Source organism: Copadichromis virginalis, linkage group LG1, assembly GCF_057382275.1.
Source record: "Copadichromis virginalis isolate Kocher_CV1m ecotype Utaka linkage group LG1, C_Virginalis_male_GT1.1, whole genome shotgun sequence".
Classification (NCBI taxonomy): domain Eukaryota; kingdom Metazoa; phylum Chordata; class Actinopteri; order Cichliformes; family Cichlidae; genus Copadichromis; species Copadichromis virginalis.
In genome coordinates this window covers 12,571,824-12,643,912 of record NC_140618.1, presented here as the reverse complement: position 1 = coordinate 12,643,912, position 72,089 = coordinate 12,571,824, and the positions used below count along the sequence as shown (strand labels likewise).

Sequence of the window (72,089 nt, the reverse complement as noted above, 5' to 3'; positions counted from 1 at the left end):
AGAGGGCATACTGCATAGGCTGGATCTCGGGAGGATAGTGTATGTAAGTTTTCTATCAGCCAAACAGAATATTTTTAAAAAAGGAGGAAATGATGAAAAGTTTTTCAGTATGGACTAGTTTTATTCTAGAAAATAAACAAGGGCTTGTTGAACCCATAACCTTTGTATTTTCTCTTATTGAAGTCTTTTTTTCTTATCAAAAATATTAATCCAAGAAAAACAGAGTCCAGTGCCCCTGGTACAGACAAGAATCAAAGTTTTTCAGTAACATCCACCCAACACTGTCCTTTGATAATTAGCTGTATTCAATGAGCAGGATTTGAATGAGAATGTAATTTACGCATTTCTTTTTTTCTGTGTCACTTGCAAAACTATATCTCACTGCATACTCTGGTAACAAATAACAGAGCAACAATACGTTGGCTCTATAGTGAGTTCCTCATCCAGTGAACAGACTCAAACTGCCTCATCTCCTCTGCAGCCTTGGTGAGTTTGGCGTACCTGTACATAAACCAGTTGTTCACCTGATTAAATTTCTGGTTAAAGTGATCCTCCAGTGTAAAAGTGGATCTTCAGATGACCCAAACAAAGGCTACCGTTTCCAGCTGCAGTCCATGAGTGTGGAGTTGGAGCCTGTTCAACTGCAGTATGAGAAACTCTCTGCAGAGTCTATTTGGTTCGCAGCAACTGAAATTTCAAAGTAGGAGCGAAGGGATTTTCCACTGGCATGGCAATCACAGATAAATAAGACACAAAACACTCATAAGTGGTTGTTAATATATATGATTTCTATACACATAAAGCTACTTAAAAGGAATTAAGAGAGACAGATTGGATGGAATTATAAGCAGGTGAATATAGGCTTTTACCATCTTCCTCCTCATTCCAACATGTCATCACTCCCTGTGTTAGACCATCCCAGCAGCCAGCCTCATGGCAACAAAGAGGCAGAAAGAACGAGGAGGAGAAGAGGAGGAGGATGGAGACTAAAAATAGCAACAGCAAGTTCTGAGCATCATCACACCTCACAGAGGCAAAGCTGCACACTTTCTGATCCTGGTAATTGTCACAAAAAGCACACACACACACACAGAGCACTTGTTTCACACACCACTAGGTGTGAGGCACGATTATCCTGAATTAGTTAACACTGAAATATGCTCCCAATTTGCACATTAGCAGACATACATGGAGGGGGAAAGGAAAGACAGCACTGTAGTACAGCTGCAGAGGTAATGAATCATATTTATAGTCCAACAAATTCCCCTGGGTTCGGAAATAGAGGAGAGATGTAGGTTGAAACCACGCAGTCTCTCTCACACACTCGCAATCACACACAGAAACTGACAGACATCTACATGTTTCAAGGACATCATCGTCCACAGTGAAAAAGAAGCTGGAAAAGAATAGCATCTAAATGCTGGAGAGAAAAATGTGATGAGTCGGGGTGCAGCGACTGTCTGCCTCAAAGACAGACAGAGAGACACGGGTGGATGGTGGAAGGGATGGATGGAGGCTGGTTAGGCTAGGCTGGTGTCTTCTGGGGTGGCAGACAATGAGGGGAGGCATGACAATAAAGGAGCAAAGACGTCAGAGCATGTGTGACATCAGCAATCATGTGACTACAGTGTCTCTACTTTCCCCCCACATGCTGAATGCAAGACACGTCCATGCAGCACATGCTTGGTCGCAGCAAAGCAAGGATGAAATGTTTTCTGTGTGGCGATTTAAAATGTGTTCACTCCTAAAGAGAAAACAACATCTCTTATCAATATCACAGTATAACCAGCACATAAACATTGCAGCATTAACTTCCATTTGTCCCTCATTGTTGTTCTAATTTGAAACTAATCCTGGCGTATCCAGTTTATTTTCTTACAGTTCAGGAAAAGACAGAGTCACTGACTTGTTTATTAAAACAGTTTAAAGGGAACATATTGTGCTCGATTCCAGATCCATTGAGCATAATACGTCCATACACTGATCTGGCGGTCATTCTTTGACTGTCAGTGAATCAAAATAAAATCAAATAAGCAGCAAATTGCCGTGAAATAGATTCTCGTGAATTTGGAGGCAGCAAAATGACCTCCACTGGCGGTTTATTCCCCTGACCCTTGGCATGCAGGAAGATTTTCCATGTATACAAATGTAAGTATGAAATATGAAGGGAACACTTTTTTTAGACATAACACCTTTTTCTAAAATGAACCTTCCCCATTTTAAGCGCTCTCTGAAAATAATAAATCAAGCTAGTACAAGTGGAGCTATGGAGGGTCTACTCTGAGCTCCTCCTAAATGACTGAGGCCTTATCTAAGAGTGAGCAAAGCCCACCCAGGGTGGAGCGCCCACTCCAAGATGGGAATGAGTTGCTACCCCAAGTGGAAGAGGATACTTCTCTGGAAGTATCTCAGGGTCAACTTTATTTTAATTACTTTTGTTTTTAAATAGATTTGTAGTATAGGTTTCATTGAATACCACATGGACTACTAGAGCAGCTTTGCATGACTTCATGGATGAAAGTAACATATTTATCTCATACTATGTCTTGGTGCAGCTTCTTATATCGTCTGCCGTCTAAAAGATGTTGCTTTAGCTCTCTTCCCTGCTCCAAACATTGATGATTGGCTCATAAACCAACAATTTAGCTGACACTATATATACTTTATATATACGGGGGGGAGAGCATAGCAGATGCTCCAGCTGTTTCATATTGGCTACATTCAGAAGACAATGATTTAAAAGAAGAAATCCTGTATTTTAGTTCTTTTTAAGGGTCAAATAGCACAATCTTGGGATTGGGTTTGTGTAACGCATTTTTAATCTCAAAAATGATTTCTTCCTGTACTTAAGGTTTTCAGTACACAGTAGGGGTCAGCAGGTCAATTAACAGAAGGGAAAGGTCTTGAAGTTGCAAGTTGAGCTGATGCTAATCCTGTTTTAATTGAGACAAAGGATCAGGAACTGATTAGGCTACCTCTGGCTTAACACCAGCTAATCGTATTTCACTCAATTACACCGCAACTTCTTTACATGACGGCCAAAGTTTGTGCTCTTAGCATCTAAAAATCAACAAATGAAAGAAGTAAGAAACTACTGAGATGAAGATTAAACCTCTTCCACCAAACACTGTGGAGCCATTGTGGTACCTTTTGAATATGACAGAACTGATGTTATCACAGAAGACCTGCAGACGTCCTGAAAGTCATTTCAGCTTTAACTCTTCCGTATTCGACTGCAACGCCTCTCTGTATTAAATAATTTCTGCTAATGCAGAAACTGGAGGTGTACTGGAGGTTTTCAATGTCACAGAGATCAGGAAGCTGGGAGTGTGTAAAGCGCAACGTTTTGGGGTTGCAAGGATGTGGCGATGGGGCGGGGCATCCATCAGAAGTGTTTACTCTCTGCTCAGAGTCAACAACAGATTAAAGAGATGCAAATACGGAGCTCTGAGCTTTCGCTCTAGAAGTGGGCACCTTTTGGCCTACTGCAAGTCTCTTTTCCCCACTTATAACTCACCTTCTCATAAAGTGAGAGCCTGCATGGCTGGGTTTGTCCTCTTCAGTAAAGTGATACATTTACTGCATACTGCAGTTGCAGGCAGAAATATTAAGGAGCCATAGACTTGCTAAGGTAACACAAGCCTACTTCTTTATCTATCTATGGATCAATCATGCTTATCATGAGAGGTTCACCCCTAACTGCCTATTTGGAGCCAGGAAAAATCCCTTCATGATTTATACTTTTTTCCCATGCAAATGTAACTGAAAATCTATTGATTTTTGTCATATTTACAATTTTCCAAATGACTGTATTTCTCTGGGTATTTGGTTTTTGGGTGTAATCTACCTGCTACAAAAAGAGCAAAAAACTTCAAAACTATATTTCAGATTCTCATAATTTTCATTTCAGAAGGATTATGGCTGAACAACCTGAAACATCAAACATGCAGCTAAACTGTCTTCAAATAAAATATCTATTCCTCGGTCTAGTGACTGAGACAATGTTGTTCTTTTGACCGAACAGAGGAGCAAAAGGAATTTAGACAAGTACACTGCACCTCATAAAAGTAAGTCAAGCGGAAATGGATGAAAACCTTAATATATTTTGTAGCACAGACTGGCAAAGGCGACCTTCCAGACAGCCGCAGCGGTATGCGAAAAAGTGTTTTGCTCACATATTCTCAGTAAAGCGGTCAATGGAGACTGCAGAAACCTCATCACATGATACCACTCATGTGAGAATCTGCTGTTTTTCTGCTCAGCTGGGCAGACACAGCATGACGCCAAGATTTAGAGAGATTTCAGCGCTGTTGGAGAGCTTGGTAGGAAGGAACCTTGATTGTCTGCGCTCCCAACTAGACCATTGGCACAACTAGCGTGCCAATCGTCTACTGACTGCCCAAGATCTCTTACTAAGAGGCTGTGACGCTGATCAGCATCTAATCACATTAGTTTGGCCAGTGCTGACTCTTGGCATAGTGTAGGAGTAGTGTTGTTTGCCTCTTTGCACTATATAAGAGCAGAGAATGGGACCCACAATTGTCCTCTCTTATATTTACAACACCATAACACACCAACAGAGTAAGTGGAAGACAGTTCCAGCTGTTATTTAAAATAGTCAATAAAAAGCAAATAAATCTATGTGATAGCAATGACAGTGCTAGATAAGTTATCCAGAAGAACATATTGCTGGTCCATCCAACCAACAAAGTTGTACTGAAGCCTGCAAAGCCAGATGTGCATCCAAAACAGGCAGGAAAAACTACAAGCTACTTCCACTGATTCAATTTCGTCAAACCGTAACAAAGATGTTGCTGTTACTCTGATAACAAAACTCAGCACAGGCTAAAATCTGATTTGTTGCTAAGTGGAAGTTATTACTGTCCTTCTGATTTCAGTGACATAACCATTTCAAAGGGCATGTCAGGATTGGGGCTCCACAGCCACCATTACAGAGGCAATGTAATAAAACCAAATTCAAAATCACAGCATAGAAAGGTTCTTTATATGACATAAAGAGAAACACCAGTTTATCATTAAAAGCATCCATCTCCTTAAAAAATAATGACACAACTATTTAATCAAGAGGGGAGGAATTTCTTTAAAGCTTAAAAAGGAGCAAAAACTTACTTTCAGAAACATATACTCCAACTCCCGGTTCATTTTGACTGTTGAGCGAGCTTCTAGCTCATGCTGTGACTCTGATGGTTTTGTGGATGCCTCCAGCCACACGCGCCACAAGACCAGACACTAACTGATCGAGCAGTGAGCTCCAAAGCTCGCTGGCAGATGAAATCTTCCCATTGTGTCTGCAGACACAAGCGGCGTTCAACGACGTTCCCCAAACTTCCTTGCCTCGTGGCAGACGACTGGCCTTCCCAGCTGTCTGTCAACAAAAATCTCAGCTTCCTTCATTGATCACATGATCTACGAGGCAGACGGCGAGTAAACAGGACCGTCTCACAAGCCGCTCTGAAAAACAACTGCAGGCCGGGAGCTGCAAAGATGAAAACTGAACCTGGATGATACATGAAGGGAGCTAGCCTATTCAAGGAACGTAATATCTTCCCGTAAAGCAATATTGAAATTCTGTAATTATTTATTTCTTTTACCATTGAATTCTGGTCATTATTTATGCTTTCTGGTCAAAATCAGATGATACATCAACACAGTCACATTAAAAGGACTCGCTATTTTACTCACGAACATTCAGCCATAGAATACTTCCATGTATCTTGGTTTGGATTGCAATGACCTCATGCATGAACGAGTACAACATGATTGCGCAATTACTTTAACCAGGTCATGGCAGTAACTGAATGCACATGCTCTCAATTACAGATAAAGGGGAAAAAATAAACCCATGACGTTGAATAATATAAAACCTGCCACCTGACGAGTTGGAAAAACACCTACAGATCTGACTATTCGTGAAGTTTTTTTTAAATCAAACTGGGTTTCGTAACACGAGCATGCTAACGTATCATTAAAAATGTCACATTTAATAGGGGTGGCAATTACACTAACTCACGACAGACTGCGATACAATACTACCACTATAGTATCACAATGGTATTGCAGTACTGTGAATAACTGAAACAGAAAGTCATCTGCATCAATGTTAAACTGGAGTCCAACATATCACTTTAGGTTCTCAGTAAACTGTGGGCCACCTGTTTGCAGCTAAAGTGTGCATAATGACAAACACACTAAACTGCAAGCTAACATGGTGGCTAATACACAGCTGCACAAAAAAGCAGCCAAAACTAAAGGTTGTGGCGCTGTCTTGTTTTGTTGTTATTGTTGTTTTTATTTGCAGGCAACTCTATGCAAGAAATTAGTGTTTTAAACAGGTGAACTTTTTTTTTTTTTCTAATATCCTGTACAATCACTGACTTGCCATGTTCAGACCACTGAAACAGGCTAGAGCAAAATGAAGGTACCGATATTCTGTCGAACTAACATCTGCAGCGTGTTTGCTAGTTATAATTCTCCATAGATTGACAAAAATGTAATAAACATATGTAAGAAATAAAGACTTTGATACCAAGTTTAGGTCAGTTCAGGCTAATGCCATAAGGGTTAGGGATATCAGCATATCAAGCTACAATATGCAAACTAATGGTTTTCTTTCCACTAAATTAATTAATTCTTAGACTTGAGGTCATAAAATAATATTTTCAAAAAAGGTTTGTCCACATTTTAGGTCTCTTAGGTAGTCTGCGTCTTGATACCAGAATAAATGAGACAAAATGATCATTCAGTTATGGCAGAAGTGCAACAATGCACGGCTGTCAATGGGTTGAAAAGGTCAGACATGCTGGCAACACCCCAACCAGTGATGTAACAGCAGGTGTTTTCCCTTCCATCATCTGCTCCTGACTACTCTCACTGTGTGACTTCACTAACTAGCACGTGGCCATATGTGCAGCTTGCTCAACAGGTTATCTCGTATCATACAGCTCTCATTTTCGCTGAAACAACCTGCAGCTCTTTGAGCTTAGGACCCATGTCAATTGAGACAGTGAGAATTTTTAGAGGTGAGACAAGCTGGACAATCACAAAAACAATACAGAGAATAAAAATATGACATTTTTTAAGTACCTTTCCACTGCAGCAATGCTGGGTAGGTCTGACGTGCCCTATAATAAATATTATAATAGAAATAAGAAGAATATTTATGTTAAATATCCTTTTTAAAGCCAGCCTTCCAAAAACCCTTACAAAAACATTCAGTGTAAACAATATTTCAGACTCGAAGGATAAATTACAATTAAAATATCAATATAAAATTTAAAAACCAGCCACTACAAGTCTTGAGTTCAACAACAACAATATAATTAAGTGTGACTCAACAGTTAAGATTAAAAATCTATAATAAGTAATCTAAAAATGTAAAAATTGGGAAATTGATTTTCTTTTTAAATGACATAAATCCTTAACAGTGATTTAAATGTAACAATTCTGCAACTATTTTGACAAATGAAAAAAAATTATACCAACTGCTGGAACTGAGACATTATTGTTCATTCTTGTTGTTTACATTGTTGATCATTTTGCTTTTAGCATAGGTTTAACCAATCAGCGTCAAGCCCCACACAGCAGCTTTTCAGGGCCGATCAGATATACCTACTGCGAAACAAGTACTGTGTTCTGATATGTCCCTGAAGAACGGGCAGTTCCTGCAGTTTGACACACTACCTTAAAGCTCGCTGCAAGTTCCTACAGTAGAAAACATTTACATTTTAACTGACACTTGAATTATGAACCCGCAGCCCTTTGCTGTACGTCTTCCCCCACTTTCATATTGTCATTGCTTCACTATCCAAAAAAATTATCTTAGAAAAGAACAAAAGCATAAATAAATACTGTGCTGTAATTAATATACAATATGCAGACTAATTTGAGCGTTGTGAAAACCTCATGTGGGAATAATTTTCTAATCAGCTACAGAGAGATCTTTTTGTAACCGCCTCATAGTATAATCACATATTTTAGTGCCTGTGTGTGATACCATAATCAACCAAGAAATAATAGCAGTAATGACCTAACCTACTATTAGCATGCCTATCTTTTCCTCCGTTTTTGCAACTTAACCTTTACTATGTTTTACTATTAAAGGAAAAACTGGATCTTACGCTGGATCATTCAACGAGCCCATATAAACACAACTTAGAAAGACTTTGTGTTGTATTACACTAACCTTTTTACATGACTTTCTTTTGTATTTTATTTAGATTGTTCCTTACTGAGTGCTTTTTTTTTAATTTTGCTTATTGAGCTTCTTATTGCATTATATGCAACAATGCATGGTAAGAAAAGTCTAACCATGTTCAGCTCTCTAACACGGCGAATCATGAAGCTGTTTCAGTGCGGCTGGAACACGTTCGTTTTCTTTTCAATTCTGATCTTCACTGGTTTGTTGGTTTGTTTGTTTAAATATGAAAACTACCCAGCATCTCAGCTCAAAGTGCATGACACCCTTCTTGCTCTCAGCAGAGAACTTCAATCTTCAGTTCACTTCACTGTTGCAAACTTAGCAACTTTGCAAAAAAAAAATCTATGGCACTCTTGCTTTAGCTGGGAAAGAGCCACACCTCCTCCTGTAAAGTCCAGTGGCTGTATAGGTACACTGCTTGTAACTTTCTGAGTAATCGTAGCAGAGCTGATATTTTTAACTTTCTTTATGATATTCTCAGACGCCCCCTTCTTGCTCAACTGCTCACTCTTGGTCACCTCAGCTCAAAAAAAAAAAAAAAAAAAAAAAAAAGCTATGCGGGGTAGCCCTAGTTCTGAGTTTAGTTTTACAAATCAATGTTGAGTCTAGCTATTTTAAAAACACAGCACATGTGCCTGTTATAGTGCAGCAAACACTCAGCTGTATGACACTCAAGTGTATTTTTGAAGCTTCAGTTGTGCGGTAAAAGGCCTTTTCAGCTCTGAGTCATCTTTTTAAGGTGCAGCTTGCTTTCCTCTCCACGAGAGCGCCCTCTCTTTGCTTCTCTTTCCCTCTTACTAGTTTTGATCTTGACCCGTTTTATATTGTTGGTCCGAGTTACAAACAAAACCCAAACAAAACAAAACACAGACTAGAGTCTTAAAGCAAAGAACTTCACCCCTGAGTCACCTCTCTTTAAACAGGCAGTCAGGTCACGCAGGAGACAAACACAGATTGCTGGTGTGTGTGTGTGTGTGAGTGTGGATGTTTGTGATAACATATGCACAGTAAGCGCCTATAAGGCTGACTCGTGTGCACAGAGGGCAGACTGTTTCCCGCCCCTGTGCTGGAAAAGCAAATCACATAGAGAGTCCTCCTAAAATACACTGTGCCATTCAAAGCAGAAACGAACTCTTGTCAGCAGCCATGCAAGCACATACGACCAAACACTCACCTGCATTTAAAGCCATTTCACCGCTTTAACAGATTTTTATGGAAACAGGCAGCTCAGTCGATGCATGGCTATAAGCCATATCCTGCTGGCAGAGGAAGCAAACTCAGCAGCATCTATTGGTAGCTGGTTGTAATCGAACACCTAAGTGCTATTTAAGCAGAATCCATGCATCTTAATGTGTATTTTTTTTCTATCCCAGCAGAACCCTTAATTAATAATCTGCCAGTCAATTTCTCTGTTAATCACTTTATTGTTTAAAAAAACAAAATTAGAAAAGGAAAGGTGACATCTTTAATCCCTGTCCAGATATAAAGTGATTCGCTTTTTGCATATGACTTTTAGCCCACTGGTTGTCATTGGGAACATTCCAGGCTTTATAGGTAGCCCTCTAAAGCCGCAGACACACTCTAGAGATTGTTCAAGAAATCTCTAGCAACCTGAAATCCTCATGACCTCTAGGAAAGTGCTAAATGACAGAAATTCAAAGTGGTTTCCTGAGTTTCTCACTTAAAAGATGGAAAAAAATTAGAGTTTAAAGTTTAGATCCATCCCTTCTGAATCAACGATGGTTATTTCAAGCTGCTAAAATTCATTTACATTCCTGGTTTCTGGTCGCCATATCGCTGCTCATCTTTTCCTGTGTGGACATCCTTTAACACTCTTTCCCTTTTGCAAAAGCCTGATCATGTTAATTCACAATCTCAAGAAAATGCAGTAAATTGTGACAATTCTGAAGGATGTCTGCAAAGACCTATTTTGCTTTTCCTTATTTTCTTCTATGTATTGATACTTTTGAATGGTGGTGCTCTTCCTAAAAGTTGTTTCTATGAGCCCAAAGCTCAGGTTTCAGACAGTTTTTTTCTATTCTTTGCTCTGTCGGATGTCAGTAAGCGAATTCAGGCACATAGCTCTAAGCTAAAAGCACAGAAGCTCCACCCACCTGCCATTCAAACCTTCTGTTTGTGAGGGGCAGCCAATTAGAAGAAAGATGGCTTAAAGGAAAAAATGAAGGGAGCTAAAAAAGTTAATTCTGACACTGGATGAACTGAAGGGCTGAACAAAGGCTCACTACAAGATCAATGGGGATTATTTTAAATCATGCAAAGCTACTCTAATACAATCCAAGTCTACGATAAGGAACAATAGGTGCACAAAATTCAAACATGATCAAGTCTAACCAGCAAAAGTTGACATTAAATAGGATCTAATCAATGCAGAGAAGTGTCATTCTTTCCAGATGATTTCCCATCAGTGCTTTAGCTCTACATGCAGCAATTAACACATGCCTTTTTAACTGATTCTAGAAAAACAGCCCTGAGGATACTTCAGTGTCCTTTTGGTGACCAAAGGTTTAAAACTGTCTCCTCCTTGGAGCTTTGTTTAGGTAACAGAGACTGCAAAAAGGTCCAGAGATTCACTTAAAAGAAGAGTTTAGTCCAGGTTTGAAATCATTGCACCGTCTTTGTACCACAAACGTTATACACACTAAAGACACCAGCTGTCAAAGTAGGGGGATGGGTGACTCATCTCCCCTCCCTCTCCCTCACACAAGCACACACACCACTTTCTTGCATCTCTGCCTCACATTTACAACCACCAACACGTAAAAGCAAAACAACAGCATGACCTTGAGAGTTAAAAGTGCAACACAGGCCTCTTTCTAGCAGCAGTATCATGGTGTCTTCAGGGACTATTTGGGTCTGCACAGCCACACCGAGGCTTCAGGGCCTTTGAGCATCCTGGATGCTGAGGGGAAGGATGCTAAAGTGTCCGGATGCGGCGGTCTTTATGTGCATGAGCCAAGAGTACATAAAGAAAGGGCTCATACAACTGAGCCAAGAAGCTAAATCCAAAGTAATCTCTGACATTAAAATATGTCGATGCAAAGGTTTGAGCTAAAGCTTAAATAACAGGGTTTAAAGCCGAAAAAGCAGAGCCTCCATGTTGGCTGGCACCGCCTTTGCATCATCCTAGCCCCCTGGCTTCCAGAGAGTAAAATTAAAATATGAACGTAAAAAATAATATATGTGTTTTTCTCTTTGGAGATCCAATGGCAAAGTAAATCTTTTGGAAGATGTTTCTGCACGCAAAGGAGGACTATGAAGGGAGGAGGAAGAGACGAGGAAACGACTCTGTGCTGCATCTGTCAGCTGCACCCATTTCAGCTGTTCATCCAAGGTTACATGTAAACACCTAAACACGAGATTTAAGCGGTTTCAACCCCGTTTTCATTCATTTGCAGCCGCGGACACAGAGCCTGCACATTCCCCGAGGTGCAAAAATCAAACTTTCAGCGTTTTGTTCGTCGGGCGAACAAAACGCTATAAAGCTATTTTTCCTAGAGGGTGAAGCCACGATTCGGACATTTATTTAGCGGACCGGCTACAAAAAGCAGGCACCTACACAAAGCTACACACTCGCGTTACCTTTGTGTACAGCTCCTCCGACGCTGCCATGACGGTCACTCGCTATGTCCTTCCTCCAATCTGGGCTGAAAGTCCGGCAGGTCTCCGCGCTGCTCGGGGCTCAGCGTGTGTTTTCATGTAGCGGGAAAGCAAAGCGTTTGTTGCCACGGAGACTCAGGGGGAAGACGTGCCTCTTATCGCCATGATAACCCAACAGGCTCCAGTCTGCCGAGGTTTCGCTGTCTCTCACTTTGCATTCTGGGTATGATGATGGATAAAATGATTCAGCCAAACGGAGGAAAACTGCTGCCGCGTGGGAAACGGCGCCCCCTAATGGTCAAGGCTTTATACTACACATAAAGGAACGCAGGAAAGAAAAGGAAAGGAAACACTCGAATAATTTGCACAATGCAGAACTCCAGTTTCTTTTTTAAAATAATGTTTTTTATTGCATCTCGTGGTGTATGACGTTTTGAGCACACCAGCTCTTCATCAGACAATGAAACACAGGACAGAGCCACGTTAAATCACCTGTGATAGTTCACAAGACCAATGGCAATAATATCCAGTCAGAATCAGAATCAGAATCAGAATACTTTATTGATCCCTGGGGGAAATTATTTTTTGTTACAGTGCTCCATTATAAACCAACATTAAGACAAGACAGACAATATGCTAACTAAGAATAGTACAATAATCACGACTTATATAGGACAGATAACTGATAAATAATCTACATGTAGTGTGTACTACCCTAGCGTGAGTCAGAAAAATCAGTGCCTAAGAAGACAAGTAAGGAAACAGTAAGTGATCTCTCCACACACCCAGCAGCCAACATCAGGGATATATATAATATAATGGCATTGATGCAATTGGTTAGGCAGATATAAAACCTACTCATGTTCAGTGCATTTATTGCATCCAGCAATGCAGGCACCTCTTTGAGTTTTCATACACTTGGTGACAATGCCTCCTTAATGGTATATATTTGTGTTTCATTTTCATAATTGTATATACATATAGCAAAAACCTTAGGTGACATATTCTGGTTAACTAAGTGAGTCATATATTATTTGTGAATTGTCGATGTAAAAACCCACCTAGGGGACAAGGACTGGAAATTAAAAATAGTTGTATCTTTACAGCACGTCACTGTCAAGGTCTGTATTGTGTCATTGTTAAATTGCATTGTCCCTATTAAAATAATTTTGATCATAATGATGATTAAAAAACCATTCTCTGTCAGTAAAATACATTTTCTGCAGTGACTGTGATGTATAATGCTAACCACACAAGGTGGCTGTTGTGTCACTCACTCTGTTGATGTGATAAAACCCGCTGTGCACACCCTGTAAGGGTGAGGTGAATACTAAGTTTGATGTACAGTTGTGCTCATAAGTTTACATACCCTGGAAGAATTTGTGATTTTTGGCCATTTTTCAAAGAATAGGAATTATATTACAAAAACTTTTCTTTCACTCGTGGCCAGTGGTTGTGTTTGCCCTTTTTAAATCAAAATAACGACACAAACTACCCAAATGACACTGATCAAAAGTTTACATACCCTCGAAGTTTTGGCATGATAACACACACACACAAGTTGACACAAAGAGGTTTAAATGACTACTAAAGGTAACCCTCCTCACCTGTGATCTGTTTACTTGTAGTGTGTGTGTGTGTGTGTGTGTGTGTGTGTGTGTGTGTGTGTGTGTGTGTGTGTGTGTGTGTGTGTATAAAAAATCAGAGAACAAAATGGTTGCAAAGTGCTTAGAAGTAATGCAAAGAAAAGACTTGGTCTGAGTCTGCGTGTGAAGAAGCTATTTGTAAGTCTGGAGGTGTGGGACCTGATTGACCAGAGGCCAGTGGGCCAAACAGGTGGTGAGAGGGGTACAAGGGGTCACCTGTGATGGCCCTGGTTTTTCTGAGATAAGAATATGTGGTGATGGTCTCAGAGGGGTACCCGCTGCACAGCCTTCCTGTTCTTAGTAGTGGCCCCTGTACCAAACACCCAGCCAATCGGAGAGCCCGCTGTCCACTGAGGAGCGCTAGAAGGTCAGCAGCAGGTCCAGTTTATCTGGTCCAGTTTATTCTTCCTTAGGGCATCGAGGAAGTGCAGCCACTGCTAGGTTGGGTTGGTGTGCAGTTATAGGTGTACAGGGTGTACAGTAGGGGGCTGGGAATGCAGCTCTGCGGGGATCCGGTGCTGGAACTAGGGTATGTAAACTTTTGGTAGGGTATGTAAATTTCTGATCAGTGTCATTCTGATTTGAAAAGGGCAAACACAACGACTGACCACGAGTAAAAGAAACGTTTTTGTATTGTCATTCATATTCTCTGAAAAATGGCCAAAAATCACAAATTCTGCCAGGGCACAACTGGAATGACAACAAATATGAAAAGTGGGGCTGAAATTTAACAACAGATGAGTTTAGACATCTGTTAGATCAGAATCTAATATTTAAAATTCACATTGAAAACTGTGTTAATATTAATAATATACTAATATTAACACTTATGCATGCATGTGTGTGCTTCCTTCCTCCTTATCATCATCATAAATGCATGAAAACCACAAATGCTCTCTTGGCTGTTATAATATTTTACACATTTGTCCCCAGAGTTGGCACAAACTGAAGGCTCAAGAAACTGGCTTGAGATGATTTGATCTTTGCGACAATGTGTGTTATCCTGCTGTACACTGTGTGTATCCACTGACATGGTCAGCAACAATACTCAGGTAGGCTGTGTTGTTTAAAACCACCCATGAGTGGCACCTGGTGTACTTTTTTTGCTGCTGTAGCTAATCTGCTTCAAAGATTCGACATGTTGTGTCCAGAGATGCTCTTCTGCGTACCTTGGTTGTAATGAGTGATTATTTTAGCTTCTGTTACTTTCCTATTAGTTCCAAGCAGTCTGGCCATTCTCCTCTGATCACTGGCATCAACAAGCCACTTTCACCCAGAGAACTGCTGTTCACTGAATATTTTCTTTATTTTTTTCAGACAATTCTCAGTTAACTCTAGAGATGGTTGTATGGAAAAATCTCAGTACATCCGCATTTTCTGAAATAGTCAGATGAGACCATCTAACTGTCATAAGTCCATTAAATCACCTTTTCCCCCCTCATTCCGATGTTTGAAATCCAGCAGGCTGTCTTTACCATGTCTTAATACCCAAATGCAATGAGTTTCTGCCATGTGATTGATTAAATATTTGCCTTACCGAAGAGTTGAACCAGTGTATAATTCATATTCATCTTCACATGACATTGTATTGTAATTAGTTTTAAGTATTTAGCTCCTTTTTGTTCTACCAAGCTGTTCTTGTATTCTTCACCCCATTGATGTATTCATTCTGTTGTATTTTAATGACAGCCCAGGCTCCATTTTGTTTGGAGTTTTTGGCCCTGGTTAGGTCTCCCAAGGCAAATTAGTCCTGAGTGAGGAAATGGAAAAGAGAACAAGGGACCAGCTTACCCTGACTGGGATAGGGCTACCTAGGCCTCACCCTGGAGTCAGGAATGGGAGGGAGCTTAAGGGAGAGCACTTAGGCCTTAACCCATGTAGGCCACCTGGAATTGCCCTTAATGAGAGGCGGTGGGCAAGGGTGGGTATCCTTGTATCCCTATTGCTTGCTGTATGCACCCTGGGGGGTTTCGCCCATGGATGAGGGGGTTGCTTACCTGTGCCAGTGACTGGGTTTGTGCCTATGGACCGAATGATATTTTAGAGAACACAGCCTTCTGGGAGTGACGGGGTGTGGCTCTTGAGTGTCCTCCATTTAGTGACTTTGTCATCCTACTGGTGGACTTTAATGCTTACAGGGGAAACGACACTGAGACCTGGTGGGGCGTGACTGGGAGGAACGGTCTGCCTAATGTTCTGTTCGAACACCATGTTCGAACAGAAGGGTGCCCCCTAAGTGCACATGACACCAGGACACCCTGGTTGCATGTCGAGGGTGGATTTTGTAACAGTATCATCAGATCTGCAAGTATATCTTCTGGACACTTGGGTGAAGAGAGGAACTGAGCTGTCAACTTATCACCACCTAGTGGCGAGTTGGACAAATCTGGCGTGCCTAAACATTTAGGCTCCTCTGCTTGTGTGACCATATTCCAAGGTAAGCAGAAGAAAATGGATGCTTGAATATTTATTCTTATTTAAAGCTGTACTTAAATTCTGGCTCCTGGAACACAGAAATATTCTAACTTCTAGAAAATAAACTATTTTAAATCTTACTATGTAAACATTAGATTTACCATGTAAACATTAGCAATCTGAAAGCACCTTAAATACATCGTAGGTCTTTAAAGATTACACAAAAGTATTGTGCAAAACTACTTTATTTACAAAACAAAATGGCACAATGTGACAGCAGGGCAGCCATGTACATGCACAACTTGGACAGATGTCCTAGCTTTGATTTATCACACCACAAGTAAATTGCATCTGGCCAGTAAAAACTTCTGGAAAAGCACTATGCAGGGCTAAAGATAAAACTACTTTAAGTCATGATTACACAAGATTATTTCCCCAAAACTTACACTATTTGTTCCTTGTTTTTGTCCACCAATGTATACAGCATAAAGACTGGTCCCTCTGAAGGATTTTACCCTTCAGGTCCTGTATCCCCTCTAACCCTTTAAAACCTGATTCATTCATGATGACTCCATCCTTAGGAGAGGACTGTGTCGGCATATAAAATGGAGCAGCACACAGTGTAAACTTAAAAACACTGCATTTTGCTCTTTTAAGAAGAGGATCTATTTCTGACACTTCTTGAAGGAACTACCTGCTACCAGCATTTGAGCCGCACCCAAGCTTTTTAGCATCTCTTTTAAACATCTGCTCAGTGCACCTTGATGAATAAAAATGCAGTATGTGAAGCTTCACCTTCGGGAGCCCAGCATCACACATGCAGTTCAAAGTGACACCCCAGCCTTTACTGCAAGGTCCTTTAATGCAGACACAATCATAGTGTTAATAAAACGGAACTTGGCCTCTGAATTACTATATTCAATCATTCAAGCATATTGACAGCATAATTTAGAGTAAGGTCATACAGTGAATAATACAAATCTGATGTAAAACATTCTGCCCCTGTGCCAGACAAATATATATCAGATACATACACACACACACACACAATCATAATCTCCAGACTGAACACCACACTAAATCCCCCCCGCGCCCAAACCTCACAAGATGCAAGCTTCTGCTGCTCGCCCCTCACTTCAGCTCGTAAACAGTCATATCTGCTGTCCATCCATTGTTCAGAGGCATCACAGACCGTTTCTTCAGTGTACATGGACAAACATGGAGGTAAAGACAAGACATGAAGGAAATGTAGGAGGACAATAACAGAGGAAAGGATGTGGTGGCAGTAGAGAAAAAGCCAAAGGGTGGGTTGAAACAAAAAAGAGGATTTGACATGGTTGACCTGGAGGTGTGGAATCCAGTTGGGTGGGGCCCAGGCCAGTGTGGAGAGGGTGGAGTGATAAAGTGAGACATAGGAGAGGTAATATTAAATCTCTGAGACTTAAGTGGAGAGGATTAGGGGCTGGGAGGTGCTGAGGGGGCCATCTGAGGCTGCGTGTACATCAGCCTGCCAGTTTACTGGCCACAAGAGAGGGTTTCCTCTGGGGCAGGTCCTGGGGGGTGGGGATGTGGTCCCCTGTGATCTCGGTCTTCTCTGGTGCAGCTGTTGGCAGCTGTTTGTTCTTTATCTTCGCTTTTGCCATGTTGTAGTCACCAGAGTCAAAGTACTTTTGCTGCAGAAAAACAGAAGATTCAAATTAAACAAAAGTGGCACCAATGAAAATAGACACCAATTTAAAAATGTCTAATTTTTTAAATGTCAGAGTAAATCCCACAAACTGCGATCTACAGGGTGGGCCATTTACACCGTAATAAAATGGGAATGGTTGGTGATATTAAAGTCCTATTTGTGGCACATTAGTATATGTGAGGGGGCAAACTCCTCAAGATGGGTGGTGACCATGGTGGCCATTTAAAAGTCGGCCATCTTAGATACAACTTTTGTTTTTTCAATAGGAAGAGGGCCATGTGACACATCAAACTTACTGGTAATGTCACAAGAAAAACAATGGTGTGCTTGGTTTCAACGTAACTTTATTCTTTCATGAGTTATTTACAAGTTTCTCTTTGTTCACAGCCATTGACATGTCGAAGAGGTTAACACGTGAGGAGCGGATTGAAATTGTGTCGATATCTGGTGAACGCAGTAACCGGGTCATTGCAGCAGATTTCAATGCAAGACACCCTGCGAGACCACCAATCTCACATGCTACAGTTAGCAAACTGCTTGCTAAGTTTCGTGAAACTGGTTCAGTGTTGGATTTGCCAAAATGTGGTCGCAAGAAAACTGTCACTAATGAAGAAACATCAGTGGCTGTCCTAGCTTCATTCAGCAAGAGCCCACAGCGTAGCACTCGCCGCATGTCGCTGGAGAGTGGCATTAGTCGAACATCTCTTCGGCGGATATTAGCTACTCACAAATGGCACCCTTAACAACTCCAGCTACTGCAGCATCTCAATGAGTTTGAGTCTAAGGTTTATTTTTTAGCACCTGGCGGCTCTTTTTTTACTTCTCATCTGTAAATAATCTGCTCTTTCACGTGATTGTTTATTTTGAAAAGTCTCAGTATATGGGGTACAATGATAGTGGGTCCATTCTTCATCAATGGAAACCTCAAGGCCACTGGATATTTGAAATTGCTACATGATGATGTGTTTCCCTCTTTATGCACTGAAGCTGGCACGTTCCCTGAGTTTTTCCAGTAAGATGGTGCACCACCACATTATGGGTGCCAGGCATTCCTAGATGAACAGTTTCCTGGAAAGTGGATTGGTCGTCGTGGGCCAGTTGAATGGCCCCCAAGGTCTCCCGATCTGACCCCCTTAGACTTTTATCTTTGGGGTCATCTGTAGGCAATTGTCTATGGTGTGAAGATACGAGATGTGCAGCACCTGAAACTACGGATATTGGATGCCTGTGCTGGCATTTCTCCTGCGGTATTGCTATCAGTGTGTGAAGAGTGGGAGAAGAGGGTTGCATTGACAATCCAACACAATGGGCAGCAAATTGAACACATTTTATAAGTGGTCAGAAACTTGTAAATAACTCATGAAAGAATAAAGTTACATTGAAACCAAGCACACCATTGTTATTCTTGTCACATTACCAGTAAGTTTGATGTGTCACATGGCCCTCTTCCTATTGAAAAGACAAAAGTTGTATCCAAGATGGCCGACTTCTAAATGGCCACCATGGTCACCACCCATCTTGAGGAGTTTGCCCCCTCACATATACTAATGTGCCACAAACAGGACTTTAATATCACCAACCATTCCCATTTTATTACGGTGTATCTATATAAATGGCCCACCCTGTAGATCAAAAAGGTACACTCCTGAGATTTTATTAAGGAATTTTAACCAGGTCTTTCTTTTTTCTTATTGACAACTGGTGGAGGCTTTCTGTGGTCTCTCAGGGTATCACACAGGAAATATAAATGCCAAATTGCCAAGACAAACTTTCCTCAGAGAGGACCATGCAAACACTGAAAGAAAAACATCCACTATGAGAAATACACACAGTATAACATTAGAACACATACACTCAGTAACAATCTTGATCAGCAAATTAAATGCAAAAACTAGAAAAAGAAAAAACTAGTGTCACCCAGGTAAGGAAATCCCAAAAAGTTGATTCTGTTCATCTGGACATAGCGCTTTAAGTGGGAGAAAAGTTTCATCACTCATCCAAGTGACTTCTTCAGTTTCAGCTGACTGCAGGTTTCCCCACCCTTATAAACAGTACTTCTGCACAATGACTGAAACTAGCATCACTTGCGAATAATAATTTTAGGGAACATCAGTTTTTCAAAAAGAAATTACTGCAGCAGGTAATTTCTTGTGAGAAGTACAAGAAAAATATTTATTTATTCAAAGAAAATTAATCTTGGTTAGTGTATTATTATCACAACAAACATGATTACTAAAATGTTCTAAAAGAGAATGGAAAATTTCCTGGAAGCTGACCACACAGGTTAAATCATGCTGTGATATATTATTAAGCCCTTCAGCAGATATTAGATGGTCTTCTACTGACAGGTGATTACTTTTAAAAAGTCAAGTAATTATTACGGTGCCAATCGCAAGTTATTTAAACCTAAACCTATTTTCGATTCTCTGCTGTCCCAGATTTTACAACATGACAGAAGCAGAAAATCCTTAAATTGCATCCACAATCAAAGTTGATTTTACCGAGACTGAACTGTTTTCTATGGAAGACAATTCTGGAAATATACTCATTTTATAAGTTAAAAAAACCAAAGAAAAATAAAACAGAAACCCCCCAATATGTGTCAGTTTCTCAGTTTAATTTCCTGATAAACTGGGCTGGACATATTTCTCTATTAACTATGTCCAACACCAATAACTTGCTAGTCAGGACCGTGTAGCGCACCTATATAAAATAGCAAAAGCTTCAAGGACAATCCTAAAGTGAACCCTTTATGTTTTGAAGACAAACACATGAGATTACTCACCCCTTTCTGAAGGCGTTTCCGAAGTAAATCCGACCCTCCGGGTTTATTTCCCAAATTTGGATATCTTGCTTTCAGTTTAGCCTCTTCTGCCTTCTCGGGGCTGATCGTCTTTTCCTGAACCTCCTGTAAACAAACAGAAGCATAAGATTAGATTAATCAGCTCTCGGTCAGCTGGTAGCTCCAGACAGCACCACACTTACACAGACGTTTAAGCCCGTAAAACTATGAATAAAACCTATCTAATGACGTTTGAAGGCTGCTTATTGAACAACTTTACTGAATACGTTGGTGGCAAAGGGTGGTCCTCCATGGAAAAGCGTTTAAATTCACCGCTCCCGCTAAACAAGCTAGACAGAAGCATTAGCATATCCTACTAGCTAGTAATGTGTAGGTTGGACCACCGGTTGGGATACTCGTTTCTGTTTTAAAAAAAATAAAATAAAAATCACGCTATCAATAGCCAGGCTGGCAAGACAGTTAATTAGACAGGCCCTGATTTAGCACTTCTAGTTTAAAGAGAACTGTCACTGTGCTGAATGAGCTAAGCTAATTTTTTTTAGCAGCTAAGCTAATAGACGCTTTGAATGTCACGTCAGCTAGCGTCAAAACACTTCCAGCTGAAAGACAAAGCGCGAATTACTACGTAATAGAAGATCGTTAGGATACCCGACGAACAATATTAATCTACCTGGGTCTCGGTAGCTAGTTGTGATTTATATGTCAACAACGAAATAGAGGAAGAGGAGAAGCTAAGCTACAGTGTTAGGTTACCACGAAGCAACCGTCCCCGGGGCTCGTGAGGAAAAGCCCGCGTTTACCTTCTCTTCCACCGGCGTCTCCTCAGCTGTCTGAGTCTCTTCGTTATCCCCCGACATGTTTAAACAGTTGTGATTTTTGTCAGGAGACCGCTCACCAGCCGAACAAGTGTTCCACAAATCCCCCGCTCGCGTGTTGCTCGCCCGATTCGACTCTGACTCACCGAACCCAACCGAGAGCTGCCGAGCGCTCACTCCCGCACACAATACTACGTCACATGCGGAGACACCACGCGCGCTCCCGCCATGCACACGCACCGGGTACGGAGTTCAGATTTAGGTTGCATAATGACACAAAGATCAGCTGCTGGGTCCATGTGCTGTGTCACAAATCCAGATCTCAGAAAATAATCCGCAGATCTGGAGGATGGAGAGCTCGGCACCGCTTAATGCTGGCCGATTTATTTTCCGTTTCCTCACTACATCTCATTGCACAAAACCAAGAGGAATACAGCTATACAAAATAAAGTGTTTTCTTTTTATACCCACCCCCAGAGTAATTTGTTTTTCCTTCTGATTTTAAAAAAAAGAAGAAAAAAAGAGCCAAATATGAGCACGTGCAGCGTAAACGAATAATGTTTCAGAACCCATTTGTCATTTTTTAGAAATGTATTGACATGTTTAATGAACCAGTTTGAAATGATTTGAGCTTTTGTGACATGATGCGTTATGCTGCTGGAAGCCGCCATTAGAATATGAGTACACTGGCCATAAAGGGATGACACGATCAGCAGCAATCAACACGTTGGATGTGGGATTTAGCTCAGATCATGCTAAGGGCCCCCACAGTGTGCCAAGAAACAAGTTTAAACTAGTCTACTTGAACAAGTGTACTTGCATTACTTCTTAAACCCTTTTACTTAAAATCAATGATATTCACACTACCCCTTCAAAAGGATCTTATTGTATCAAAAGTAAAACTTTTCTAGTCATCTCCAATCATTGTATTGACAACAAAGAGGATCCTTCAAGCTGTAAACGACCAGTCATTTAATCTTTGTTATGATACCTCAGATTCCAGAAATCTATCATTTTAAAGGCAAAATACCTGGAAATACCTTGCATGGTGGATCCGGTGGTTATGTAAGCTGGAAGTCATGTCAAGTCATTCTTTCAACAAGTTAATTAAAAGAATTTGGTGCAATCCATTTATTATTTGGCTCTATATCTATCTATAGATAGATATATAGATATCTATATATGTCCCTATAAGCTGCACGCACGCAGCTTATAGGCAACATTGCTCTTAACATCAAGTTTTCACAGATGCCATTCACAATTTCCTTTCCTCTTTCTCAGACACACACTGAAGGACAACAGACCACAGGCCTAGACCCTGAAAGTGCCCAACAGGTGTGTGTCAGATACAATACAAGCCCCCAGTTTCTTAATAAAAAATATGAAAAATTATGTAATTTTCTAAATAAAGTCCTCCAATATAGGAAACTATTCAGTTGGTTTGATTTTCAAAATAAAATCCCTGGAAACAGTATAAAAGTTGATCAGGATTCTCTAAAATTTAACTTTTTCAGAAAAGAAAAAGTTAGTTTTCATCAGAAATGTACGATTTTCAAAAACATCGCAGTTATTTATTTTATAAATTTGGTTAAGTTTAGCCTATTCTCAGTTTTACAAATTGAGAGACTGATAAAAAAAAATAACTGAAATATCTGAAATGCATTTGGGGTGTATGGTAACAAAGACTCACTGTTTTGAACCGGAGAAAAACAAAACGAAACAAATTTCTGTAATTACATAAAGCAATTTAACTTGTGTTTAAACTTTCACTTACACCTCAGATATACCGTTTTTACTCTCATTGTGATTAAAATGGTTCATGTGCATATACTTTTACTGATTACAGCCAAATATACAAGGAATGCTTGTGACTCATCCCAAAGAGTGCGCTATGCTGTCTGTGTTTGAAAAACATCAACAATGTACTAAAAACAAGGGCTGTCAGTAACAGATCTCAACACATGTATTTATAGTGTTGTTTTGCACCAGGATGAGTCAGTGACTACTGGCCAATGTTTAAAAAAAAAAAAAATGTGTGGGGGTGTGACAGCTGAAAATCAGCTATCACACCCCACACATCATTCTTGCCATTCCCACGTTCTCTTATGCACCTTTTATCTTGCATTTAGCAGAAAACCAGTTACTGTTTGCACATAAAGACGGAGGTGAGCATCAAGACACATCAAAAGGCAGAACAGGAAACATAGTGTGAGAATTAAAACCACAAAGAGACACAGCAGATTCCAAATTGCTTTAGAAGATATATAGATATATTTTTTCAGATTTGAATATTAATGTCAAAAATACATACTATGATATACAGTTTGCACTACATCATCTTAGCATGGCAGACGTCACAAGTAATAACTGAAATATTTAAATATTAAATAAACCGATGGTAAGTAAACTGAAAGTGAATGTGTAAACACTAAACTAAGGTTATTCTTTCTATTGCAACACTTCCAATAAAGTGGTTTTGTAACAGTACAAAAGTATTAGAATATTTCTATTTTCTGTTTCATTTCCAGTTACATTGAGAAAAAAAAAATCCACAGTGCACTTCTGATGTTCTGCTGTGATGCTTTCACGTAAGTCTATCTTGATTGCTCGTTCGACTGTTTTTTTTTTGGGTTTTTTTTTCAGTGGTCCATGGTATATGTTGCATCGCAGTTTGCCATAGGGTTCTTCATCTATATGCACAACCTCTGCTCCGAGCTCAGGAATCACAGAGAGAAAACTGAGTACACGTTCAGCTGGGTCAATCTAATCTTGAAAAATTTAAAATCGGAATCGTTTATTATTAAAAGGCCATCACATTCAATTAGAAACAAATTATTTCTTATTTCACACTCAATAGGTCCAATTAACATTTCGATTTAACGCCTCGACTCTTTTCAAATAAATTTTTTGTCTAACTTTATGTGTGTCTACTCTCCTGCAAGACGCTGGAGGGGATACACACAATAGAAGGTAAGCATGTTACCCATGAAATCTGTTAAACACATATTGACCAGGAGTACAACATTAGAAATACATCCTAAAACCGAAACTTTTGACTCAGCCACTCTGCTCCAAAGCTGTAAGCTTAACAGAGAACAAGCTTTTATTTCTGATGAGTCTCCTAGGATCTCAGCTTGCTGCCCCCTTTGCCAGTTTTGGATGACAGGGGATGAAACATAAGTTTGTGGAGACAGACCATGAGAGGCTTTTGACTCTGGTCCTTAAACCTCGTCTCTTTTCAAATGGACTAACGGTCTGAGTCTGTCGCTGGCATCAAGTTGTGACTAATGTTTCAGTAGTGGCCTGCCGGGTGGAGGAGGGAGGGCTTCAGGCCTCAGCAGCGGGAAGAGTACGGCGGGTCAACAGGGGACTCTGTGAAGGACTGGAGCTCGTAGGCAGCACCGCTGTCCACCTCCATGGACTTCCTGGAAAACAGCAGACGGATGTCCCTATGGAGGTAGATCTTCCCAGACTTAGAGCTCTGGAACCTGGTAGAGGTTGGGAGAGGGAGAAAAGCATGAAATGACAGGCCAAAAGCATGAAAATGGGAGTATAAACATGGGTGCTGCTGGATATGCTCCACTTTGAGTGTTCAGACAAAAATAACAGCCATCTCACCTCAGGTGAATGAGGTAGCGCAAGGTTCGTCCCTGGCCCAGGGCGAGGGGTTTCCTGCTGGTCTGATTGTTTGTGTCACGACGGACGGGAACAGAGAAGGTCCTCTGGCGTAAGAAGGTCTGGTGTCCAGCTGGCATGGCTCGTAGGTCGTACATCACAACAAACATCTTTACCACTGTCTTGTTAGGGTTGAATAAGGTCTGAGGGGTTTAACCGGAGAGCATGGCAGGGTTAAAACCATTTTAAAGTCAGGCTTTGTAATAAGTTTTAACACTGTCTTTCATTTAACTATAGCAAATATTTTTTTACACTTTACATGCTGTGATCAAGATACATAATATGACTATTCCTCTATACCTACAATCCCAACAATGTAATCCGAGTATTAAGGAGATAAGAGCTTTCTGCACTATAAATGAAACAAAACAGCCTTGAACAGGTCCCTGTATGTTTAATGATGCAGTTTCCTCTACATCCACAAGGAGTCTCCATTCACTTTTGTTACTTCCTGTAATCTGCTCTTTGTTCTCAGCCACGCTGTGATGTAGCTATATTTTGAAAACATGTCTACTGTCAACTGTGAAAGAAAATCCTCACCACTTGAATGGTTCCTGATGGAGGTACACGATAGCCCCTTTTTCCCAGGGACTCCAGGTTTATCACACCCTGCCAGAAAACACATGGCAATCAAAAACAGGCAAACAGAAGTAACACACATGAGCTAATATGGTTTTATCTCTAGGCTTAGGGGGCTTTATTATTACTTTATAGAAAAAGAAATTTTACCATATATGGTGAGGGAGCGTTGTCATCAGAGACACTATAGAATGACACATCTGCAGGTAAGGTAAGGTGACTGGGGCAGAAGGATCCGCTGGCGCCGACCTCTGCTGTGAAACCCTCCACTGTCCCTAAAGGCTCCAGGCGGTAGTTCAGCACACACTCCTAATGGGACATAAGTTCAGCTTTAAAAATGTCACTCTTACTTTTCTACAGGTTGACACAGTTTTGGTTTTCACTTGAAAGTTTTAAAATCAGGACTTGTTAGACCATGTTTCACAGCTATGTTTTCATTTTTCTTTTAAAAAAAAAGTACAACCTGCAGTATGGTGGTTGCTCGAGGTTAAATCCCTTTGAGAATGTGACAGTTTAGGGATCCAAAAAGGAGAATCGGACTTGAGCTAATGTCAAAAACGATAGCTGAAGAGAACAGATGATTCTGTGTTTGTGTGCTATACCTCAAAGTTTCCCAGCAGACTGGCAGGTGGAGCACTAGCACTGAACAGCTGCTGTGACTCATCAGTGTACCCCTCTCTCTTTAGACACACCCTGTAGTAAAAAAACACATGCTGGATCAACACGTTTTTAAATGCGTTATGTAAATTAGGGCTGCTCAATTAATCGAATTTTAATCACGATTACGATCTGGGCTTTCAACGATCATTAAAAATGACTGAGCCGATTATTAGCCCCTCCCTCATTTATCCGCGACACCTTAAAGGCCGGTCCGTGAAAATATTGTCGGGCATAAACCGTCCGTGGCGCAAAAAAGGTTGGAGACCGCTGATTAAGAGGACCCGAGGGAAGCTCGGAAAGCTAAGCAGAAGTTATTTGGAGAGGAGACTGACTGCTGTTGGTTGAAAAGAGAGTTTAAAAAAAAAAAAAACTTCAGTGGTGTTGCACACTATTTTATATTATTTTTTTAAAGTCATTGTTAACCCTTTAAAGCTGGTCAGAGCAGCACGCTCCGTTTTGCGTAACTATTTTTAAATCCCTGTAGAACCTGAACCGTGTAAGCTAGCGCAATAATTTGTTTTGCATATGAAACCGGAGGAGTTGTACTTACATCTTATGCCATCAGCTTGTCCTCGGTCACGGTTTCGTTCCACATATAGCTTTGCAAAAATTGCATAAAAAGCGCTTGCAGGAACAAAAACATAATATTCCAGAAACACGCTTTTCCGTTCCTATCAGCTGTTCGTAACACTTCCCACAGTGAAATGATGCACATGCTGTTTTCTTTGCAAATTTGCATCATAGGATTGTTTTTTGTTTTTCCTGCAGTATATAAAAATTGCTGTATCTCCAAAATAAAACTATGAAGACACTCAAAATAAATTTCCTGTGGTGGGAAACTATTTTTTGCAACTTTATTGTATTTAAAGTTTCGAGGGATAAACCTCTTAAATTTCTCCAAGTAGAAATATATGTAAACAAAACAAAAGCGATTTTCAATTTTTTTTGTAGTTTATTGCACTTTTTTGCAATTTATGTAATTACTATGGACTTAATGGATACATATTATTAAAATATGGGCTATAACAGTTGTATTGATGTATAGCAACTTGAAATGCTCCCACAAATGGCACTACAGCATGTAAAAAAAAAAAAAAAAAAAGCTCTGGTGGACTTGGTTCTATAGTAGGTCTTAAAGGGTTAAATAAATATCGTCAAATAATCGTGATCTCAATTTCAGTGAAAATAATCGTGATTATCATTTTTGCCATAATCGAGCAGCCCTAATGTAAATGCCTAAAGGCATTTACATTAGGGCTGTAAATGCCTAATGTAAATGTAAATGCCTAAAGGTATTTACATGGCACACATTTCTAGTGTGCCTTAATAGATATGCGTCTCAGGTCAGCTAAAATGATCTCAAACCGGCTTCCATCTGTGTATAAACACGAGTGGCAACTTGAAATGTTGGTTACTCTGAAATCCTAATTCATTTGAAGTGCAAATAAAGTGTTCAGGCCCACAGGTCACAACATAGAAACTTTACATATGACTCTTTCAATCAACCATATGTTTTTGGCGAAATATAAACAAATAATATCATATAGTGCCTTTTACCAACCAGAGCAAAACAGCTCTTTTAAACAGCTAAAATGACCTTTCACCCCCGAATACCAAACTCTTCAAACATCTGCTGTACAAAAAAGCAGCACTGAGCTTCCACCCACATTTGCTGTGTGTAGGCAGAGCCATGAATCTCTGTGTATATAAAGCCAGTTCAGTGCTGTCTGCCATTTTGAGCTGCGTGTGTGCATTTCTAGATGCAGTCACAGTACAGCAGAGCTTCAGCAGGTGGCACTGTGAGAGGAAAAGTCAGCAGAACGGGGCTGACCCAGCTTTAGCCCTCTGTGAAGCTGCTATGGTCTCATCTTTTCTCACACAGCCTGATTTATGCAACTGTTTATCTGAGGCTTTTGTATCCAAGGGTTCGGGTGTGATTAGGATCTGAATTTTCTGTACTTTACAATATAAGCTGTATAATAAACAAAATACCTCCATCTTCAAGTTTTTCTCGATATTTGTTACATATAATAAAAGCTGTGAGCCTGGAAAGTGAGCGAAACGTAGGTTTTAAAAATCATGATGAAAAGTATGAGTAACTAGATCCAGATGGTACTGTAATCATCAGATAATGTGGGAGGTAACTGTAAGACAAAAGACTGCATTGTAACTAGTCAAAGCGCCCAAAACTTAGTTTCTTGTACAAAATGAGTTGGAAACTAGTAACTATAGTAACACAGATCCCAGGTGAGAAAATGTATACCTTTTCCCAGAGGCCCAAGGCAAACCCTTACAGCCAGCCACAGAGGTGTCCAGGTCAAAGTATCCTGTTTGACTTTTCCTCTGAGGAACCTGTAGCAGACACACAGGACACCATCAACACATATTTTTATTTATTTATATTTTTTATAGAGAGAGTGTCATGACCTGCATGTGTCAGCTTGCTGCTGGTGAGACTTAAGTGTGTGTGTGTGTGTGTGTGTGTTTACAGTATGTGTAAAAGTGATCAGAAGAAACTGTGATGATGAAACTTGTGACTGGTGAGATGCTGATGAGTCATTTAGCTTACGTATCGCCACGTGTGCACATCAACGCTGAAAAACTACTCAGTAGCCCAGCAGCCCAAAAAAAAAGCTATCCTAATCATCAACATTTAAAGTACTGTAGTATATTCATTGGTGAAGCACTGTGAGTAATGCTTCAACAAGAGGTGGTGAGCATGGTGTTATGACAAAGACTTGCATGGACTCTGACAGTGACTATTAAAGCATAGCTAAAACATTCGGTAAGCCTGCATCTGACTCAAGTGTCTTTTCCGCAGATGTTCAATTTTGAAGCTGAGAACTGTTTCAGTTAGAAGACATGAAGCTACTGTACATGAATGTGTGTGTGCTTGTGTGTTACTTACAGGGCTGGAGAGCAGAGGCAGGCCAGTGCAGGGGTGGAAGGCCTTGGTTGCTGTAGCGTCTAATGAGTGGCGATTCTGTTTCTTCCAGCTGTTGCAGGGACGCAGAGGGGAGGGACTCTGAGTACGCTGGGAGTATAGAGAGAATACATTAAAACAGCTTGCAAGTGGACAAGTGAACTTACATCATCTTCCTACCCCAGCTGAACTTAGAATAAAGCATGTTACTCTGTTACCTTTTTTTTGTCTTACATATAAAACTGTGATGAGCACAGGTGTGATACATTATTGATGACTAAAAAGGGTATCACACATACTGGACAATGCTCATTAGAGAAAGAATTGTCTTACGAGAACAGTAGAAGGTGGAGTCATATCTAGACTTGATGTGCTGGAGCATCCAGAATCTGAGGGTGCCTGGTTCTCATCCTGGAGGGTCGGGGCCTGGGCAGGTTTGCAGTTTTGCATCTGCATTTGCATCTGGGATTGAGCTTGAGGCTTGCTGTGGTCGTGGCTTCTGTTACAGTTCATGTTTGGGCTGGCGTAGTCGCAAGTCCAGTTCGAAATCTGGGCTTGCCAGGAGCGGTTTTCAATGAGGGGGGAGGCAGGGGGGGATTCATGGCTGCTGGGTGTCCTGACTCTGAGCTTTTCCTTTGGAGGAGTTCGTAAACGCTGACCAGCCTGTGCATGGGACTGGCCTCTGAATGAGGGTTCTTCAAGTGTAGACTGAGCACCATTTTGGGCCCGGGGAGAATGGCATTCGGAACCCCGATCAACTCGGGGCTTGTCTGTGCAAACAGGCGTGTGTGTGGCAGCGGTGTGCGTGCTGCCTCTGTGAGGTTCGTGGCTAGGTATGTGGCCGTTGGTGTAGCCGTTGGTGGCAGTGTGTGGGGCATGTGGGATGTGTGTGGTGTGCGAGTATGTGCGGACTGTGTGTGTCACTGTTGTTGTGTGAGTATGGTGCAGAGGGCTGCCGCTTCTGCTGTGCCGGGGGGACAGAGAGGGGACAGACAGTCTCTCCTGGATGAGCCTAGTAATGTCTTGAACTGCTTGGGCAATCAGAGAGCTGTCTGTATCCCTCTCCCTGTCTTTCTCCTTCTCTCTGTCTGACTCCTTCTCCCCGTTCCTCTCCTCTTCTCTGTCTCTTGTCTCAGTCATTTTTAGCCTCCTGCAGGCTGCAGGTTTAGGGGAGGAGCTTTCCCATTTCCCGAAAGAAGTGTCAGTCACAGGTGTGTTAAACGGGGTGGGCCACACATGTCCCACAGACTCATAGGGCGGTACCTCAAGCTCTTTGGTCTTACTGGCAGTTATATCATCATGGTTACTGCCCCACATGGCTTTGGGAGGGTTGTCAGAAGCAAAAAGGCCGGGAGGGAGTGGGGGTGCTGTGGGGTCACAAAAGTTGAGCCTCTGTGCAATACGGGCAATAACTTCCTGTCTCTCCTGCAGCAGGGAACCAATCAGTGGGTTTGTCTCAGGTGCAGCAGGCCTCGGGGAGGGGCAGCGGGGTGGCTCGGCCATGGAAAAATTCTTAAAAGCTCTCAGAGGCTCGGGGAGTGCACTCTTTGACCTCTCGTTGTTGTTGCTGGTACAAGAACCATAGTCTTCTACCTGTGTGGGTTCAGATGAACCATTGAGAGCTGAGTACAGCCACTTCCCTGCTTTACTTGTAGGAAGTGGGGAGGGGGAGTGGGAGCGGGATGGCGTGGGGGAGTGAGAGGGCCTGTGGAAGAGTGGGGAGCCCTGACGTTGGGGGGCGTTGCCCTGTGGGAGCTCTCCGTTCTGATACGAGTGATTTTCACCAGGCTCTTGGCTCTTCTTGCTGTATGGATGTGGCACAGATGTGTGAGGAAGGCTGTTAATGGGGATGTTGTTGATGGGGAGATTGGGAATGGGTAAACCATTGAGGAGAAGGCTGGACATTGAGTTGGAGCTCTTGCTGTACGTATTAGAGTTGTTGAGGAGGTTGTCCTTACTGGGGTCCTGGTTCTTTTTGAGGGTGGGCAGGCCACCATGGCTGTTAAGGTTTGGGTTGAGGCTGGGAGTCTTACTGTAAAGCGGAGGAAGGCCGGTATGGATGCTGCAGGCTAGGGTGGGATAGGTGGGCTGTCTGGGGAGCGACTGGACACGGACCTGCAGTGCAACACTCTGGGAAACATTGGGGACTGGGAATATGTGCTCTGAAGGTGGTTGGGAAAACTGCCACACCAACTCTTCATCAGCAGCACTGATCCTATTGGATGGAAAAATCCTGATTCAATAAACAGGGTCCCGTTAACTGTTAAGTTTAAAAGAACGTTCTGGGCTGTAATAACATTTTAGCTATGCACACAAACCTTACACATGTGTATATAAATGTGCAACTAACATAACTTTCGCTTTAGTGTGGAACTAGCACTAGTGTGGAAGCTTGACTGAACAGTCTTCAGCTCATCACTGTTAAAGTCTTCAGTGAGTGTTACATCTGACCTGTACAGGATGTTTCTGGGGACGATGCCATGTGAGGCGCTGAGCCAGGCGCTGAGCTGGGAGAAGAAGACGTAAGAACGAACAGCCAACAGCAGGGTCTTCTCTTCAATGAAACGGTCGCCGCTTCTAGAAAAAAAGAGGAAAAAAAATGGTGGAAGTGTGCCAGTATGTCAGGTTAATGAGAAAACGATGTGTATTTTTTTAATCTTTCACAGTGTTCCTTGTTCCTACACATGTGAGAAGGAAAGTAGGCCAATATGTCAGACGAATTAACTCCCTGAGTACCGCACCAATTATATATATTTTTTATTATTAATTTTTTGGATTTTTGACCATTGTTTTATTTTCTAGTTCTTTTAAAGCTTTTAACTGTGCTTTGTTTTTCTGTCCTTTTGGGGTTTTTTTGTTTTTTAACTAACGATTTTTCAAATTTTTGTTGTTGTTGGTGAAGGTTTTCCTTGTCCCCCAAATATAAAATAAAATGCCGTTTTTATGCAGCAGTTTTGTAAAACACATGATGTCATACTAAGAGGACTGTTATGCCCCATGTTTGGTCCATGTGCAACAAGTCTGCTGGTAAACAAGCACATGTTAATTATACTTAGAGACCCAACATACCATGTACATCCTTTCAAGTTTAGCAGCTGCAGTGACCCTTACAGACGTGTTATAAGTTTCTGCTGTTGTCCATTTGGCTCAGAGTGATGTCAGTTTTATCATCAGACTGTAAGCGTGAGGCTCTGTCCAGTCAAGTTAAAAAACGTTTGTAGCAAGATTATTGATATCATTTCCCTATCATTAAGGCATGAATAGCTCTGACAGTAATAACAATTTTGTATTCCATAAATCAAGTGCTTTTTCAGCTAGTCTCAACAAGATCAAACAGGGCTGAGAGCCAGTAAACAAGTTATGTTTGTGTTGTTTTTCTTCTTTGAAAAATCTGACTATTCTAGTAGCCTGAGCAAATAGTGTCTTGAACACTGTCAAATCTATTTTTTTTTTTTTTAGAAAAACCTGCCTGCACAACAACTTCTTTGTGCTTAAGATGATTCTTCATCAGCAAAACCGAACATTAAAGTAAGCAGAGAGATAATGCTTCTTGTATAGTAAAAGAGGACAGTGTACGTTATGAAAAATAACAAAATAGACATTTACTTGCATTCCCCATCTTTAAAATGGTGTGTGTGTGTGTGTGTGTGTGTGTGTGTGTGTGTGTGTGTGTGTGTGTGTGTGTGTGTGTGTGTGTGTCATACTGTCTAGGAACAGCCTGCAAGGTCCATCTCTCCAACAGCAGAGCATCTTGTTTGATGACCGGGTCACTGATGAGATCACTTGGGGGGCACTCATCGCCATAGCAACAGTCTGGAAGGAGCATGACCTCGATCATAATGGGTATGTTGTTCCTCCAAAGTAGGATCACCTCAGAACGGGTACGCCTCGCCTGCCGACACTAGGCACACACACACACACACACATCCGTGGACAAAGGTGAGCGGTTAGTGTTCATTAGGGCTGGGTATCGTCACTGATTTCTAGAATCGATTCAATTCCGATTCACAAGGTCCCGAATCGATTCGATCCACGATTCGATTTAATTCGATTTAATTCGATTTAATTCGATTCGATTCGATTTAAATCTGGGATATTTTGACAGTCAGAAATATTATAATTCAGATCAGTACATTTACATATTTTTGTATCAATAAAAAGGAAGCTGACACACGCAAGACTTTATCAAAGGTGTGAGCGTCACAGCAGATGCCTTTGTGTCAAAGTAGCTGAAGATAAAACACAGAAAAACATGAAGGTGATTTTCCTGGCCTGGGATTTTATAAAAATATTCTGCAGTACATCAAAAACGAAAGAAAACCATTAATCAACATATGAACATTACCTCTGAAGTTACAGCGGTTTTATTAGAGACATGGTTAAGCGTTTTGCATTTTGAATAATTTTAAAAAGTTTAAATTTGTTCAGTATTGAACAGCAGAAATGAGGTTTTCTTTTCGGAAGAATGTAAAAGGGAAAAAAACAGCGGCTGACAGCGCTGTAAACAACAGTAGACTTGTGTAACAAGCAAGCGAATAATGAAGAAAGGGAAACTGTTCTTGAAGTACAGAGATAGAGGGAGGGAGAGAGAGAGAGAGAGAGAGAGCTGTGCATCGCGGTGGAAGCAAAACAGTAAAAGTCAGAGTGAATACATGACGATGTTTATGTGAATCTTCTTTTGCTGCTGGTTCGGTCAATATTGTTTGGAGAGAGATCAAACTAACAGCTTTAGAATCGGCGCATAAAGGGCGTGAACACAAAGCTTGGACCCGCCGACACATCAGAATCAGCAAGCTGTCGGCTTTCAGCCCCGGCCGTGTCCTTGCCGTCGGGTGAGAAAGGCGACATCTCACTGATTCTGATCCGCGGGTCGCGCTGTGTGTTTAAGTCTATGTGCAGAATCCGTGTTCCTGCTCTCATTTACTGTCTTAACTGTTTGGTGGTTCTTGAAATTTTGTGAGATGTCACCAGAGATTCTGGCATTTTGGGCAAAATAAATTTATATTAAAAAAATCGATTCAGGATTTTAATGAATCGATTCAGGATTTTAATGAATCGATTTTACGTTATCCAAGCCAGAATCGATTTTAATCGATGAATCGATTATAAAAACCCACCCCTAGTGTTCATTAGTGAATGTCAACACCAAAGTTAGGGGCACAGCAGGTAGAGAGTAAATATTGCTATTAACCTCTGAGTTAAAAAAAAAGAAGAAGATATTTTTATCCTGCACGGCAGTCCAGTGACAGAGGGATATACTGTAGACTCAATTTATTAGCTAACAGCCTAACACAGCGGTTCGTTACAAAGTTACAACTCTGTTGCCAAAGTAGAAATAAAAATTTATTACAGAGCTTCATTATCTTTACTAATGCATCAGTACAGTGTGTATACCATCAAATCAGAGCAGCTTAGGTACCACTCACTGAAACATCCTGTTAACATGTTACACTTCATTCTGAATATGTAATTTTTTATGATAGCAGTTTTCTTTTGCTTTTATTGCACGAGGGCTGTTACCTAGTCTTACGTAATACGTTACTTTTCAACTGTCAGGAGTTAACAACATACAACAATAACTGAATGTGTTTAAATATTATTGTTTTGGTTTTTATAAATGCAAAAATAAAAGAATAAATTCAGCTGACAGTTAATTCTTAACAGGTCACCTGTTATGCTTTGAAATTATGTGTATATCTTTTTATTGTTGGTGTTTTTGAATGAAGTCAGCATACCGCATTCTTTACATTATTGGGTGCTCCTCTGTCATTGAGCTTAAACCCACAACACTGCAAAAAACATTATTATTTATTTATGTTTTAAACACAACTTTTGAGACAGCAGACTCAGTTCCCGCACATCTCCACTTTCCAATTTATCTTTGTTTGTTTGTCTGTCTTGGGTTATTATGTTGAGATGTTAAAACTATAAGATTAATGCGCAACTAATGGATACGACAATCTATACCTGAAGCGCTCAAAACGTCAGCTGTGGATTGGTATGACAAAATTTAAAAGGAATTCAGGGCAGTACACCAGATAAACTGGATGAACTGGTATACCGCCCAGCCTCAGGAAAGTCAACTTTTAGTTTACATAACAAAGACTGCATGAGTAACTGTGTACATTGACATTGCTTAAAGCAAGGAAAAATTCTGTGCCTGAAGGGGGACTGGAAGGTCATCCCACAGAAGGTTATCAGCGTTTTGTGCCTTTTACACCTCAATTCCTGATAAAATGTTTACTAAAGTGATGGATGGTGCAGGTTGTTAAAATTGAGGTGGATCTATCATTTGGCTACACGTAACATGGAGATTGGCTCTGTATCGACCTGTTAACCATTTCAGAAAGACAAGAACGCAATATAATTGTATTAAATGTGATCCCCCTTATGTTTACATGTAAGGTTGATCCAAACTGCAGATAAATGCATGAAGTCACACTCTACTCACTCAGAAACATTAAATTATATTCTTTTAACACAGATTTTCTAACTGGAATTTTATATTGTAGGTCAAGCTTTTTAACCAGTTGTTTAAAGCAACGCTCTTCGACCGTGTAACCACAGCACTAATTTCCATCCACCCTTTGCATTTCCGGTCAGATGGACTCTAACTGCCGCTCTCAGTAGAGTCACTTGTTTACATTTGGGTAGCATATCACCAGTTGTACTTAATGGTTTGTTGTTTCCACGCTTAGTGGGAACAGTTTTCTTGTACATTTTGCAAAGCATTGCGGTTGGTTGAAGTAGTTCTCTTTTTAGGTACTAAATCATCATCTGAGGGTGACGCACAGCTCTCAGACATGCCCGGGCTTGTTTGATAATTGTGTCCATAGCATGACTATAGTAATAATATCTCCACATGGAATTTTTAATCATGTAAAAATCTGTAGCGCTATCAGTGCAGGTGATATGACATCAAACAGCCCTCGAGGCCACGTAACTACCACTAACTGCTGACCCACAGCGAACCAAATTAGGCCTATTTTACGAATACAAAACATAGGGCTCCTTTCAATATGTACATGCAGCCATATTCTTAATGTGGAACAGTTTAAAAAACACAAGCCTTTAAATGTAGGGTACAGTACCAGATAACTTTATGCCTTGCCTGGATGTATGAAATAAATCTTACCTGGGGTAGTTTGTCGCTGCATTCATGCTTGTGAAGAGGAGGCATGGCTGACTGGGCTGGCGGACAATGTAGCCCCTCAGTCCTGCCTTTCACAGAATACTCTGGTGTCCTTCCCTCTGTGATGAGTAAGGTCAGGAACACCAGGAACTCCTCCGCATCGTACTCAAAAAACTCCTCTGTTGCATCTGGACAAGACAAAGAAACAAAGGGTCAGCAGTAGCTATATGACCAGTGCACATTCAAACAAACAAATAATAATAATTTAAAAAAAAAAAAGGGGGGGGGGGGGGGGGGGGAAATCAGCTGGAAAAAAGTATCAATTAAAAAAAAACAAAAACAAAATGTAATGTACCCACGGCAGAAAGCCACCTGTTCTGCCTGTTCAGTGTTGCATGCTTGAAAATGGCCATTTAACTTGGGCTGAAAAGACTTGCTTAGAGAAGGGGTGTGGGGCAATGCAGTGAATGACACAAGTTTTCCAGTTTGGCCACTTCAAAGGAATATATTTAGATCATCCATGTCAGCTGAGTTGTTGGGTGAAGCCACACTGATTGTTTCTTCTCTATGTGGCGTGCACATAAACATCAGCCGCACTGACGATGACATCATTAATATTCATTGGAAAAACATTTGCAAACAAAAGATCAACCAGTTACACGAGGAAATCACTCAAGAGAAATCATAAGAGTGCATGCTCCACCAGTTTGGCCAGGGGCTGTGGGTGGGGCTGGCACGAGAGAGCAGGACCTTTAACGGCGCTATTCCCCTCTGACTAACAGCTATACAAGAGCACAAAGGAGAACTAGATGTCACAGTAAAATTACAGCTTATGCTAAGTATTTGATTTCATTAAATGTATTTGATTCTCAACTACAAAAAGGTGCAGCTGGGTCAGTAAGATGATAGTCAACTAGCTCGCGTGTCTCCTGCCACAACAAAATTAAACAAATCCTGCTGTTTGTGTTATAAATGAGCTTAGACCTTAAGGAGGGTATTTTTAGCAAACAGCTGAAGAGCCTGTCTTAGTTCTCCATCTCCTGCTCTTCTCCAGAGAAAACTCCCAGAATCCCGCAGGAGGTCAGCTGATGCACAGCAGCACAAAGAATCATAGCTTTCTTTCTTCTGACTCACAGGAGTTGCCTGTACATATAACCTCTGCAGGTCTAAATAAGTGAGCCAGCAGCAAACCAAACTCAAGTCAAATTTAGGTGAAAACACTGCTCTCACTCTCTCTCTCTTCTTTGAAACTATGACTGTGCTGGTCCTCACAAGAACACAAGTACAGAAGCACATAAACACACCCTGTCCTCCTCCCACCACAGCGGGGCTGGGTAGAATAGAGTCCCTCTCAGCTGGCTATGCAGAAGTGTGAGCTATGAGCTGCTGCTGTATATATGTGTGAGTGCATGCATATCATAGCCAGCCAGTCGCACACATTCCACTCAGGGAACTCCTCCTACATGCCTTTGAGCTGGTGCTGCACGTGGAGAGAGACGCAGTCCAATACAAAACATGAGGAGGGAGGGAGGGGAAGAGGGGGTCTGTTAGCCAGCTGTAGGCTGAATAAAAGCAGGGTAAAGGAGATGGAGAGGGAGGCTATATTCACAGACAATCTCCTTTTCTTTATGGGCTGAATCAGAACTGTGTGAACAAAGGGAGTAGGAGACCAACAGTGAGCTAGAACAAGAGAGAAGAGACAGGAGCAATGGGGTAATGTATGACAAAGGTCAGCATTCAAGGACACCGTCTCTCGTATTTACATGAGGGCTGGTTGCACACACTGGGTATGGTGGGTTCTGGCTTGCTGATTTCCAACCAAGGTTTGATGTTCCCAGTTGGTCAAAGAGGCTCCTGGTACTACTGGGATCTGGGCTAAAGGTGACACTCGGGAACAAAATGAAGCATGGGCTGATGAATTGGCGTGGGGGGGTGGGGGGGGGGGGGGCAGCGCTTAAGTGAGCAGAGGGAAAAAACAGCCTCTGAGAAATGGTTTGCTAACCCCCAAAAGCAGACACACACACACACACACAGCTCCCAATTCATATGTGCACAGTGGGTGTCAGATTACTTCGCTCTAGGGAAAGCTAGACTCGGGAACGCATACACCCCTAAAGCACATATTGCAAAAACACACATGAACGCTAACAAACAAGGACAACATGACACACAACATGCACACAAAGGACCAGTGGTGGAGGCTCTGGTTAAGGGGCCCAGGCTCTGCATGTGTAGATGAGAGCTGTCATTCATTAAAGGACTGCGCCTGAATAGAGCATTCCTATGAAGCCTACACACACACACACACACACACACACACACACACACACACACACACACACACACACACACACACACACACACACACACACACAAACACACACAAACACAAAGAGACACAACTTGAATCAAAGTTAGGAGATAATCAAGATACAGAATAAGACAAAAGAGGCTAAGGCGAAGAAAACCTTTGGACAGATGAAGTGTTCAGAAAGAATCCCATTTGTGTCCGATTTCTGCTACTTGAAATGATTAAAAGCAGAACAAAAGTCAGAGTAAGGCATTTTTCTCATCTTGCTGGTACAGAGACTGATCCTTCTACATGGGAAAAACTCTCACCCAGAAAGCTCAACTCAATGACTGATGGAAGTAATGCAGTATCTTAAGAAAAATAATTATTTTCAACCCTCTCCTGTTTCTGGAGAAACAGGTTGGTATATTTTCCCTTCTCACATGTAGCATGTGGCAGGAAAAAGCCCTGCTCTCTGCACCGTGAATGTTTTAAAGGCATTCACACTACAGAAAATACACTGTGTGTTTTAAGGGGCCAGCATCATTGGGTGGTGACCTGAGACCAAGTTTTCCAGACTTAAGTCTACATGTTGTAGCTGTGTACTGTCAACAATGGGCAGTGTCAAGATTATGTGAAACAGCAGGTCTGTAGTCTACTTCTGCTTGTGATGCGCTGTTGTTGGTCCTTTAGCTTAGCCCCTGCTGTGGAGAAGACCAAATTAGATCTTCATAGACAAATAATGTATTTGAAGTGAAAACAAGTGTAAAAAAACAAAACAAAAACAAAACCCCCAAACAATGAAAACTGTACAGTGCAGCCTATTTCAGTGCTTTTCACATCTACCTTCTTCGTGTTTAATGGTTTCATAACTCCTTCCTTTTCTTGGAAAACTTGGCTGTCTTTCCCTTTACTTATCAAACCAACTTTTTAAACTATCAGAAATGCCAGACTATGTGCTGGCTTTTTGCACTACAGCACACAAGCATGTCTGTGTAGGTTGTATACTCGAAATCCTACGCAAAAGACATAAATGATGCACAATAAATTTTGCTTACAGCGAGGGAGCTGTCTGAGTAGTGTGTGGAAGAGGCTGTGCACATAATACACAAGAGTTGGCAGGTTAAAGACTGGGCAGTGTCTGATCATTGCATTAATCCAAATTCCATTTATAAAATCTGAATAATTAGTTTGACTGAATAGTATTATTGTTGTGGACAACGAAGGCAGCAGAGCTTCAACATCTAGTTGACTAGCTCTCACACGCACATGTGACCTTTAGAAACCTGAAAACTTCAGGGCTTTTTTTTTTTCATATGTCGTTTTAAGCTAATAAATATATATTAAAATTATTTCCTAAAGCTAGAGGCATGTAACAATGTTTTAAATCATACCTACAAATAGTTAATGTCACTTTAAAATTTATGTACATTATTCCTTTCTTCCTTCAATTTGTTTTTGGGTCATCTATGTGTGTAAATTATGTTCTTCAGTTTACATTAGACCTCTTAAATTGTTTGAAAGAAGTACCATAAGCAACTACTAACAGTGCTTGAGAAATGCAAACAGAAAACAATTGTGTGTTTAGGTCCAGTGACACTTCACTGATAAATGCTGCACTAAGCAAACCCAAACAGTAATACATGTACACATGATGGAAAATGTTATTTTCCTCTTTTCCATGTGCATGTGATCTCTCATCTGTCTCCTGATCATGTGTGATGTGAATTATGTAACAGGTCGGATTAAGATTCGGGCGTCTTATTATTAGACCTATGACCGCCTGCCACCAAGAGCAGCCTGAATCCGCCTACAGATCGCCTGGTTCAGCACACACACACATGCACACAATCACATACACACCTCTCAGCTGTGTCCATCTCCTCGAGCCAAAAGATCAGTATAGAGTCATGTGGGATGGAAAAAGGCCTCCAGGACAAGAGCATAGGGGTCATTCTCGATAGCCAACATTGTCATCACAGTAAAGTGCCTTAGCAACCTGTTCAGTGTGCCTTTTTTTTGTTGCATGTGTTGCAACAGATTCTTACACTTGTTTCTGTCTTTATAAATTATACAATGTAAATGCATTTAGTCTAGTAGAGCATTTACACTGTGTACCCAGTAGCTTTTTAAAAACACAAACAGATGGCATGAAAGAGGGAGCGAAAGACAGAATGTAAGAGACACACATTTAGATAAGATGACCCATTAATCCGCGCACCATGGCCACACAATCACTGCATAGTTGTGCCTCTTTCTCTGCTCTCTACACATACAAACATTCAAACACATACACTCACAGCTAATTAGAATGCTGAGTAAGTACCCATATGTCCACCATTCTCATCCTCCTCTGTACGGCCATTACTTTACCCGGTTTGTGCCTCTTCCAGAGTAGCATGGTTAAAAGAGACCTGCGATATATAAACAGTTACAATGGTGGGTTTTTTTTAAATAAATTAGGTCAGCATATGCTTTTAACAGTCAATTCAAATCATTCAGGCTTTGTTCTGTATGATGTTAATCAGAAGGGCTATCTCTAACATAGTCATCTCAGGTACACAGCTCCACCTTTGAGCACAGAAGCCCCACCCATCCCACTGTTCAAGCCTTCCAACTATGAGGGGCAGCCAATCAGAAGAAAGATGGGTTAAAAAAAGAAGCAAGCAAAACAGTTCGTTTTAGACAGAGGATTAAATAACTAAGCTAGATTTGTATTATTTTGATTTGTGAAATATGCAAAGCTCTGTTTTCTTTAACTAATAATTATTTTCATTACTGACCAATGAACAATTTTTTCTAGAATCCAGTTTTAATGAAATGCCAGAAAAACAGTTCCCACACCAAAGAGGCATCTTCAAAAATCTGATGCACAGAAGTTTGGTTTACTCTCTCTATTTTGCGTTTGTGTTTAAAAGAAAAAAGAAAAAAAAACAGCAACAACTAACTAAAATATTCGCTGCATTACCAAAAGTGAGATGGAGGTAACTGGAGACAAAAGCTGGTGCAAGATCAGTCACAGATCAAAGTTACAGTGGGAATTCAACAATGCAGAGTTCACCTACCTAAAGCTGGGGTACTGATTATCAAGGAAAGGATATATCTCACTCAAAAAAGAGGGGGGATAACATACTGCAGGGCAGCAGCCAGAGCTCACAAAGAGAAAGACAGAAGGTCTGTAGAGATACTGAAGGAGACAGATGACTGAAGGGGAAAGCGGAAACCTACACAGTTAGTTCAAAGGGGAGACAGGAAGTCATTTTAACCATGTTTTCAGTTAACTGTCTGTCAAGTGAATTTCATTCAAATGTTTGAACCTTGGAAAAAATTTCTTAAAAATAAAGCAAATTATGTGACATTTATCTCAGCAGAGTTCCTCTCAAAGAATACTCACAGGGACAGAAAAGAATAAATAAAAGACTCTGGAGATGAAGCAGCTCTTATAGATGAGAACAGCACATCAACACATTTCAACATATACCCTATGCACTGTGAGAGTCCAATTTTTACAGTGGGGATTTCCTTAATTTTATTTTAATTAATTAATTAAATTAAGTGAGTGTAACACTTATTTTGCAATATAGGGAAAAAACAAACAAAAAACCAGAAAACCCCCCCAAACATGATTCAACATTTACATAACAACAAAGATCTATCAGTGGGTGTTCCACTTGCCTTTGTATAAAACATCCACGTCTAATATTAGAATAAACTTAGAAGCAAGAGAAAAAGGAACAGTAAACACACACTTGCTTTGTTTAAGAGCACAAGTATGCTGTAAAAATAATAAGTATCTCATAGTAATAATTGATTTTCATCCACACAAGATACTACAGCTCTGACTGCTCTTACAGGCTGAGACAATTTTCTCAAGATGAATATGCAATAAAACTCTGAACAAAGATCTGTACAAGTGGACCCATTTCTGGAGACAAATCAAGGAAACAAAGACACAAGTGGGTATTTGCAACTTACAAAAGTTCAAATGCCCAGTCTTAGTCCTGATGTTTAAAATCTTTTGAGGTTTTAAATTGATAAGTGTAAGACATTTGATTTTTTTGGGTCTGCAGACTTCAGATAACCAGCCAGCCGGGAGGCATTGCATTAAGGCAATTTCCAGGCAGCTTCAGTGCAGCAGCAGTCTGCTGGGCTCACTGAGGTGTGTCAGCTTAACACACAATGATATCTAACTCCTTCTGAATGGAGCCAAACATAGAAGGTTCAGTCTTTCCTATCGCAAAATTTCTTATTATGATCGGGTACAGCAGTGGATGTCCTTGATTCTTGAACAGTTCAAAGTAAAGGGTTTTTGGGGTTTTTTTGGCTGCACTTACACCTCTTAGTCATCACTGCAGGAAATATAAATTAAAAATGTGATGCAGTAATGAGCTCACCTTCAATCATGCATGGACTGGACACAGCAGATAGTGCCAAAAGCTCAAGGGCTGCAATATATACGCAGTTGTATTTTTAAGCCAAAGCTTTTCTCAGAAAAACTAAACTTCTATCATGTACAGTATGCATTACTGAAAGGATTAAAATAAAACAAAACATTGGTTTCGTGTCACATGACTTTTAACTGTGCATCAGTAGAGGAAAAATAAATAAATAAACACAAATCTAACACTCGTTTCTGTTTCACTCATAAAATACGAGTGAGAATCTACTGTGCTGAATGCAGTTTCATTGAAATGAGAGATTAAAAAAAGCAGCATACATCACATCTTCTTTGTCATCTTTGCAAGAGCAATCAACACCAACAACCAAAGGAAGCAGCACCACAACATGTGACATTATGCACTACTGGTGCACAGCATAACCTTCATCTAACAAAGCACCATCATTGCTTCTCAACAAACCCAACAATGCTCAAAAGACATTACAAAATGAAAATTTTCATTATCTGGACACAACTGTCCTCTGGATTTTGAATGGTAAAAAACACCAAGGCTCTCTTTTGAAATCAAGAATTTTGCAGTCCCGATAGAGATATAAAGACACACTCACAGCTGCATTTTTACAAGACAGTTCTTCTATGCTAAATGCCTTTACTGCAGCCCCCAGTGTGATAAATATAGACACAACTTGGTAAGCACTCCTTTTCTGTTTTTTTCTCACTCTTATTTCAAAGTGAAGGTTCCCACAACCAACTATTTGATGACTTTGTAATGGTGTCTGCTATGAAAACCCATATTAGAAACTGCTAAAGTAGAGAGTGCCTGAAGTCATGTGCTATTAAAAGATAAGAATAATCATCAGTATTTCAAAAGTGTGAGAAAAGTTCTAACAGCCACAAGTTACTTGTTAAAATGCTGACATCCATGCAGTTCTCTGTTCCTTTTGATTTCTACATATTATAACTGTTATGCTGAGCTAACTCTGTACAAGTATCACAGTACAGACAACTTTGTGGACTATTTCTACAGGGACTCCCATGAAGTCCACCACAAAGCTATGCTTATGCAAGCAGCCTGATGTCCACTGTGCAACTACCTCAAAAAAAATGAAGGCATGCTTTTCAGCCTTAAAGTATACAAATGCACTGGTGGCAAAGCAGGTGGCAGTTTTGAAATGTCAGCAGCTCTTGCGAATGCATTTCTACCACTATGGGAATTGTTCACAAGGCTGCCCCCCCCCTTTTGTTCCATAATTCTGCAATGTGACTGATTATATTTGGAGACCAGGTGGTTTTTACAAGACCAAATTAATTATATCTATTTCGCTTTACATCTGAAGGATCACGACTATCTGTCCCGAAATCTAATATAAAAAACAAAAAAGAACCAAAACAGACAACAACAACAACAACAATCTTTATTTATAGAGCACATTAAAAGCCCGGGGCATGCCAAAGTGCTTTACATGAAACAATAAAACAATAAAATGATTTACACTAAAACATCAGAATCATATAGGTGTGGGATTATGTTCACAGGTAAAAACCACTAATAGGAACAGTCAATAGCACACAGCTGTAGCAAAGAGAACTGTACCATCATACACAGTGATAGAGGACATAGGCAACGCAACAATAAAATAATAAAATAATTAAGACTATAACGTCAGAGTCATATAAGTGTGAGATTATGTTCACAGGTAAAAACCACTAATAAGAATAAACTATAGCACAGAGCTATAGCAGAGTAAAGCTGTAAAGCTGAACCATCAAACACAGTGATGGAAAACATTGACAGCACAGGACAACGCAAAACAACCAGACACATTAGAACATTAGAACAACACACTAGAAGCAAGGCGAGAAATTAACTGGTAGGAAAAGCCTTCACCTTCACTATTCTTCCCAAACAAGAAGTCACAAAGCAAGTGTCTGTTTTTGTAGTCAGCTCCGACTTTTCATTACATGAGTCATGAAGCTCTCATGTTAGAAACGTCAGTGTTGTCTTAGAGTTAGATGATCTCCACAATGTGAACGACCAACTGTCTCCAAGTAAAGGAATAATTCATGTATGAGTTAGAAAATGAGAACAAAGCACTGAACACAACTGTCATGGCATACAGATGTTCCACTTTAAAGCTTTGTAAGAGATTAAGAGGGACCTACTAGTTTATGCCAAAAGAAAACTGACACAAGCTGAACAGGCAACAAATTGCAAAGGGAAATCCGGAGATCCTCTGTGAACGAGGCCTTTCTGTATTCTCAAACTCCCAAGGATTTGGAAAAACTGCCTTAGGTCTTAATATTGTTTGACCAATATGCAATACTTCCAAACTATAATATATATATATATATATATATATATATATATATATATATATATATATATATATATATATATGAACAACAATGTTGTTTCTCCATTTCACAGCAATAACACAAGTTTCTGTGCGTTAAAAATAACTACATTCGAAAAGTATAGTGAATATCACAGCTAGAAATGAGCTGGGTATCAAGATGTAGGTAAAAAGGAGACCTTTCATATAATATAGGCTGTTTGGACCAGGCATTTATTCCACATGGTGATGTCACCCTTGCACTTTTTTTTTTTAAAAGGTTTTCTCCAGTAAACTGTCAGAAAACTCATCAAAAATCCACAGTACCAATGACTGTTTCTATTCCTCTGCATTAAAGACATTATATTGGTGAAGTGTTGCGAAACTATGATATATCCTGTAATGCTGATGCGTGAATTTGGTTATAAAAAAAAAAATACTTGTGCTGAACAAAAACAGGAGTTTGGATTTAAAACAGTTTTGGTTGACCCAAATACTTTGACACTTTGTTGCCAGTCAACACAACACAGTCAAAAAGTACTACCACTAAATCCCAACGAGCCCATGAAACAAAATAATAACCTTTAATTTTAGTTACTGTAGATCAAAAACTTCATCACTTTTTGACTGGGACAGCATATTGGTTTACAGCTTTCATCTAAAATTACCATTACTCACACTGGGACAGTAACACACAACCACAGGACCGGGTTACAAGTTAAAGCCAAAAAACAAAAACAAAAAAAGTCAAACATCTGGATAGAGGGAACAGTCTTGTATAACTTCACAAGCTGGTCCAAAAAACCACCCCCATGCCATGTACCACATATCACGAGCTAACAAGAAGCTTAGAGTATCACCAAAAACTGTAACATCGTGGGAAATTCTAAGGAAACAACACTGTGATGCACATGGTTTCAGACAACTGAATTAACAACATTTATCAGATACAGATGACAAAATTTTTAAAGAGGTTCACCAGTGAAAAATAAGAAGCTTTACTATATCTATTTCTCAACATCTGCCAGTTTTAAAAGTGCTCCCGAACACAGTGCACCCATGTAAGAAATCTAAAAGCTTCAATCTTGCTAAATTTCCTGTAAAAGAAGAACCAGCAATAACCACACAGGCTCTGTAGCAATAAATAACCTCCGCTTTTCTTATTAAAAACAAACAAAAACAACTTCCAACACAAACGGAAGAAAAACAGATATGGTCTTAGTCATTTTCCTCCTGGCTGACTGACCTGGGAATGGAAGAAGACTGTGATCAATGATCATAACTGCTGACCAGGGAAGAAAGGTGGGTGGGACACGTGTTACCAAGGCAACAGGAAAATTGTGTTAAAGATTCCCGTCACGGTGATTGAAGAGTGTCTCTGTGTAGCAATGATCTGCGCCAATATGTGTCTTCGCAAGTGACAGTTAACGCTTCAGCTGTGCTCTGTAAGGGTGCAGTGAGGTGCTCTATGCCACGGCCTTGCTTTGCACATTATGAGTTTCTGTTATGACAGTTAAGCTGTTTATGTGATCATGCTCGCTTTGTGAGTGCTGAGCCCTCTCTAGGTCGCTGTGCATGTTATCCTCAGCGTTTATGGTACTCTAATGTGAATCGCTATACAGACAGAGCTTTTACTCTCCATCTCTGCGGTAAAACAGCAGAGGACTGTTGCTTTGCTTAACTTCACTTGTAATAAACAGGGTCAGCTGTGTTTCCATAGCGTTTTAAAACATGAATCACACATCACTGCCAGCTCACCTTTCCTGCTTTTGTCTGCCTTGTGTTACAAGATTACAAAACACTGGAAGTGGTGAAGTCTGCCAAGAAACTGGCATGTTTTTGCCAGCGGCTGTAAATAATGGTAAAGATCTCTCATAAAGAAAGAACTCCAGCTTCAATTTTAAAAACAAAACAAATCACAGTTGTTTTAGTTTTTTACTAACAGAGTGAGAGACCCTGGTATTTTAAATTTCATCAATAAGCTGGCTGCCAATGTATCTCACCACTAAACCTTGGACTCTGTTGACAACTACTAGTTTTACAAAGACTATATTGGGATTTTCCTCTGCCTTTCTGAAAATGCTCCCACTTTCCTTTAAACTATGGACTCTGTAATGTGTGTGTGTCCCTCTCCCACTAACAACACAAAGGGGCAGATTCACATGAGACATAGCAACAAGTGCTGATTGGCTAAGGGACTTTAGTCCCACTACAGCTGAGGAGAACCCTTCTTTGTGAACTCAGCTTTTATTCTCCAACTGCCAACAGACAAATGACACACAGACACACAAACACATGCACAACCCAGACTGGCACCCCACCTTGTCCTCTCTATCACACCCATTATTGTCAGACATAAAACAAGAGCTGTTGTTTAGTAGCTGAGTAACATACTACTGATGTTACATGATAAACAACCTCTGAGCTCATGGGAAAAAAAAAAAAAAATCACCATTGTGAAGCTTAACTGGACTCCGAAGGACTAAACAAACAAACCTAATCTGAGCTGAGGTGCAAAAGGTTAACTTCAGGCTTTTTTATTTTATAAAAGAGCTATAAAGAGCTATGCATCTTGTCTAAACTGCTACTATTCGACTTTACTACTTTACATATCCTCATCTCCATGTCCAACTTACAGGTGGATATTTCTCATTTGGCTAATGAGAACAAAACTGTATGTCACCGAGTTCAAAACCAAGAAAACTTCTGTTCATACACACAAATCTGTTCAGCTTTCTTACAGTATTAGGTCAATACTGGATGATGAAAGAACCAGTAACAATGGCAGGTTATTGTGGTTAGGTAACTGCAATTGATGGAGTGTAATGAGTCTGCAGGATTTCACTGAACCTCCACAGTAATTAACGCAGCTATAACTATACCGACTGGCAAATTCAGCTTCTACAGCCTTTCTGAACTGTAAATCTGCACACTCTTGGCTAGCCAGTGAATACAAATGTGTAAATTCAAATCCTGTACAGACATCCAGGGTTAAAAATGAGATGCAGTATGTTCCCTTCATCTTTGACAACTATAGCAACTGAAGTCCTTAAGTAAGGTACTTAAACCCCTTATTATTCAAATGAGTTGCTTGGCAGCTAACTGTATAAGACTGGTTACACTGGGCAGCTTCCTGGTGTAAATGCAGCAGAATGAACAACAGTTAAGCAGAATGAAAAGTACAGTAAAATTTCATGAGATTTAACAAAAGACAGGCATTTGTGACATTTAGTAATAATAATTAATCACCTCTTCCTGGAGGTCTCCAAATACCCCCCGATTTCACCTGAAATATCCATAACAGTATCTTTAAAGGTCCGGTGTACCCTTCCACGGTGCCCTTTTTGACCTCAACTCTCTGCAGTATCCTGTTTGACCTTATTTGCACACACTGGAGCTGTGAGGCACAAAGCCTCTGTTATTCAAGCAAGAGTGGTTCTTTTCAACCTCACTGTCTAACTAATATCTGTTATCTAACCTGAACTGGAGTGGAGTAAGTACAGCAATAGTGGACAAGGTGGGCAGTGGTCAAAGTGAGAATTGCTAAGCTCCAGTGGGGCCAACAGTTAAGTAGACCTCTCTAACGTAGCCTTTAAATGTACACTATAGAGTCTACTTTACATCTACTCGGATTCTTATCTTGCATTACTTCCCGAACACTACAAACACGCAGCCTGATAGTATACTAGATGTGCTGGAATGAAGATGAAAACATTATCATTTTTATGATAAATTTAAAATACAAAACAAAATCCTGGTAATTTTTACGGTTATATTCACTCCACATAAGACCACTATTAAATTTCAGCAAGCTGAATGCTGGCAGTGACAGGACACTAGGGCAGTGGGACAACCCAGCCTCTCTCTGTAATCAGAGCTACCCTGTCTAACGCAAATGCACAGGCCTTTGACCCCTCCTGTGCTGCTAGTGTCAATTTCTAGAAAGGGGAGTCTGAATTAAGCAACCCGAGCAGTGTAGCTCCAAAGGCTGTGTAAAAAGTGGGCCAGACTGATTTGGTTGGAGACTGGAAATAGCTGCTGTGGACAAAGAATCAAAAGGCTAAAGCTGACACAGTTGCTTTAAACCTTTGCCTTACTGCTGGCAGGGTTATACAGAATGATTAATCTGGTAGGAAAGGGCAAGGTTACAGCTCCTGACAGCAAATTTCAACAGCATTCATTAAAAGCATATACCTATATGAAAAAAAAAAATCTAACGACTAAAGCCTGTCGAGCAAAGGTGAAAAGAACAATAACGCAGTTGAGCAGGAAAGAGTGACTGTCAGCTGGTTTGCTGGGAGGATGAAGCAATGTTTGGAGTGATAAGGAATCACCTGACTCATTAGATAGCCTGGTTGTTGGCCTGAAAGAACTGAGATGAGACAATAGAGTTAAGGAGAGGGGGTAGTTGTGATGAGTTTCAAATTAACTCAACCTAACACTGTGGTTAATAAACAATGTGCTTAACGCCTCCACAAAGAGCCCCGAAGGTGTTCTCCATTAACAGACACCGGGAGTCTGTGTGTTTGTGTATGTGTACCCATTATTTCATTACTCTAAAAGAAGAGGTCACATGAGAGAGAAGAACCCAATTAAATTTACAAAAGAAAGAAAAAAAAGTTGCATCTAATAATTTGATAAGTCGACAGAATCACAGTCACAGAAAACAATGCATTTATTTTATTTTATTTATTTGTATTTTGTGTCTTAATAGTGTCATCTGACATTTCATTTCTGAGTCACCTACTTTGGTCTTTTAGTAATTGACCACAACAGCACACAGTGAGCATGGGAACAGAGAAGCCAGTGAGGTGTGTGGTGTGTGAACTTGATTAAAGTGGTGCTTATGTAAGACTCTTTGCAACCAAAGATATGTGGTGTCTGGTAACAGAAATTAAACCCTTCAAGAGGATTCAAAAGCCTTCTGATTCACTCTGGACTGTTGAGGCTATATTAAACATCAACCAGTCGAAAAACAAAACAAAACAAAAATGATGGCAACTGACAGTAGAAGTTTTGATTTTATAAACACTGGTTAGAGAATGGAATATTTATACTGCTATAAGATTTGGATTGGATCTTAGCTGGATCAGGTATTGGTGACGACGTGTTGGGCTGAACTATTCAGTGCTTTGTGTTGTTTTGTGTTTACTTTGCAATGTGGCAGCAGGAGCTATCAGGAGAACTAACAGCATAGCAGTTTGGAGGCATTTCACTTGTATTTTTGCATATTTTTTTAACTTACTACTACTAGTTCTACTAATTTTCATTTCCACTTGTTATGTTTGGTCTGAGAGAAGTTACATAAAGTAGAGGCAAGAAGGACACTGGATCACTGCAGCTCATGCTGGGATTCGATTAAACATTATTTCACATAAGATGTTTCCCATCATTTCCACGTTTTGTACATGTGTGTTAGAAGCCTAATCAGACTGCGTTAATCAATTATGCGAATATCACCCTTTTTTTCTCCACTGCATTTATCATGGACCTGCTGTCATTTATTATTTTACTTACAAATAAATACATTCTCTGAACAAACTTTGAAATCTGTTCATTCCTCATTTTATTTCATTAAGATAAAACAGCGCTGTTGAGGTTGATCCTGATTTTGCCTTAAAACATATAAAAGATTCCCTGTCTCTTATGAGGAAAACAGCTATCAAATGCAATACTGGCATTGGATTGTGAGCAGACACCCAAGCCCCAGGTTTGCACTGTATCACAAATGGGAATTATCTTGACCAGCACACCTTTAAATGAAACACAGTCGAGAAAATGTTTTTATATGCAATGCCTGGAATACGAACAATGTAATTTACACACAGAAGCTCTCATAAAGATAAAATTTAGATTTGGACTCATTGGCCACTCTTGACTTTCTGGTCATATCAGCATGAAATGCAAATTTAATTTGCATTTGCTTTATGACACAGTCACTCTGACTGCCAGTCAATAGGATGACTTTTTCCTGAACTCCCTGCATTATTACACATACAAATATTTGCATAATGCCTTCTTTGAGAAGCCTGTAAAGATACATGGTACACTGTCAGGTATTTAGTTCTTGTGTATAAAATAGTAAGTCAAGGTAGCCCTATTTCTGTCAATATGTTTTTTCTCTCAATATTATCAGCAGATAGTGGAGGTGGGGGTGTTAAACGCTGAGGTCTATATGTGATATGATACAGAGGAGTGGAGAGAAAATGGGGAGGAGAGAAAAGGGAGATAGGAGAAGTAAAAGAAAACCAGTGGAGCAAGGAAGTCAGAAAGAAAAGTAATTGCCAGGAGGTTTTCCCTCCTCTCAGACCTGGCAGAAGAGTGATAATCACACATCCCTTAACATACTGTCTCCAAACACCGCTGAGATTAACAAGAAGCTGTCATTTTGGTTTCTCAGTTCCAGAAATAACTCAGAAACCAATGAATGGATACTCTAAATATTTCTAACAAGCATGAGTGCCTTGTATTTTTGTGCTTTTCAAGCTAACAGGGCTCATCCCGCAGAGCTTATAGTGTAACAGCGAGGTTGTTATGTCACATCAGGGATTAAAACTTGAAGTGGAAGGAAGGATGCACCACCCAGATTTGATTTTTCATGGAGATTAAGTTCCTATACATAGAAACATGGTTTGTTTACTGCATTAATGCTGTTTAGCTTGTCTCCATCAATTCAAAAGCTTATACTAAAGGGTAAATTTAGATTTTAGTGAATTCATCTAGTTTTCTTTTCTTTTTTTTTTAAACCCTAAAAGTATAAAAGGGAGACAAACTAAACAGATCAGTAATCAGTGACAGATAGAACTAAAAACAAAGAAACTAAATGCACAGAGACAAAGAGACACAGACATCACCACCATCACCACAACACCACCCCCACCAAGAAAAATCACCAGGCCCAGATGGCTCTTCCTGTTCCTGCAGAGCTGGCTGCTGGTTGGCTATGAGGAGCCACAGGGGCGGGAGGATGTGACGAACAAACAAGCAATGACATCACTCACTGGCAGTAGAAATATGACCCATGCTGCTACTTACTGCTTCAGCCAGTCCAGGGCCAATTGTGGACTCTGTATTTTTGATTGTCCAAAAAGCGTGTTAACAGTGCGGGTTAACAAAGTGGCTGGGCTAAGTGTTCCTGCTTTTATGTCTGCGTGAGGATAAAGCTCTTTAAAGTAGTAATCTTAAACTTCACGTCTATATATGCACACACAGAATGTACATACAAGGTAAGAGCACACTTGCATTTAAGTCCAGATAAAGGTTTGGTGTTCTTAATAAAATGCTCAAGCATTATGTAAGAGCATTACTGGTCTGGGAGGAGTGGGTGCCCAATCCCATACGACCGCAAGGCTAGGCTACTTACAGTGAAACCTGTCACAACAGCATTGATTTAGGCTGATTACACCAGGGGCCAGGATAGTAACTCACAGCTGAATGGTATTCGTTGCGAAAGGCAGCTCTAAAGCTGGGTGTACAATGGGCAGTCCAATATCCATGTTCATTGCAGCTGGGTCAGCAAATGGCTGTTTTGTTGTATTGAAAAGGCAATATGGAAAAGCACTTAGAAGATAAAATTAATTCCAGCTGCAAGACTTTGACAGAAGAAATATCCCCAGGTTAAAAAACAAACAAACAAACAAACAAACAAAAAAAAAAAAACAGACAAAGAGAACAAACATTCCTTAAAATAAAAAAAAACAATAAAGTAGTTTTGTATTGAATATATTCATATTTTTAGTTTTCAGGTGCCTTACAATCAGGAGGGATAATGCATAAATGGCCAGATTTTTTTTTTAACTTTACTATATAAAGTGAGATGACTATTGCTGTGATTCAGTGCTATACAAATAAAACTGAATTTGATTTAATGAAATTAAATGGTTAATCGTTTTATTAAACCCTTTGAATTAAAGCCAGACATCTACACTTCTCCACACAATCTCATCATAATTGCTTTATTTCAAATCTATTGTGATGGTGTTTAGAGAAAAAAAATTACAGAAACTCTGTCCAAATAACTTTGGACTTCACTGAAGCTAAAACATGTTGAGAACAGAAGCTCGGTAGATAAATGAGTAAATAAATTAAAAAAGACAATGATGGCTCCAACTGTGTGAGAGGAGTAAAACAGAAGAGAGCACCTGTTGTGTCAGCCTCCTGCTGTGGAGGTAAATCACAGCTGAGGAGGATGCAAAGACAGCACGAGACTAGACAGGTGCTATACGGGACAACAGTGCATGTCGCTCGGCGTTATCTAGGTCTCTCATCAGTGAGAGTGTAGACGCTGATCCGCTGGCAAGTGTTGGGGACATCTCGAGGCAGCTGTAATCTGGCTGAACGTATGGCAGAAGGCAGGCAGTGGTACGAGCCTGGAGGGTGGGGGAAGGTGGACTTGTACTCGACTCCTCTTTCAACTGGAAGCACTGGTGTACAAACACACCAAGTAGCATTATAGAGAGCACAAATGCAGAACTGAGGCTTGCCAGCTGACTAAGTCCGACATGACTAGCTCTGAGATCATCTCAGACTATACTGTTTGAAAAGTGGACAATGAGAGCTGTGGTTGAGGGCATAAGGAAACTTGCTCATTACTCATCTATATGATCCCTAGTCAACATCTAATGCAAATCAGCTTTTATTTGTAATGAGCCTCCACTCATCTAAGAGTGAAAAAGGCCACAGCTGAGCAAAACGGAGGATTTTATACCATAAACAATTCCAAAGTGGTTTTGAATCGTGCTTTCCTCTGCTACACAAAGAAAACTTATGTCTTTTTAAAACCCAGCTTTACCACACTTAAGCAGCAACAGTTTGGAACAATACAAAAAGCCATTTCCCCCCCGACTAGTGTAAATGGTTCTGGAGTTTTCCAAAGCTGTTCTTTATGGCACCTGTAAAAGCTGTCAGTTGAGCCACATGGTTCAACGGTACAGCGCTTATTAGGGCCAACAGCAATCTGTTGAATACTGTGCCACACTCACTCTGTTCTCACACCCAAATACACTCACACACATGGTGTCCTGACTCATAGCTCAACTCACAGAAAAACAAGGGGGTCAGATGACTCTGGTTAGGCCCCGGAGCAGAATATAAGTGCTCCTTTTTTCATAAATAACAAACACACACTTCACTAAGGCCCCAAAGAGATGCTGAACTTTAAGAAAAGTTTTTTTTCTTTTTCTTGGATGTCCAAATTATCTGGGAGCTGGGCTCTTTGAAGACCAAGACTGATTTTGCTTCTTTCCCCTAAATATCAGATCTGATAAACTGATACCTGAGAAAGGGTCTGACATTAGTGCTCTTTTGTGGTTTTAAATTTAAAACATGCACTCCTGCGTGTATGAATTCATTAAGCTCATGAAGGGATAAGAAAACGCAAAATTTGGAGCATTTTCATCCAACTTACATGGGATCTGATAGGTCTGCTCAGCACAAAGACTAGTCTGATATGTTGAATTTGACCATTGTTAAGTCCACTAATTCTATCTCAAAAGGGTTAATGGTGAAGCAAGGAGCAAGATGTGGCAGAGTACTTCTTTTTCATCTTATCATTTCCCCAGAAGGTATGACTTTTTCCGCCAAGCTGATCAGGAGGTCAGAGGCAGTACAACTTAAGGCTAGGGCTGCTCAATTAATCGAATTTTAATCACGATTACGATCTGGGCTTTCAACGATCATTAAAAATGACTGAGCCGATTATTAGCACCTCCCTCAAGCTTTACTCTCGCGCTGCTCCGTGTGGCAAATCGAGCGCACCTCTCTGCATTTCGAACACGTGTCACAACAATTAAGAGGACCCAAGGGAAGCTCGGAAAGCTAAGCAGAAGTTATTTGGAGAGGAGAGTGACTGCCGTTGGTTGAAAAGAGAGGTAAAAAACCCCCAAAAACTTCAGTGGTGTGGAAACATTATGGGTTCGCGGAGTCAGACGTGGATCAAGTAGACACAGTGTGTAAACTTTGCTACGGTGTAGTAGCTGCACCACAGAGCAACACTGCAAAGTTCACTAAACATAGATGTTTATATTTTTCATTTATTTCTTATATTGCAAACATTTGCACTGTTATCAGTATTTGGACACTATTTTATATTATTTTTTAAAGTCATTATTCAATACATTGTTATTGTTAACCCTTTAAAGCCGGTCAGAGCAGCACGCTCCGTTTTGTGTAACTATTTTTAAATCCCTGTAGAACCTGAACCATGTAAGCTAGCGCAATAATTTTTTTTGCATATGAAACTTACATCTTATACCATCAGCTTGTCCTCAGTCACGGTTTCCTTCCACATAAAGCTTTGCAAAAAATTGCATAAAAAGCGCTTGCAGGAACAAAAACATAATATTCCAGAAACACGCTTTGCCGAGCCGATCAGCTGTTCGTCCAAAACCAGAAGTGACGCCATATTCGCGGAAAATGTCGTTTTTTACTTGTAGGCCTTAAAAGCCTATACTGGTGTTTTTATAAGTCATGTTTGACTTTTCTGAATAGTTTCTGGGATGCTTAGAACTCGAATTGCACAGCTGGAAATAGTTTGTTTTGATGCACCTGCTGTTTTCTTTGCAAATTTGCATCATAGGATTGTTTTTTTGTTTTTCCTGCAGTATATAAAAATTGCTGTATCTCCAAAATAAAACTATGAAGACACTCAAAATAAAGTTCCTGTTGTTGTAAACTATTTTTTGCAACTTTTTTGTATTTAAAGTTTTGAGGGACAAACCTCTTAAATTTCTCCAAGTAGAAATATATGTAAAAAAAAAAACCAAAAACGATTTTCAATTTTTTTGTAGCTTATTGCACTTTTTTGCAATTAATGTAGTTACTATGGACTTAATGCATACATATTATTAAAATATGGGCTATAACAGTTGTATTGATGTATAGCAACTTGAAATGCTCCCACAAATGGCACTACAACATGTAAAAAAATAATATACGGTAAGCTCTGGTGGACTTGGTTCTATGGTAGGTCTTAAAGGGTTAAATAAATATCGTCAAATAATCGAGATCTCAATTTCAGTGAAAATAATCGTGATTACCATTTTTGCCATAATCGAGCAGCCCTACTTGAGACAGTGTGAAATATTTTCAATTTTTTCTTTTGGACTTACAAAGCAAGGCACTCCTAGGAACTCTCAGTCTGACCTTGGTGCCCTTCAATAGCCTGAAGGTCTTTCCCCACACAAGGGGTCAGATTTACTGACAATCAGCAGCAGTGCAAAGCCCTCTTTTACCAGTAAAAAGCTAGTGTCAGCATTTACTGAATAGGTGCAGTATAAATTTTGTTACTGAAAGCAGGGACATGGTTGATTTTCCTGCTTGCCTTATTGCCCGTGTATTTGTAACAGTTTGACTTTCACAGTGCAAAATTTTGCTAAGAAATTATTTAAATGTACCACACAAATGTTGTTTAATAAGGTTTGTGACACTGTCTTATTTTTTCTCCTGATGTGGCTGTGATAGATGATGCTCAGAGTAAATCATTTAGAAATGTTATCAGAATGAGTTTGTACTGGCATGAGTGAATGGCTTAATGATGTAAATGTGGTGCCAAAGCTTCCCTGTAGCTTGTCACTGAGTTTCAGGTTTTCAGCCATGCAGAGATGAGTCCTTCATGAGAACTCCAGAGCTCACACAATGCTTTGTGTGGTTTTTCTCAGGAGTGCACATGCACACACAGCTCTGCGACATCGCAAATGAACTTATTTATGGATTAAAGTGTTTCAGATTAATGTCTGATTCTGCCTCCCAAGGTATTCAGGTTAAAAACAAAAATAAAATCCAGAACAATGCAGGTATTATGCACAGTAACCGAGGTAATGCATAAAACCTGTGCTAGCATGCATTATTTTGGACAGTAGATTACTTGCTCCTTCATCAAGTTGACTAATTTGTGCTACTCTCTTTATTGTTAGTAGATCATCTTTAAAGCCAATATGGGCTATATCACTGAACTTTTATTTTTTAGACATTTGATGTGCATTTAAGAAAATAAATCCCAATCCCAATAAGCAGCTTTCCTGATGAAACTCTGAGCCCATGTGACAACATCCCCAAGGTAAATGTCCAGAGACTATCTCATGCTGTCTCCTTCATGTGATAAAGGGCAGCTTTGTGGATAGTGACTGTCCTAATTACTCTGACAGTGTCCAGAGTTCAGGTGTGAAAACGCTGCTTGAGTAAACAGCTCCTCTCTTCTCCACTGCAGTCCCTTCTCTGAGAAATGAAGCAAGAAAAAGAAGGCATCTAGCCTATAAGCAATCTGGCATCTCCACCACAAGAACAGCACAGTATGTTCAAAATAACAATAGCACCACGGTATCTGCCAGTCAAACGGTGAGCTGCTGCTGTGGTGCAGCTTCTACTGGCACAGGGTTTCATAATTAGAACATGACAGCGATAATCCATGAAGGGTAAAGAACAGACGCACTGTAGAAATGTGTTTTAGGCCAACAGCTCTCAATCTACTGGCCTGCACAAGGCAGGAAGACGCATACAGATTATTTGTAAATCAATTGCACCAGCAGGTTTGTTTTTGGCTGTTTAGTTGACCTAGTATGCTGTGCTGCATTATTAGGCTATAATTACACTGTACTATGTCAACCAGTGTGCCCTTTACTCTGGCAAAGCACATCCCACAAATGTTTGGCTCTGTGTTTCTATATAAAGGATCCTACAGGCAAGGAAAGGTAAGGCTGGGATTAAAAGCCTATGCCCTTGTGGGGCACATGTTTACTGTGCGGTGTAAGGGTCCTATTATCTGCATATCGTGCTTAAGTAAGAGCCCACTCAAACCAGTCAGCAGCCTGTCTGCAGTTTCACAACATATGTAAACACAAAGACTATAACTGGCTGAAAACAGTCAGCCTTCACTGCTCCCAAGTATGGTGCTATTTTGGAATTTCCACAAATTCAAGCAACCACAACTCTGGGTCACAAACAACCACTCAGTCACCAAATGAATCATTTAGTTAGTGAATAATTCAACTAACATAATAAAGGAGCTTACACAAAACCTATTGTTAACAGTCTGAGGGCAGAGATTTAGGCACCGAGTTACCCTTTGCAAATTGATGCAATGGTATAATTAGCATAATCACACTGAAAGAAACAAGGATGTCCCCCTCCGTCCCTGTTTTACCTCTTGCTGCAGATACAGTGAGCTGTAAACAGGTTGCAGAGCATAAGGCAGGAGCTTTATTTCCACAACAGGGTGGGTGTCAAGAATATTTTGCAGCAGCCCAGTGCAAGAGACTACCAAAACAAGAGCTGCAGGTTATATGCTGATGCAAAAAATGAGGAAATTAAAAAAAAGCCGGAAATGCACAACTTACCCAAACACTGACCACCCCAGGGAGATACATTATAAATATATGTCTGTGTATGCGTGTTTTTCTGGTGGCACACATACCTCGCTCGGGCTTCATGTTGTCCAGTGTCATCAGGTTGCCTTCAGGTGCTCCTGCAGAGATCTTCCCAGTCTTCTTTTTTCCTAACACACCTAGCCTGGACAGCACACACAACGGGCGTCTGCCCCCCTTAAACCCCTCTCTGTGACTGAGAGCTGCTGCGTTACCTAAGCAATAATATCAGCTGTGAAGCCTGCGTGTTGGTGCCAACTGCCCCCTATCCAACAACAAAGCATTGCTTTGTTAGCATGCTACTGTCTGCTCCCATCCAGTCGCGCTGTATTGTCAAACACAAAGATAACAGATAGCGTGTGCCACTTACAGTGAGCGTAAGGATTGTCAGTCTGCTTGGTTGCGCCTAGCCGTTCTGACTGCAAATAATTTAACTAGCAAGCCGGCTACTCTTGCAGCTAGTCTCAAATTCCACCACCTGAACCGTAGTTAAGTCGTGGTTCATTTCGGTGTCCCCGTTTGTGTAAGGCTGGCTCCTAACTACCAAGACGCGGGGGATTTGCTAACTCAGCACTGCTATTCAGAAAGCAAACTCAACCAACTATATAACCCCTACTGTTTCTGTATTGTTAAGCTGGTGCTAGTGACGACGACCTCGCAAACATCCCCAACCCCCCAGTAATGTAGCACAGGTAGCCACGGCTCAGCTGCTAATACCGATGACGGGCGGTCTCGGTATTTTTCTCTGCTAAGACGAGAACATTTTCAGCGTTATCATTCCTCTCGCGAAACGATAACCAGCGATAATCACACGGACATAGTGCACTTTCTGCCCGTCAACAAAGCTCGAATCGTCGCCATCTACTTTGCGTTAGAAACGCCACCTGTACAGACTTCCTTTGTGATCCTCATTAAAACTTTTCAAACCGACAACAAATAGTCCGACTCCGACCGAACGCTTCGGGGACGACGGCGACGTTTCCCACAAGCTTTTTTTCTATTTTTAAGGAGCAACCGTTGTTGTCAGGGCGCTGACACCAGCTGACTACTAAAACTAGAGGACTAGGTCGGTACTGATATTATTCAGGCGAAATGCAGATGAAAGGAACAGTGAGTCCTCCTAGTCGTGATGCTTTACAGTCTGCCTCACTTCCCTCCCCGCTGCTTGTCAAAACAGATCAGTGCAGCTCTAGTCACGTGTCCCAACAACAGTGCCTCTCGTCACTTCCCTCTCTACCAGCCTCGCATGAACTCGCAGCCATAGCAACCGCCAACTTAGAAGTGGTACCAAAACTTCTGAGGAAGTCGCGCCATGTGTGGCTAAAAAATGTAGATTTAAAAATAAAACACAAGCCCAGCAGCGTGCCTTTTCACTTCCGAAAGACAAACAGCGATTAAAAAGTCCGAGCGGAGACGAGGACGCACAAGAGATGGGCTTCTCTCCCAATGCTGATTGGTCAGAGGAATTCGGTGCGCGTTCACGTGCGCGCGTGAGGGTTCGCCTTTTTTTCCGTTGTGGACATTTTGTTCTGGCTTCAACCTAAACAAGGCCAAGATTATTTTTGGAGATGCTGTTATATGTTAGTTGGCTACAAACTGGATGACAGTCATCTAAACTCACTCAGAAGTTTCTGGAAAACAGTAATCCTTGGCTCACTACGTCTTTTTCCTCCGTAGAAACTCCCCTGCGGTGTTTTTTAACAAAGGCGATGGTTAATAGAACTTGATTTTTTTTTTTGTTTAAATAGCTCGAAATGTTTAAGCTATAGGTTGAGAGTTTCAAGGTTAAAAGCGAAACATTTTATAAGGCATGGATGACACTTGAAGATTCCCCACAGTCAGATGCTGGTAATGAGAGGTGACTTTAGGCATTAAGGCAAGAAATCCAAAGAGTAGGCAAAAATGAAGTAAAAAAACAGGGGAGCCTGGGGGTGATTGGAACACTTACAGCTCGCAGAATATTTGGGCCACGATTCTTACACTTTGGCATAAAATAGCCTTATGTACCCACTGCAAGTAGAAATGTTTGTAACCTGTTCAACTTTCTCAGGCAATTAATTACCTGATGCATAACACAAGGAGTTCTATTGTTCATAGCCTGCCTCACTGCTGGGATAGTAGTAACACAACCTGGGGTAAATTATAACAATTAGAGTAAAAAAAAATCAAAATTGAGACCATATGCATCTTAGTCGTTTTATTGTGCATTGCTTCAGTAGTTTTAAGGTCTTCATCTAGGTCAAAAAGCTCCCACCTCTGACTTTTAAATCTGAGTCAGCTCTTGTCAGAAAATGTGCAGTAGAAGCAGTAACAGAAGAACAATGTAATTGTATTTCCCCCAAGAGTAGTCATGTTTTTCTCACCCACTGTCCTGGCACCCAAAAAAAGTAAAAAGAAAAGAAAATTCAAAAAAAAAAAAGGACATGGGAAACTGTTTTTCTTTGTCATCATGGGGATAGTTTTAATACTTTTAAAATAGGTGTTAAGACCACCCCACCCATTTCAACCATTGTTTAGCCAGCTGGAGCACCATGGGGGTCTGAAATTAGCATAGGTTAAATGCCTCACATTTTACCCAAGACACTGCTTTTTAAAATTACAAGTTGCATTTCAGCAGTGTCAATGGTAATACAAATGCACACTTGATTAAAAAAAGTTGTTCTGTGTTGAAAATCAGTTAATTTGCTGTAAAATCTGAATGGTTATTCACATGGATTAGCAATTTCACATTCAATGTCAAGGAAGATGTTATACATTAAACTAATGATATTTTTAAGTGAAAGCAGTAGTTTTGCACTCATTCCTTTGTTGCAGTCTCACCTGCAGCGTTTTTTATTCCTATCCTGATACATGTAAGATGTGGTGTGTTGACTTTCTGGTGGAAAATAGAGGACAAGGGAAAAATGCTCTGATTTAATCAACACTGTGATGAAACACAGTGTTGATTAAAGGCAACAATAACAATTCACTTCATGAACAGACTCTGTAGACCTGGCTTTAGTTTGCTAGTGAAATGACACTATTTGGGATACAGAACAAAGATAGCAAAATATTGTAAGATACTGCAAACTAAAAAAAATGAAGCTATTTGTTGAAAGTAGGAATGTTAGTTCAAACATAACCACGGTTATCTGATAACGGGTGTGATAACAAATGTCAATTGTGTCAAAGAAATTTTGTGTTGAATAAAATGGCTTTGACTGAAATATTGTAAAGGAGTTTGTTTTTTTGTTTTTTTTATAAATTTTATTTTCAGTCACAGCAGCATGTTAATAACAAAACATTGGACATACAGTAGTTTGCTGTTCAGTATTTACAATACCCAAAAAGATAACAGAAATAGAGAAGGAAAACAAACAAATCAAAGAAACCCCTACAAAACAACAAAAAACAAACAAACAAACAACAACAAACAAATATAAAAATAAAATGTATAAGGGACATTCAGTGTACAGTTAACTATGATAGTGATATAGAGATATGGCATCCGGTCATGATAAGGTGGTCATTTTAAATGTTTCCATGTACATCAGGAATGGCTGCCATGCCTTAAGAAATTTGGTGGTTGAACCTGCCAGTGTATATCTCATCTTTTCTAAATGTAAAAACCTCATGAGCTCTGCAAGCCACTGTTCATGTGTGGGAGGAGCTCCCTGCTTCCATCTTAAAAGTATAAGGCGCCTTGCGATAAGTGAAGCAAAGGCAATAGAATTCGAATAGTATTTTGGCAAAGTGATGTCTTGAGGTATCACCCCAAAGATAGCCGTTAGAGCAGAAGGATCATATTTAACGTTATACATCTCTGACAGAGTGTTAAATATAGACACCCAATAGTTATGAAGATTGGGGTATTTTTTTAAACTAAGATTTATTTGTTTCTCTTGCATAAAGGGTGGGGATAATAAAAGAAATAAAATAAAACATTTTTTTAGTATCCATATGGACTGCCAGCCAGACTGTTGCATAAAATACTGGTAACAGTATCAACCCAGAGTTTGACAATCAATCCACTCCTAGCTGCAAGCCTTTTAAATTTTAATTCAGCTGATTTGTGCTTTCTCTCTGATACCAGATGCATGTGACCCAGAGAATGTGGGTCATTTGCACAATAAAACAAACACTTACCAATTGATTGTGGGCTTTTATCGACAAAGCAGGAGCAAAGTTTACATATGTATGAGGACAACACTAACTGTTGTTTGTGCTGAGTCAAACATAGTGGAGCTCTGCATCCCATCCTGACAAAACCCCAGGAGCTGTTGCATATCACATGGTTGAAGATACACATTTCTTTAAAACCATGGCATCCCCCATACAATTGTCTGCACAATAGCCATAAATTATGGTCAGTAAAATTAAACATGTAAATATAGCACATCTGAATAAAAAAAAAAATGCTGTTCTTTGACATCTTACAGAACAAACTGCTTCATAAAGTTGCAATGTGCTTTAAATACACTATGATCACCGTTCTCCCTGAGAAAACTGGCTATGTTATTTTTAAAAACCAAATGAAAGTCAGCAGACATTTTGAGCTGCACAATTTAATTACCTTCAAACACCAGCAACACAGTGAGGCCTGTAGTTTGTTTGATGATGTAATTTAGCAATAAACTTAAGCTAATAGTAGACAGTCAAGCCCCTGCTGATTCTAATGGGGGCATTTTCTGAATGCATATAAAGCTCATTTGCCTTATCGTCTTAGCCCACGGTCAGAAAATCAGCTCAGTGTGATGGGGATAGTTATCTTCGTAGGTGCTGCAGTACAGTACCCTGAATCTTTGTTATTCTTTTTCTTTTTCCTTTAAAGATGTTGGTAACTGCAAATAATGATTGTTTGTGAAAATTCATGTCACAGCTCCATCTAGTGACAGGATACAGGTGGTGCATTTAAAAAAAACCAGTCGGCTACAAGATTAAAACCCCTAGTAGTTAAAAGCACTGATCATTTCATCACGTTAAAGTGTTCTTCAGGTAAACCTTTGTTCACGTCCTGGACAAGTACTGACGATCATTGTTGTATGCAGGGAATCACTTTATTGTTGCACTTTGAGATCATTCAGTTAAATTAGTAATGGGCTACAGAGTAGATAAATAGACTCACGTGTAGTTCTCTGAGAAAGTTAAAATGATAGCCCAGATGTAATTACATTTTGTTTTTCTGCACTTGGCTGCTTAAATGTGACTCACATTTTTAGCAATAAGAAACTGGTGGCTCTAGTTTCTTTGGCGTTATACATATTTTATAGTAAAGACAGACCCCTGTTTGTTAGTAGTTCATGGAGATTTAGAAAAAAATGAAGGTTATACAGGTTTGTTAAAACAGAAGCTTTCAGGTTGAGATACTTTACTTGTTGTGGCAATGTGATTCATTTTGGAACTTTTCCAGACTAACAATTTATCTGTCAATTAAAAGCCTTCAATCCACATTTGTTAGAGGTAAAAATTATTGTGTGTGTGTGTGTGTGTGTGTGTGTGTGTGTGTGTGTGTGTGTGTGTGTGTGTGTGATCCATCATGTTCTCATCCCACGGTACAAATGCTGATGCATCAGATGGGCTGCTTGTATCACAGTGAATTCGTTTAAACTCTTTAATATTTGCAGCAACATGTGTGCATACATTCTAGATGTTTCTAGGAACACAACTTCATATATTTTTGAAGATGAGAAAGCCTGTGCAAATGAAGCCTCTAACCTTGAGGATCTATCTTCTGAAACTACTTGTCATGCAGGTTGACATCCAAGACAGACTCATATACCTGGATGTTTCCTACATGCCGATTCAATTTGAAGTTTTATTGATTCAATTTGTCCGTCTGAGCAAGAAAAGACAAAACCTAGTAAAAAGAAAATTAAAGTAACAATGTTAATAATACAACAGCAAAGATTCAGAAGCTGGAAATACCAACAGTTTATTTTCTACTTTTTGTGACTACAGAAATGTTGAAACATTTGAACACTGAAAAAAGCTGAATGACATCATCACTTGCTTCTCAATTTTCTTTCTTTTTTATCATTTGCTTAGCAATCACAACAGATGATATTGCACGGCACTGAGAAAGCAGTAGCAAAGCCTGGGAAACAGCAATGACAAATCAAGTCATGAGACATGGAGTTTTACATCTGAGAGTAACACCGACAGTATTGCCTCTCTGGCATACACGCACGCACACACACACAAACACGCACACACACACACACACACACACACACTGACACGCAGACTAAAAACCGAAGAAGCACTGTGAGTTGATAAGGAGGTCAAAAGAAAGAGATCGAGTCTGACAAGAGCACAAGGCTGACAAGAGCAAGGAGATTTCATTTTGAAATGCAAGTGCAAAATGAACTTCTACTGTAATTTATTCCTAAATGTCTATGACAACAAATATGCTTGTTTATCAAAACCCTTCAAGCATCTTTGTATATGAATAGCTGGAGGACACCCCTCTGCGGGTGGGAAACTAGTTCCCCAGCGTAAGAGATCCAGATGATTGTCTTAGGTGCTGCAGTATTATTATGAGACTTGTAGCCAAGCTACCCATCATATGGGAACTCCTTATGGGCAAAACAAATAATAAGAGATGAATTAGGAAACAGGAAAACATAGGCCCACGCTGCATTATCCTTTTGTTCACTTTACAGGCCTTTTTATGTAAAATTAAAGCATCTGTACTTATTCATTCAAGACACAATGAATGCATAACATCCTGATGTAATCTGTCATGGACATTTTGGTGATGACCCCTTAGTCCGTGGAGACTCTGTGCTGTCTGAGCATGACAGAGAGGAAACAGTACTAACAGTGCGGCCTCTGATACCCAGAGACCTACTGTTTTAAAATGTACCAGTCAGCCACACACATGCATACACATCAGCAAAAAGCTTGACAATATGCAGTACAAACACATTAGACAATGGGCAACGACAGAATCAAAGAGATGCATGCAAATGAGCTCACATACAAACTTGCATACTTCAGCAGTACTTGACATTTGAGGCGCACGCTCACATTCACAGACAGAAAAACAGAAGAGCAATCCGAATAATCGTCTCCATACACACTCGCACACGGATTCCTTGGTAAGGTTCTTTGCAGTTTTATTAGACTTTGCTTATAGTCATTACACGAGTACGTACCAAAAGAACAGATACTAGATGGAGCAAGGCGGCGGTGCCACGGCAATAAAAACAGACCCAGCTCCGCGGCACAGCCCCTGGCAGACCGGCTGCCCAGCCTAAACTCCACCTCACTCTGTGTATGAGACAGCAAAGTGAGCGGGGCTTGCAGCCCTCGTTTCAAATGCTCCAGATTGTACATTGAACAGGAGATTCCCCACATGGTAGAGTAAGCTTGCCTACATAGCCCTACGCCTTCTACATTCTATACCCGTGCGAATGGCAAATCAAAACTCAACAAGTCTACCTCACAAATGCCAGTGCTTTTCAACATTATACATATTTTTTTTCCAATTTTTGGTTTGTTTTAAAAATCTTTGGATGTGCAGTAATACCCATAAAATAAGTGTTTTTAAAAAGTCAAAAGAATAGAAAAACACACACACGTACACACTGCTTTTTGCCAACTGTTCAACAAAGTAGCTCCTGTATAACTTTGTCTGCATTGGCAAATCAACTGTCTTGGTTTCTGGCAGTGTTTAAAACACACATTGAAATGCCGGCTAGGATTTAGCTGAAGAAGAATAAAAACTACTCCTTTGTTATATCTAAGCATGGGAAATAAGGCTGTAACATAAATGGTCTTTTTTGTTTCTTTTCTTTTTTCCAAAAACCTACTATATACAAATCTAGAGTTTCTACAAATGCATAAATTAAAGTAGTGGTTAACCAATACAAAAATGCAATTAAATTAAAATCACAACACAGAAGTAGAGAAAAGGGAAAATATGAACACAATATCACAGCAGTTGGTTTTACCCTGTAAAAGCAATAGTCTACCATCATAATATTGGCATAACCCAGTGTCCGATAAAAAATACGCTTCTCCCTCCATCCCAAAAGTTTCCTACATCAACCCTGAAACTTGTCCTCCATGTCTTGAAACAGAGCACTTCTGCCAAAAAACAAAACAGAACAAAAAACAGCAACTTCAAAATAGATAATCATACAGCTTTTTGAAGTAACAATAACAATTACCACACAAGTGGAGTTCTGCCTAACTCACAGATAGACGTCTCAATGCAGAACTCAAAGGAATTATTACTATGAGGTATTCAGACACATTGGTAAAGACATGCACGGCCAGAGTGCTGGACCTTCCTACACACAGCAGAGAGACAAGCAAGGTTAAGGGAAAGAGGGATGGAGGGATGAAGGGCGGGCAGGGGAGAGGATAAACAAAGACCTTTGGTTTAAACTGTAGAAGTGGACAACAAAAATTCCTTTGGTATGTTTTCATTGCATGGTTGCGCTGGCGAAAGCACCACGGTGTGATTAAAGAAAAAAATCTTCTCATTGTTTCTTCAGTAGTGGCCCTTCTACAGGCTGAGGTATTCACAGAGTCAAAGGTGAGAGGTCAACAGCGGTTTAACACTTTGGTTCAAGCAAGGCACTCGTCCTGGGAGTTTTAGAAAGATTGCAACACGTCTGCTTCTACTTTCAGGAACATGTCTGCCTATAGTTGAGTCATCAACTCTGCCCATGGCTATGTCAGGTTGTCTGCCTGTTGTAAGGTGAAGATGTCTGACCTATTTGTTGGATCAATATTATCAGCCTATAGATACACACTAACAGGCAGGCCAGGTGGAAATAAAGCTGCAACACTGAGAGCTCTGGTGGGGTAAGGCTTCAGATGCAAATTTAAAATCATTAATGAACCAAACTAAAAGCCTTTCCTGTCAACAAAGCGGTAGACAGTAATGTGTTTCTGTTATGAACAACCACTGATCACATTACTAATAAGGTAGTTGTACCCCACAGGCACCAGCATGGCTGATTGTGTGTATCTAAGGCTAGTTCAGCACATCTGCCTATAGCTACATCAGTATGACTATCTATGGAGCTGTAATCAGAGCACAGATGAAGCAAGAGCACGCATAGCGGGGGTGCATGGGTTGAGTGCAGGTGGGAGGGGGAGAAAGAGGAGGAGAAAGGAGAAGGGAAAAAGAGACAGGAGATAGGGGGGAGGGGACACATACATCACATCTTTGAACACCACTCATAGAGGCCGTGCAATGAGAAAAAATCTTTGGTTATCTTTGGTATCATCAAAGTGATAAAAATCACGTATGGAACTTGAGTGAGGTAGCATCTTTGGTTCACACTATAAAACATCAGCAGGTCTTGACACATTTTTTTTTTGGTTTCTTGTCGTCTTTTTGGTTTTTCTCTCAGAGATAAAGAAAAAGCAGCTCTCTCTTGCCTCTCCTTCAGCGCTTGTTCTGATGAATGTAGAGCTGCTAACCCTGGCCATGAAGAGGATGACGGCAAGGGGCCAGCGTAATATATCTAATGCTATGCTGCCCTGGGCCAGCCCTGTGTAGTGCTTTCCTCCTAGTGCTGAAATGCATAGCTTACTAGGAGAGTGGAGGCAGGGAGGGGAGGAAGTGCAGGGTGGATTGGCAGCAGGCAGGGAGCGGGGGTGCTTTCGTATTCAGGTGACAAGCTGACATTGCTGTGTAAGCGCCTGAAAGTGATTTGATCATTGATATCATCTCCTCCGCCCAACATCTTTGATGAGGAGATAAAATCAAATACATATGAAGTGCTTATTAAAACCACCAGAGGCACTGTGGTTTTGACACGCTCCCTCACACAGTGTCAAAACCACACATAGATCCAGTAGCTTGTGTTTTACATAGAAAACTGAAGAGATTTGTCTTTGACAGGTGCTGGATTTTGAACACATAAAGTAGAACTAAACCTGCCGGCATTAGCTAAGCAGATTAGAAGGATTAGATGTAGCTGTAATGACTAACCTTAACATTGAGTACAATGATCATAATTCAGGAGAGTGTCTGCGAAGTTAAAAGTGGTATAGTCTATTTCTTTCCAAGAAGGCATCTATAAGGCAAATATCAATAGTTAATTTTTAGGGTTATACCATAGAGTATTTCCGTTTACAGGGAGCAAATATTTAAATGTGACTCAAAATATTCTGTGGAGAAGGACAAGTATGATTTCCTTCTTCGTGGAGCACACTAACAGTCTGTCTCAGGAGGTAAGGGAGGAAAACAGGTAAAAAATACTTTTATCAACTACAAAATATATTCTTTGGTCAAATTACTTCAAAGGATGTTCTTAAGTGGTTTGATTTCTAAACTGCAAAAGAGGCTTCAAGGTGTAGAAGGCTTTGGTTTTTCTTTTTGAATTATTCAATGCCTCAGCATGTTGGAAGAAAGCACTACCATGTGGGTTGATGTTAGGCATTCTTTTCTATTTGGTTTGGTTTAGGGTTGGACCTTTTGGTTTTAGGGTTAGCAGTCTACGCATGGACATTTCCCTGTCTGTCTGGAATGCTTGATAGAAAGACAGACAGTTGGACAAACAGTCAGACAGTCCGCTCCACTGATCCGAACAAGGTTGCACAACAATCCAGTCTCTCCTGTGGGATTTTTTTTCTTTAAAGTTGATTGGCCAATCCCACTGGAGCTCCACATTCTGGCTGTTTTCGAGGCCGTGGACAACTGCAGATCAGACTGTCAAGAGGCTGATTAAACCTCTGTTTAGGGACCCATCATCAAAACCAACCAATCAGATTAAAGATAACAGTGGCGAATGATAGATTCATACTGGGTGGGGAGGTGAGGGGAGGGTGTAATAAAGCTAGAGACCAGTGACAGCGAGTGTGTGTGAGAGGGGGAGTAAAACTATAGTCTTTTTGCAGTATGTTACACATAAATGTGTTGCTAAAACAAACATTGTAAAGCAGGTCAAAGGAGAAGTCTTTGGTTTGTTTTTTCATCTTTGGATACTATAAATATCAATATAGTACAGGTTTAAGGGCAAAACGTTGCTTCAAGGTCTTTTTTAAGTTTTCTTTGTTTCTCTTAAGTTTTAAAGCTTTTCCACCGAGGTTGAGTCAGTCCATGAGTTGGTCAAATCAGTCCTTCTTCAGGCTTTGGTGCAGGCGTTGGGGCCAGAGTTGGCTGAGTGACCAGAGCCGTCATCCACCCACTTATCTAGGCTCCGGCGGCGTGCGTTCATAAAGAAGTTGCTGACTGTAGCCAGCTCGAGGCCCAGCTGTTGAGCAATGGTGAGTTGCAGCTCTTTGGATGGACGCTTGTTCTCTTTGAAGATGGCATGGAGTGTCCGCCGCTGCACATCTGTGAACACAAGCCGGGGCTTCTTGGTCATATTTCCCCGCTCGCTTCTGCCGTGGTCCTGTTCCTTACGCTTACATGCTGTGGAGATTTCAGCAAAGAGACATACAGAGAGAGAGAGGGGATTTGTGAGAGAGGGCAGAAGACAGAAAAACGAGAATCACAACTTATCCTGGGATTTTAAAAAGTCCTGAGTAAAGAGTGTGGCCTGAACCATGAATTGGTTCTTTTCCACAATATTAGGCTGGGGGAGGCAGGTTGTAGTTTCCACTCCAAATCTGCAAAGTCCTCAGTGCTAAAATGTTGTTTTATCTTCATAAAAAGTAAAACAGAGGTTTTGTATGTGACAATTTGTATTTTTCGCTTTTGTATCCTGATCGTCAAGACCTGAGACCTGTTCAAAATACAAAAATTACATATTCTGATAACATAGGATTGGGGTCAGGGGTACTTAATCCTCTAGGGACTAAATGTGCTAAACTAATGTGATTATCTAAAGCCAATCCAAGCCTCTTTACTGTGTAATGTTATAGAGAAGTCAATTTGGATCTACTCTGATATGGACTTTTTAGGTCCTATGGATACACATGCAGCTGAAATTTGTTTTTAGTGATGCCAACATGAAGAATATTCAGTTGTATCAAGAACCAAATTATACACAAGCTCTTATTTGTATATCTCTTTAATTTCCTTTAATTCCTAGAAACATATATTTTTCTTGTGTTTCATGCTCGCTCTAATAAAATATTAGCCTTCAATGTAAACAATGCACAGCCTGTTTTGAAAGCTTCCTTATGTTTGATGTAGCTTGTGTGTGGTTTGAGTTTGGTGAAATCAAGTAAACTGTCTTTGCTGGTCTAAGCAAATTTTTGGATACTATTTCATATTTCACATTTTTGGATACTAAACCAGTAGAACTGGTAATTGAAAGGTTTTATCAACATTTTTCACAGACACATTTCTATTACGGTTTTTGCATCATTTACTCTGAAAGAATCACACAGCCAATGATTGTTGGAAGTAGTGCTATTTTTGTTCAAAACTCCTCTTTTCAGATTTTTTAAAAGGTACATGGGATATAATAGCAAAATTAGACTCATAGATCCACATAGAGCCTCTTTTGCTTCAGGCACCAAAGGTTTCGTGGGTCCAGAAGAAGAGCAATCAGCAGGAAGCATGCCAGAACAATGAGCGCTGTCCACGGTGCTGAAAGCAATGTCCCCCGCAGGTGACGTAGATAAATAAAGAAAATGGCCTGGAGATGATTTTATACTGGAAAAACAAAAACTTGGGAATCCATCTGATAAAAAGTCAAACTTCAGTTAATCTGAACTCTTTGCTACATGGCTACAGCTTTTTTTTTTATTAACACCCCAAGCTCCAGTCATTTAAACGGAGAGTGAGGTCAGACCAGGAGGGGGCAGACGCGGGCTGCTAAGGTGAGACCAAATATGGGCTCACTGGGGAAATTAATGAACAACACATCACAACCACAAAACAATTCTCCGACCAGCACCGATTAATTTTGCAAAGTGCACGAAGTAAACAAACGCATTTCATGAGTCAACCCGAGACAACGTGCTGAAAACAGAAAACTTCGATCAGCCAAATTTAGACACCTTTTTTGAAAAAAAAAAAAAGGGTAGAGGAGAACAACTACAGTAAGTGTTTCCCTACACTAATAAACTAATAAAATGACTTCCCGTTCTATATTGTAGTAAAGCACTACATATTATCGTTAAACTCTACTTTATTCCTCTTGTTGTTCTTAGTTTTGGTGTATTATCTCCAAATGAAAGCTTAAGTAACACTACGCGATACTTTAAAAACGATTAGAATTATAAAATCAAAAGAGGACCTGCCCCCCGCCGAGATCTCACATGATACATGATTTCTAATTTCAAGCACTTTCTTCAGCATGTGCTAAAGTACAGCGAAGCGGCCTGTTAGCATGACCATAAAGTGGAGTGGGTCTATAATTGTGAGTATGAGCAGCCCGTTGTCTCCAGTACAGGTAAATATTAACAGAGGGCCGGAGCTCCTCGTGTAAGGGTTGCAATAAATCAGCACGAGTGAAGGCCACTCAGACAGCAGGAGCCAGCACAGAGGAGCCCGACCCCGCACGGGAGGCCCGCGAAGACAGGGAGCTTTCCCAGGACCGATGGGAACATAACAACGGCCTCGTTATCGGGCTAATCACACACACACACACACACACACACACACACACACACACACACACACACACACACACACA

General features: G+C 40.4%; 4 protein-coding genes across 6 annotated transcripts in view; all 4 read right to left on the bottom strand.

Moving 5' to 3' along the window:
• Positions 1–12,088, bottom strand: part of myo5aa (myosin VAa) — a 67,388-nt gene extending 55,300 nt beyond the window's left edge. Inside the window, exon 1 of one of the 2 annotated variants that reach the window (XM_085451126.1) lies at positions 11,819–12,088. In XM_085451126.1, the coding sequence (XP_085307252.1) occupies positions 11,819–11,848 (30 nt within the window). In that variant the 5' untranslated portion in view covers positions 11,849–12,088. The remainder of the gene's footprint in view (positions 1–11,818) is intronic. The other variant, XM_085451131.1, reaches the window with a different exon arrangement.
• A 4,036-nt stretch (positions 12,089–16,124) lies between these two features.
• arpp19a (cAMP-regulated phosphoprotein 19a) lies at positions 16,125–21,404 on the bottom strand. The gene is made up of 3 exons (XM_085451119.1): positions 21,191–21,404; positions 20,373–20,495; positions 16,125–17,570 (listed from the first exon to the last, which is right to left on the bottom strand). The coding sequence occupies exons 1-3, from the start codon at positions 21,245–21,247 to the stop codon at positions 17,400–17,402; spliced, it is 351 nt and encodes a 116-aa protein (XP_085307245.1). The 5' UTR covers positions 21,248–21,404; the 3' UTR covers positions 16,125–17,399.
• A 2,038-nt stretch (positions 21,405–23,442) lies between these two features.
• On the bottom strand, positions 23,443–58,706 carry atosa (atos homolog A). The gene is made up of 12 exons (XM_085451110.1): positions 58,605–58,706; positions 36,178–36,362; positions 32,747–32,943; positions 31,494–31,619; positions 29,376–31,257; positions 29,028–29,153; positions 28,383–28,471; positions 26,062–26,152; positions 25,610–25,768; positions 25,421–25,489; positions 24,824–25,023; positions 23,443–24,693 (listed from the first exon to the last, which is right to left on the bottom strand). The coding sequence occupies exons 1-12, from the start codon at positions 58,633–58,635 to the stop codon at positions 24,540–24,542; spliced, it is 3,309 nt and encodes a 1,102-aa protein (XP_085307236.1). The 5' UTR covers positions 58,636–58,706; the 3' UTR covers positions 23,443–24,539.
• A 5,742-nt stretch (positions 58,707–64,448) lies between these two features.
• onecut1 (one cut homeobox 1) overlaps positions 64,449–72,089 on the bottom strand; it is an 11,410-nt gene continuing 3,769 nt past the window's right edge. For both annotated transcript variants that reach the window (XM_085451100.1, XM_085451101.1), the window contains exon 2: positions 64,449–69,913. In XM_085451100.1, the coding sequence (XP_085307226.1) occupies positions 69,624–69,913 (290 nt within the window). In that variant the 3' untranslated portion in view covers positions 64,449–69,623. The remainder of the gene's footprint in view (positions 69,914–72,089) is intronic.

Bases quoted from the DNA above. Each gene is read 5' to 3' on its own strand.
- atosa (XM_085451110.1), bottom strand. From the start codon at position 58,635: ATGACACTGGACAACATGAAGCCCGAGCGAG. The intron at 29,154-29,375 runs GTAAGACAATTC...CTATACTCCCAG, and splicing joins CTCCACCTTCTACTGTTCTC to CGTACTCAGAGTCCCTCCCC. The intron at 24,694-24,823 runs GTGAGATGGCTG...AACCTCTACCAG, and splicing joins CGCTACCTCATTCACCTGAG to GTTCCAGAGCTCTAAGTCTG.
- arpp19a (XM_085451119.1), bottom strand. From the start codon at position 21,247: ATGTCGGGGGATAACGAAGAGACTCAGACAGCTGAGGAGACGCCGGTG. The intron at 20,496-21,190 runs GTAAACGCGGGC...GTTTGTTTACAG, and splicing joins AGACGCCGGTGGAAGAGAAG to GAGGTTCAGGAAAAGACGAT. The intron at 17,571-20,372 runs GTGAGTAATCTC...GTTTTTCTGCAG, and splicing joins GGAAACGCCTTCAGAAAGGG to CAAAAGTACTTTGACTCTGG.